Source organism: Odocoileus virginianus, chromosome 30 (assembly GCF_023699985.2).
Source record: "Odocoileus virginianus isolate 20LAN1187 ecotype Illinois chromosome 30, Ovbor_1.2, whole genome shotgun sequence".
NCBI classification, from domain to species: domain Eukaryota; kingdom Metazoa; phylum Chordata; class Mammalia; order Artiodactyla; family Cervidae; genus Odocoileus; species Odocoileus virginianus.
The window spans coordinates 41,948,485-42,020,081 of NC_069703.1; the positions used below are offsets into that span (position 1 = coordinate 41,948,485).

Here is a 71,597-nt window from a genome sequence, read left to right on the forward strand (position 1 = left end):
GGGAGATTGTGAAAGGCAGGGAAGCTTGGTGTGCTGCAGTTCATAGGGTCACAAAGAGTCGGACACGACTGGACAAATGAACAACTAGAAGAGTCCAAGTTAGAACAACAACTTCCAGATCTGTTGCTCTATCCCAGCCATGCTCCAAGGACCCCTTTCAGCTTCTGCTTTCACAGCCCCAACAGAGAACTCACTTCCTGCCTGCACTGCTACACAGCTGCAGCAGTGAGAAGGTTCTCCATATTGAGCTGACTTCTGCCTCCCTTTGCCCCAAGTCACAGCAGAGGAGTCCCAGTTGTTCATAATGGTCCCCAAATGGGGACACTGAGGACAGAAAAGGCAAAGGAGTGGCCCCAGGGGTCCCCCAGTCCTCTCCGGTAAAGGCTCAACTATGCAGCTCTTCAAGCAAAGTTTCTGGCCACAGCCTCCTGCTAGATCCTGCTCCATCCCAGACAGCACAGTCCTGGAGAATACTCCCTTGGTCCCCTTAAAACCTCATCTGGTTCTCGAAACTCTCAACTTTACTGCTGCTGCCCTGAGACAGAAGTGTAAGGTTTCTTGGAACAGTTGGCCACTAAGATAGAGAAGGGTGTAAGGGTGTGTGTGGTTAATGGTGGTGATGGGCAGGGGGTCCATGTTTTATCAATCTGGCCTCCAACCTCCAAGAAGAACAAAAAGGCAAACTAATAGTCCTCACCCTGTGCCTCAAATCCAGTCTGCCTTGACATCTGGAAGTTCTTCCTGGTGTTTTGTTGTCACGACATGAGCTGCAAAGAAGTCAGTTTGCTTTGGTTGGGGCCTGAGAGGAGCTGGGCTCCATGGAGGGAGGGAGAGAGCTATCATGGAGGGCCTACTGTATGCCAGAAGCAGCAAGAAGTGCACCTAAAAGTGACATCTCATTGAACCCTCACATAACCTGATGAGTTAGGGATCAGTATCCCCATTCACAGAGAAGGACACTGAGCCACAGAAAGGGCAACTAAACTTGCCAAGGCCACATAGACAGGAAATGGCAGAATTGGGATTCCAACCAGGCCTGGCATTGCCTGGTGGGACTCGGTCTTTGGTCACCGGTACTTGGACAGATTCACTCAAATAGCTCCATGAGGTAACTGGGGGACCCAGGAACCGGTGGTGACCATTACAGTTCACCCACCTAGCCCAAATCTGGGAACATTAATAAGCAAAACACTCACGCATGCGCGGGCCCACGTACCCATCAGGAGGGATGAGAGAAAAGCAAAGGTAACTGTCCAGGGATTGTTGCCCAAACAAGTTCCGACTCCGCCTCTATGTTAATGACATGCAGATACATGTAAATTTGCACAAGCAACCTCTCAAATCTTCGGGAGCAGTGGGGTGACACTGGAGCGGTTGCTATAGAAACCCAAAAGCGGCCCCCCTCTTCCCTATACTGCACAAGCAAACGCATAGACACGTGCACAAAGACCCAGGGTTCCTCGCTCCAGGGCCAAGAGATTTGCGGAGTCTCAGAGGGTGTGACCGGAAAGACCCTCAGAGAAGGCGTTCTGCCTGGAGGAAGCACAAGCCCGGAGAAAATCTCGGGAGAGCACGACCTTCGGCCGCCCTGTATTAAAACCGAGGGGAACTAGGGGGCTCTTCAGGTCCGCGGCGGCGACTCCCACTCCGGCCTAGCAACGTGAGCCCCGCCCAGCGTTGCTTGGCAACCCCGAGCCTAGCAACCACCGGCCACGCCCCCTAGTAACAGCTCGCCTAATCTGCGCTTCTGGCCATCTCTGCCAAATAAAAGGCAAGGGGCTATGGACTTGGGGCAAAAGGTGGGTGACGGTTATGCTGTCCAGACCTCGAAGCAGCCTGAGGATTTACGTGATCACCTATAGTCCTCTCCGCGGCTCAGGGTGCCAGAGGGCCGCATTATCACTCCCATTTACAGAAGGTAAAACTGACGCTCCGAAAGGAAGTTTCAGTCCAGAGTACGGAGCTGCTTCTTCCTTGAGTCCTTGGGAAAGCAGTAAACGCTCTCTTGTCTTCCTGGGAGGAAGCCCTGGGCCTTGAGAAGGGGCGTACAGCCGTCCCCTTACTGCCTTGTGTTAAGATAATGACCCAAGTTGCTGCCGAGTCAGCATCCAGCCGCAGGTTGCATGGTAATTTGCGTAATTTGCATACAAGACGGAGGCCCAGACAAGGCCCTCGCAACCCTGCCCCCTCCCCCGTTCATCAATCCGGTTCCCACTCTCTGTCCCACCCCACCCCCGCAAGCGCTTCCAATTTCTACCGCTAAATTCCCACACTTCGTCCCGCCCCCAGCTGGGCCTCCTCCTGCCATCCCCGACCTCCATCCCAAGGTCTAGGGCCCCCTCTGCTGTCGATCGCGAGAAGGACAGCAGCAGAGATCGTGGGGCAGAGAGGTGGGACAGCCCCAACTACTGTCCCAATGTTCCCAGCCCAGGGCGACGTGGGTAGACTTGGAGAGAACCGGTGGGCAGTGGAACAACCCTTCAAGCCGAGGCAGGGGGTTAAGGCTGGCATCCTGCCGCATGTTCTGTCCTCCAATGCTAGCCCTGCTTCTGGGTCCTGGGTTAGGCAGCCAGGAGGCAGTTAGTTCCCATGCAGCTCTCTGGAGGTGCACACACAGATACCTTACAACTGCAGCTGCTGTTAGGAGCTCACCCCAGCCCCCAAACAAAGCAGCACCATCCCGCCCTAACACAAGCCTCCAAACCCACCCTGAAAGTCCACCTCTCAAGCCAAGACCCTTGGCTTGTCTCCAGTATCAGTCTCTGGGGGCTGGCAAGAGAAACAAAGAAGAGACATCCGAGACCCACAGACAAACATAGGATCAGACGCACACACATGCTCACAGGCACATAGACACACAGCGACCCTCAGATACGCACAGAAACAGACATGGGGATTATGGTGGTAACCTCCAACCATCCAAAGGGAAAAACCTTGGTAACTGAAAATTTTAAAAACCCCTGCAACTTGCTCTCCTTCTCTCCCTAACAATCTTTAAGTGTCAATGCCCTTTCAAAAACCTCATTTCTCTCTCTCTCCTCAACCTAGAGCTGTCCTCTCTCCCGTCACTTCTTCTTCCACCCAGTTCAAAATACTTATAAAAATGTTTCCAGAGCCCACCATGGCAACAGGTGAACCCTGGGGCACAGTGATGGCCCAGGACCTCAGATAAGCAAAGTTGCCCTGCTCCCCTATCCCTAGCCCTTCAGCTCTGCCACACCTGTACACAGAATCTTCCAGATACACCCACCCCAACCCACACAGGGCCAGTCCCAGGGTCCCTCCTGTCCAGCCAGCAGATGCAGTCTCAACTTTGCCAAATTCTTTATTAAACCAAAAATCAACACCAAGCAAACAGCAAAACAGGAAACTTAAACAGCTAGCCCTCCCCTTCCTATGTCCATTGCTCTCCCTGGAACACTTAAGAGTTCAGCACTGGTGGGGGAATTAAAACCCCTCTTCTATGAGTAATGAGGGTCAGGTCTCTCCAGGAAGGGGACTATCCGTGCCAGCTCCATCTGTAGGGCCCAAAGAGGAGTCCAGGGCTGGGCCAGGGGGCTCTGGAGCTGCAAGGGGTTGACAGAGAAGGCCAAGAGTCCCAGGGGCTGTGGGAGGCTGAGCAGGGGGTTGGGAAAGTTCCTCCTGTCCTAGGGACATCAGTGAGGCTTGGAGCTGCTGCGTCATGGCCACCAGGGATTCGAGATGCTGGAGCAGGGCTTGGTTGGGACAGGAAGCCCTGTGGCGGTGCTGGTCATGGCCAGCTGGTGATGCTGAATAGGGATGCCAGGACTGGCACCAGCCTGGTTTTGCAAGCCACAGCCCTCGCCCAGAACCCTGCCAGGTCTCAGGCTTTCCCCACAGGCTCCCCCTGCCTCTGGGTGGTCTCTGCCAAGCACAAACTCCCCCTGGAGCCAGGCTGCCTTTGCCCTGGCTCCGCTGCACAGCAGGCCCCAGGGGAGAGGCGCCCCTCAGGGCCACATGTGGCCCCTGGTCCCCCGGCTGGTAGCATCTCATCTCCACTTTTCTGTTGAAGGAGACCATTTTGCGAACCTTCCCCCTCAAGGCGCCAGATCCTTCCGTGGCCGGAAGCCCTGTTTGGGGGAGCAGCACAGCCAGCAACAGGCTTGAGTGAGTGGCTTCCAGGCCTGGAGAAATATGGGGGGAAGAGACCAAAGGCCTGGACAGAGAGAACTCACAGCCCCCAGAAACTGCATTCTGGCTGTGGCCAAGAGGTCTACAGCTTAGACCCCAAGAGAGCTTTCCAGCAGTAAGATGGGGCCCAAGAGGGGCTGAGAAAAGTAAGTAGGAGGGTTTAAGACTGGTTCTCATGGTGTGAGAACAGGTTCACTGGCTGAGAATGAGGCATGGATAGTTTGATCTCCAGACTATGTGATTCTACCGTAGTGTCTCCAGATCAGGCAGCCCAGAAACATCAAACACTCTGCTCAGGAATAGGCACATCCCACTCCTTGATACCCCATCCTCCCTCCCAAGCTTTCCTGGAGGGTAGCCTGGAGGCTACCCATGCACAAAAGCCAAGCTTGGCCCAGGACAGCTGTGGTAAGAACATCCCTCCTTCCTCTTTTATTTAGCTCTGGCTTTCAGCCAATTATTCCTGGTTCCTGCCTCTGCTCTGCTGTGTTTGAGTCAAACCTGACTCGCTGGTTAATTTCTCATCAGCCTTATTGGAGAGGCTATGTGGTGGTTAGAAGCCCAGTTTCTACTACTGACTGACTCTGTGACTCTAGACAAGTCACTTGCTTTCTCCCTACCTCAGTTTCCTCATCTGTTAAATGAAGAAACTAATAGTACCATTCTGATAGGGTAATGTTGAGGACTGACTGAATTAATATTTAAGGACAGCTTTCAGAATGCTGTCTGACACATACTAAGTGGTATAAAAATCTGCTCTCACATGTGCCTGTCTTGGGAGTTCCCTGCTGAGACGTGCCTGCCTTCACAGAAATGGGTGACTGTGTCAGAAATGCCCATCTGGTCACCAAACAAGGGGAGGCGGGGTCTGGGACAGGCATCGGTCACTCACCTGGACCTCCAAGAGGGCGCAGCCTGGAGGGCAGGGGCTGGAAGGCAGGCAGGGGCAGCAGGACCACCCTCACCTGCTCCACAGTGGCCAAGCCGTGGCACTGCTTGTTGTTGAGGTAGGAGTAGAGCAGGTGGCAGTTCTGGGTGTCCCGAGAGCTCTGTGGGCACAGTCTAACCACGCAGACGTCCTGCAGCCACAGGAAGGAGAGCAGGCTTAGCAACAGTTATGCTTTGCTCCCAGAGAAGGCAATGGCACCCCACTCCATTACTCTTGCCTGGAAAATCCCATGGACAGAGGAGCCTGGTAGGCTGCAGTTCATGGGGTCGCTAAGAGTCGGACACGACTGAGCGACTTCACTTTCACTTTTCACTTTCATGTATTGCAGAAGGAAATGGCAACCCACTCCAGTATTCTTGCCTGGAGAATCCCAGGGACGGGGGAGCCTGGTGGGCTGCCATCTATGGGGTCGCACAGAGTTGGACACGACTGAATCGACTTAGCAGCAGCAGCAGCATGCTTTGCTCCTGCGAACACCCCTGGTCTCATCTGAACCTCTGAAAGCCGTGTGAGGAAGAGTGTCCCCATTCTTCAGAGGTGGGAACAGAGGAACTTGCCCAGGGTCATACAAGAGGTCTTTAGTCACTGGGGGGGGGAACTGGACCCGGATATCTTAAACCAGGCCTCTGCTCCAGAGCTGGAGCAAAAGAAAGCTCAAGGCTGGGGGGACAATGCTAGGAGGAGAGGTGGTTCTCACGGCTGGGTGGTTACCTTGGTCTCAGCTGGGCAGATGCTGGCCAGAAAGTCCCAGACAGCATCAGGGGCGATGCAGCTTGCAGAGCGGATCACCTGCGGCAGGGCCTGCAGGCAGGTAGGACAGCCAGTCAGCCTCCCAACTTCCCACCCACTTAGGGCAGACTCAGGACCAGCTACCCGGAAGTTACAGCCTGTGGCCAAGAGGATGGGCAGGCATTCTATCAGGGCCCCCCATGGTTGTTGGGGCCCTAATTACCCCTGGAGGCCTACAGCCTGTCCTGGTCAATCTGCAACTTCTCAGAAACCCCTCCCTCCCTCCTCTAACTCCTTATCCAATGCTTTAGCTGATCACTCGCTCACTCCTCATTTTCTCTGACCAGGAAACACTAGACCTTGTCCTGCGTCCTTCCTGCTTTATGCTTTGGGTTACAGGGAGCCCTTTGGCCATGTGTGAAGTGGGACTGGCATCTCATTTGCCCCTGCGCCTAGCATGGGGTCAAGCACAGACAGGGTGCCGACGATTTGTTTCAGAACAATGAGTGTGTCAATGAATGAATGGCGGTGTGTGTAGCTGAGGGGGCTGGTTAGTGTGCAAGGGAGTCCCTGGAGAGCAGGGCAGGAGCACCTGGATGAGGCGACAGCTGTGTCCCGAGATCAGCTGGGCCTTGACCCGGAACCGCTTGATGCAGAACATGTCCAGAGACCCCTCCCAGGGCAGCTGCATGGGCAGGGCTTTTGTGGGCCCAGTAGGCATCTGGAGACTAGAAGAAAGGACAGAGAGACAGGGCCAGGCAGAGCAGGTTATCAGTGCTTCCCCAGCAGCTCCTTAGTTTTCAGAGAAGGCCCTGTGACCCCAGTGGGTGCTGGAACACTGGTCCAAGTAAGGCCTTACAAGGTGGAGACCAGTAGGCGGGGGTGATTAGTTCCACTGCACAGATGGGCAAACTGAGGCCCACCAAGAGGCAAGATCTTCCCAAGGCCATATGGAAAAGCCCAGGCTTTGTCTGCTGCCCCAGTGGGTGCCTCGCCTACCCACCCTGCTGGGTTGCCCACCCCCTTGCCCACTTCCCCACACCTGTCCTTGCACTCTGCTGGAGGCTTCTTCTTGTTTGGGGGCATATCTGGAAAGGACACAGGGACTTGGCTTGGGGCTCTCTGGAAAGCATCATCCCCCATCCTCCTGGCAGCTTTGAGAGAGCTGTCCTTCAATGTGGCAGGCAGGGCCAGCGGGCCACCGTCTGTGGATACCATGGGTCCCTGGGAGGCACAAGAGGAGAGAGGGGGTGGGCTGGGAAGGTGGCTGGGGAAGTCAGGAGGCCTCCTGGTGTATGGGGGCCTCAGCGATGTGGTTTTATGTTTCTAAACAAACACCCCTCGTCTCATCTGAATCTCTGAGAGCCATGTGAGGAACAGTGTCCCCATTTTCCAGACGCAGAAACAGAGGGACTTGCCTAGGGTCACACAGTAGTTCTGCAGTTACCGGGGGGAACTGGACCCGGATACCGTAAACCAGGCCTCTGCTCCAGAACTGGAGCAAAAGAGAGCTTAGGGCTGGGGGGATGGTGCTAGGAGGAGAGGTGTCTCACAGTTGGGTGGTTACCTTGGCCTTAGCTGGGCAGATGCTGTCCAGAAAGTTCCAGACAGTATCAGCATAATACATTCTTTAATTACAAAAGTACCACAAACTTGTTACAAAAAATTTAGGAAACACAGAGAATTTGAAAATTAAAAAAAAAAAACACAAAAAATCACTCCTTGTCTCACCATTCAAAAGCAACTGCTGATATTTGGGGTATTCCTTTATAATAGCTTATCTATACCCAAAGTTTTGGGAATCCTTTTACTAAAAGAGCTGGGGGACTTCCCTGGTGGTCCAGTGGTTAACAATCTGGCTTCTACTGCAGGGGATGTGGGTTTGATCCCTAGTCGGAGAACTAAGATCCTACATGACACAGGGCCACTAAGCCCACACACCACAACTAGAGAAGCCAGCAGGCTGTAATGAAGATCCCTAGGGCAGTTAAGACCTGACACAGCCAAATACATAAATAAATTACTTAAAAAAATGGGGCTGGGATCATATATGCAAGCCTGTCTTTTCATTTTGTCCATGAACCACAGCAGAGGCATATATGCCATGCTATATGATCCCTGTAGACACTGCACTCATGGGGTGGACTGGAGTGTGCGCATCACCACTGTCGCACTGTTGAATGACAACTGAGTCATACCCAGGCTTCCACTATTACAAATAACACTGAGGACACCCTTGAGCAGAAAGTATTTTCCTAAACTTTCAATTTACCTCCTTAGGATGAGGTCTCATAAGCAGATGATAGAATCAGAGAGAATGAACATTTTTAAAGTCCTAATGCCCATTGCTAAATCAGCCTTTTACCTTACAATAGAACCAGCTTTAAACACACAGCGAACATTTCTTTAGGAAGATTTGAAAAGATCTTGAAACTTACTTTTGCCTTAAAACCACCACTGGACAAGACTCAGGTTTTGGAGTCAGACAGCCTGGGTGCCAGTCTCCCCCACTGCCAACCAAGCGACCTTGGGTTTGAGGTGCCTCACCCAGGAAACAGGCATCACCCATCTCACTCATTGTGAGGTCTGAATGAGACAGTTTGTAAAAGGGGCACATAGTAGGTGTTCAGTCAGAGTAAGGGCTGCTATTCTGTGTCATCTTCCCCTCCCCTCCTCTCCAACCACTCTCTCTACCCATCTCTCTGGCTCCTCCCTCTATATTTACATTTTCTCAGGGAACACAGATTGGTTTGGGTTGGGAAACAGCCACACACCCTTAGGGCTCTTCTCTGCACCGCCAGCAATTCTGGTTGTTGGCTTGGATGCTGGTGCAGAAGAGTAGGGATTCTTGTTGGTCATGGTCACTGCCGTTTCCCCTGGAAACATGGCTCAAGGGACCTGCCCAACACTCCCCTATCCTGGACACACAACTGATTAGACCAGGGTGAACATCCGACCAATGGAACACCCAACCAAAGCCAAAACAGCCTTCTCCTGGGAGTGACTGAAGTGAGCCAAGCAGGTACTCCAATTGGCTGCAGGAGGCTGACAATGGATTGGATGGTTTCATTGATTGGAGGGCTGCTCCACCCTGCTGGGCCAAGTGCAAGATGGAGGAGCCGAGGTGGGAGAAGGAGCAGGATGGACACGAGGATGGGGCAGACCCCAAGTGATAAAAGGACATGCTGCACAGACTGCCCTGGACTCCAAGCAGTTTCCTGCTGGAGCATCCTTCAGTCCTTCTTCTGAGTAGAGTAAGCCTCTGCTCCTTACATTCCCAAAAGTCACTGCCTCAAACAGCGTGGCCTGCCTGCTTCCCAACCTGGGATGTGGTCAGAGTGTCTGAGGTTGGGGGGAACTACAGAGACGGAACTCACTACTCCTCACAGGGGGCGCCTCGGTGGGGAGCAGCACTGAGAAGCTGTCGGCAGGCCCTGGGCCGGCGGCTGTCTCGCCCCATGCTCTCCCAGACCCTGTGCAGCAACCAACATTCCCCGACTTACAGTGACAACCCTGGGCCTCAGGCGTAGTCAGGTGACTTGCCCACGGCCACACAGCTGGGGAGGTGAGGGTTGGGGCCCGTGGGCACAGGCCCTGCCTGGCAACCACCAGGTCAGGCTCCCACTTACCACCAGGTCCTCCAGGGTCAGCGTTTGGTCAACGTCCCGCAGGATCTCAACTTCCCCCTTGTGGGTCAGCTTGGAGGCCGGGAGGCTACACGGCTCCTTCTGCAGCTGCTCAATGATCTCCAGGCCCTGGTGGAGGGGGCAGCCCCCGCTCAGCTGGGGTTGGGGGGACTCTGGCCACCAGGAGCCCAGGTGCTCCCTTTCCTCCTCCGAGGTCCCTCCACCGTGGCTCCCCTGCCGTGCCAGCCAGTTCCCTTCCTCCACACCTCTGCTTCTGCAACTCCCTAACCCGGACAGACCTCCATCACCTGCCCTACCTTTCCATATTCCACTCATTCACCCTCCGACTCAAACCCTGCCTCCCCCAAGAAGTCTTCCAGAACTTTGCCTTCTCCCACAAGTCAAATCTGCCCCAGAGTGTATCCCACCCACTCTCTGTCCTGGAAAGAGTGTGTGGTGTCATCAGGAAAGCACAGCCACCGGCCCACCGACTGCCACTAATAAAAACCCACAACATGGTGTGGCCTTGGGCAAGCCCTTGGCTCTAAACTTCAGTTGATCCGTTCTTTAGAAATGAAATTAAGATTGTCATATTAAACAGCTTATACAGAGTGCTTAGCCTGGAGTCTAGTTCATAGTATTTGCTTCTTGTGATCCTTATTGTTGATCAATGTCATCCTATCTGAAATGTTTCCGGAAAGCCTGTCTGTCCCTTTCTAACCCCTGGAGAACAGAAGCCCAGTCCTCCCTGTAGGGCTGGCTTTGTGGGCATGGGTTCCATGCAGTAGCCCAGGGTTCTGTTCTAGAAGGGCCCCAGGCTGTCGTCTTGAAATTCTTAATCACTCAACAAAGAGCTCACATTTTCATTCTGCATGGGCCGAGATGACCCTACTCCCTGACCCCCACAGTGCCCCAACAGAAACTCAGACTGCAGTGGACAGATGCACCTAGTGGATTCCACGTATTAATTCTAACCAGCCTAGTATCTGTCAGAACAAGGCCTTAGTGCCCCCAGTCCATCCACGGGCCCCACTCCCTCAGTCAGTCCCCCTCTTTCTCACTGGGCCACCAACAGCCATTACACAAACATCTCCCAAAGCTGGCTCAGTGCCCACCACACTTTCCCTGTCTCAGAGCCATTCCCAGGGAGGGAGAGACCCACAGACACAGAGTGTATGGGAGTGTAACTGTGAACCGTGGGAGGCTGTGGGCGTCCTCACCGGGCCTGGGGCACCAGGAAGACATCCAGCCTTTTCTAGAACTTCTGGGGCTGGAACTAGAGCGGAGGCATCACACTGGGTCTACCCACCATGGATGGCGGATGATATTCCTGGACTTCAGAGTCTGGGCTATCATCCCCATTCCCCCCACCCCTAACACACACACCCCGAGTCCAGCTCCACAGAAAAGCCAGTGGGCGACCACACCTCCTGGGACATCACCTCTCCCAGGCTCTCCATCCCCAACCCCCTTCATTTCTGCCTCTTTTCCCTTTTTATCCCCCCAGTGAGAAGAGTCTCTCTGACTCTCTCCCTGTCCGCCTGCTCTATCTCCTCATTTCTGTCTATCCTGTGCTCCCCTGTCCCACCGCCCTCTTCCTCACTCTGTCTCTCCAGCTCCATCCTCGGGCCTCCCCAGTCCCACTGCCGGGTCCTGACCTGATCCGACAACTCACCCTCTTCTCCTCCTGGTCCCGCCAGCGGGCCAGTTCTTGGGGGGCCAGTTGGACTGAGCTCATCCGCACCAGGCCATGGGGGGTGAGGTCTCCCTGAACCACTTTGAGAAACAGCTCCTGCAGGGGTAAGGGCTGCATCACACTGCTTGGAGAACCCCACCCCCAACCCTGCCTGGCACTCCCAGGTCAGGCTCCCAGATACCGCAGGGCTTCCCACCTCGGAAGGGGCCCCCGCCCGGCCCGGAGGCTCACTCACCGGGTTCCTGGGGTCCCGCAGGTTGAACAGCAGGCTACGGTACTTGGTCTTGTAGCGGCCGTTGGTGGCTTGTGTCAGGTTGAAGAGGGCTGCCTCGATGCCAGCGGCGATGCCCTCCACGACCTTCTCACTCAGCACCAGGTCTGGGTGCTCCCGAAGGCTGTGGGGTGGGGGAGGGGAACAAGGGCAGGGCCAGGGCACTGAGCCTGAGCGCAAGCAGGGGTGGGGAACAGGGTTTGGGCCAACTCTGGTTTCTACTCTGAACATTTTCCTACGTGAAGCCATCTCTCCTCACTCTGTGAGGAACAAGTATTATCACTCCCCACTTACAGATTGGTGACTGCTGCTCAGAGAAGATAAGGAGCTTGCCAAGACCACATGATGAGTGGAAAAGCAAGTTCCAATTGCTCAGCCCCTGCTCTCCCTGGCCAGTGAACCAGGGTATGGATGGAGGGGCAGAAGCCGGGGGGGGTGGGAGGGTAAGGCACTGGGCAGGGCAGAGGATGGAGACCTAGCCCTGGATATAACCCTGAATCGGCCACTGACTTGCTGTGTGGCCTTTGCAAAATCCTGCCCTCTCTGGGCCTTGGTCTCATCATTAGTAAAATGAGAGCCCTGAGCTCAGATCTCGAAGATGGTCCCAGCACAGAGTCGCCCTGTGTCTGAAAGCATTTTCTGTGGGTGATATCCACGAGGACTGAGCAGACACTGGGAGCTGCAGCGGCTTAAAGGAAAAGCGCCACCTTGCAGCCAGAGGGACCCAGGTTCAAATCCGGCTCTCCACTGGCTTGCTGTGTGAGCAAGTGACCTCATAGGACAAAACGGGGCTAGTGGTACACACGGAAGCCCTCAGAACACAGCTCAGCCCCGGGAGGTGGGACATGTGAGGGCAGCCCTTCAGAAGGCCCCGGGTGTCAGAGGACGTGGGGCAAGGCCTTACCGACTCCACAGCGCCTCCTGCATGGCACGGGCCACAGTGTCCCGCACCCCGGTGTCCAGAGGTAGCTTCTCCTGTTGGGGCTGAAGCTGAGCTGTAGGGACAGAGAGTCATGGGCTCCCAGGGGATGCTCAGGGGCAAGGGTATGCAGCAGCTCAAGGCTGAGGGGCTTGGGGAGGTAAGGAAGGGGTCCCACCTCAGGGACCCAAGGTGTCTAGGATGTCTGTCTGCTGAGCCCAGGCAGCCAGCAGCCCCCACCCCTTTGGGGAAGGACTGCAGGCAGATGGTGGGGGGAGGAGAGGAGTCCCGGCAGGGGTCAGGCCAGGAGCTGGGCATGAGCCCCGACTGTCCCCAGAAATTCCTGGAAGACAGGCGGCTGCCGAGGGGCACCCTCCACAGCCCCTCACCTAAGTCCTCGCCCCCTGCTTGTTCACCAGGCTCCTCCTCTTCAGCCTCCACTGGGTCACACTGTGGGGGAAGGGTGAGGAACTGAGGCCCTGTCCCTGGGTACAGCCTCCCGGCCCCAGGGTGAGGGGGGCACCATCTCCCCACTCGCCTGTGCACCCCCACATTCGCCCTGACCTGTGCTGCAGCAAGGGAGACCACGTGGCCAGAGGAGAAGCACTCACCCCTAGACACTCAGCTCTGGCCTCCTGAACACGAACCCCCACCTGCAACAGAACGAGGATGCAGAGAAGAAGGGGGAGTCCCTGGGGTGCAGGGACTGACTCCTGGGGATGGTGAAAGGGGCCAGAGAGGCCACCAGGACCCCCCCACCCCGAGAGAGGTGGCTAGAGGATCTTGGAATGGCGGGACATGCCAGTTGGCCAGGAATGAAGGTCCATGACCACGCTCTCCCCAAATGCACGGAGGCCACAGGCCCTCCCTTCCTCCCTTGCTGCAGTCAAGCTCCTGAACTCAGCAGTGCAGGGGAAGGAGCACACAGACACCAGGCTAGATGACCGCCTAACGCACCCTGGCTGTCACATTCTGTGTGACCATGGGCAAGTCACAGCATCGCTCTGGGCTGCAGCCCCGTCTCCATGAACCACACGCCCATGTGTCCCTCCCAGCAGGATTAAGCGATGTCAGTGTAAAGACCCTGCTCTGTACCTGGCACCTCACACGGCCCCGGGCCATGCGCCTTTTCTTCCTTCTGGGCCTCTGGGCAGATGAGGCTGAGTAGGCCTCCATCATGTCCTCCAGGACCTCCAGCTTTGGAGGTAGCTGCCCCACTGCCTGGCCGTAGCTCACGGCCCCCAGAAGGTAGATCACTGGTTCGGAACCAACCTGCCAGGGGAGAAGAGCCTTTCAGACCACTAACCTCATCTGCAATTTACAGTCCTTTCTCTTTCCCGCTGAACTGTAAGCTCCATGAAGACAGAGAGCATGTGTGTCTTGGCCCCCCACTGTACTCCCAATGCCTGGAAAAGGCCCGGCACTCAGTAGGGTTCAGTAAATGTTTGCTGACTGCCTGGCCTCCATCCCAGGAAAGAAGCCTGGCTTCTTTCTCATCCTCTCGGTTTCACCCTTCCTCCCAGCCATGTTCACAGTTACTTGGACCCTGTACCGAGACCCTTCTTACCCTTATGACCAGAGATGCATCTTACCAGGGGCTCATATCCTGTTCTGAGTCCACCCTCTCTTTCTCAAAATCTCTGTCAGGCCCCTTTTTGGGGGTCAGTGACTTGCCTTTTCCCCCTGAAGCAGCCACATGGTGAATATATCCATCACTCCTCTGAAAGCCTACTGATCATCCCTCTATTACCCAAAGAGGAAGCCCTTCATGACCCATTCAAGGTGCAGAGTAGTTCTGGGTCTTCTGATGACCTATAGAACCTATTCTGCTCCCCTTTCTGCTTTGGCCGCCAGGAAGCTCAGTTTTAACTTTAAGCCTAGCAGTTGTACCTTTCCAGGATTGGTAGAGTAAGGGGTTGTTAGTAACAAGATTTCCCCTTCTCCTTGGCCTTTTCTCGCTTTCTTTAGACTTTTATCCCATTTAAGTGTGTTTTGATTCTTCCAATTTATTACAAGTCACCAGGAGTTGTTTTGAAAGTAGATGGGTCTGAAAACTAATCCTTGAGTGAATGATCATGAATGGTCAGGTTCCAAGGTTTAGGGAAAAATGGAAGTCTGAGATTCACATCATAGGGAGTGGGGATGCTCTGGAAGAGGGAAGGCAGGGCCGAGGGACTGGGATTGTCTCTGGGGAGGACTGCTCCCACCCCACCAAACCTCAGAAGAGGGAGAAAGAAGAGCAGTAATAAAAAGCAAAAACCTACGTAACACACAAGCTTCACTCCATGGGCCATTCTCATTGCCTCCTTGGGGAGAAAGAGGATAGAAAGATTAGAATTCAGAGGACCCAGTGACCCCCACCTCCCCCACAGTGAATTCATAAGAAGACACACACACAAAGGTGAAAGATGTATATTCAGTGTTCACTGGGTTGGCATTTGTAACCAAAAAATGGGGTACAATCCAATGTCCATCAAAAGGAGAATGGTTAGTAAATAGTGACATATCATACTATGGATTCTAAAAGTGAAAGCTGCTCAGTCATGTCTGACTCTTTGCGATCCCATGGACTATAAAGGCCATGAAATTCTCCAGGCCAGAATACTAAGTAGGCATTAAAAAGAGTGAGTCATAGGAAAAACCACCGTTTGTTAAGGGCTTATAAAGCAGCTGGCTATGGAGGGAGCATGTCATACGTGATCTTACTAAGATCTCTGAACAACACCATGGACTATGTATTATTTCTATCCCCACTTTACAGATGATGAAACTGAGGCTCAGAGCAGCTCTGAAAAGTCCTGTAGCTACTAAGCAGCAGAGCTAGAATTAGAATCTAGTTCTGTCTGACTCCAAAGTCCAGGCATTTAACTGCTGCGCTATGTGGAGAGCACTGACAGATGTGATAAGATTCATGGAAAGATGTCAAGCTGTATAGTTTGGAGAAAAAGAAAAAAATAGGTTATGGAGCAGTATGTGTTGCATAAGCCAATTTATGTAAATATATATTTATAGATGCATAATACAGGTTATCTCTGGGGAATGAAAATTCCAGGGGGACTTTAACTTTCTACTCGAAGACACTTGGGTATTTATGTTATTCAAAATGAGCATGTGTTTCTTTTACAATTACATACTATTTTTAAAATTAGAAAGTTCAGAACAATGTGTGTAGTGTGCTACCATTTGCTTTAAAAAGAAACAGAATTTTTAATTTGCGTTTATTTGCATCTGCATAAAAAGTATCTACAAGATCCGGTAACAGAGGCTTCCAGTAGGAAAGGAACTGGGAGCTGGGAAAGAGGTTTTCCACTTTTTTTTTTAAACCATGGGAATGAATCAGCCTTTCAAAAAAGTAAATTGAGAAAAAAAGGGGAGGAGACAAGAAAACAGGATTACCTGGGAAGGAAAGCAGGCAAGAGATTAAAAATGGTCTTTCCAAGTTTAAAACCTTTAGGCTGGCCCCTGTTCTCAGGGATCCACATACCAGTGCTATGAGGCTCCAAACAACAGGCAGCAGAATCAGACCGGCAAAGACTTCAGATACTAGACTTATCAGACAAGAATAACAACGTATGTATGTATAATATGCTTAAATAAATAAAAAGTGAGGGGACTTTGCTGGTTGTCCAGTGGTTAAGAATCTGCCTTCCAATGCAGGGACATGGCTTTGATCCCTGGTCGGGGAACTAAGATCCCACATGCCTCAGGGCAAGTATACCGGCACACCAAAACTAGAGAAAGCCTGCATGCCACAATGAAGACCCAGTGCGGCCAAAAAAGAAAGGAAGAAAAGAAAGGGTAAGGTCAAACACATCAGTCAGTTCAGTGGCTCAGTCGTGTCCGACGCTTTGCAAGTGCGTGGGCTGCAGACACCAGGCTTCCCTATCCATCACCAACTCCCGGAGCTTGCTCAAACTCCTGTCCATTGAGTCTGTGATGCCATCCAACCATCTCATGCTCTGTCGTCCCCTTCTCCTCCTGCCTTCAATCTTTCCCAGCATCAGGGTCTTTACAAGTGAGTCAGTTCTTTGCATCAGGTGGCCTAAGTATTGGAGCTTCAGCATCAGTCCTTCCAATGAATATTCAGGACTGATTTCCTTTTAGGATGGACTGGTTTGATCTCTTTGTAGTCCAAGAGACTCTCAAGAGTCTTCTCCAAAACCACAGTTCAAAAGCATTAATTCTTTGGTGCTCAGCTTTCTTTATAGTCCAAACATGATGAAGGACAAAAATACATATAAAAGACCAAGCATATTTGGTTGGGAACCAAACACAACTTCTGGAAATGAAAAATATGATAATAAGTATGAAAATTTAAAAAGTCAATATATAGGCCTAACAGTATTAGACAGCTGAAATAAAATAGTGAACTAGAAGATAGGTTTAAAGAAATTATCCAAATTATTCACAGCACAGAGACCATGAAACACAATTAAAGAAACACAAAAGACAGAGTGAAAAGCACTGATTTCACTCAAACCAAAGTTCCAGAAGGAAAGAACTGAGCAGAGGGAGTATTTGAAGATAGATGACTAAGAATTTTCCAGAACTGATAAAAAGACAACAATTTACAGATTCCAAAAGCTTAGTGAATTTCAAAAAGTTTAAGTAAAAGTAAATTCACACCTAGTGAATTTAGGTGAAATTCATAGTGAAACTGCTCCACAGCAATGATAAGGACATCCTAAACGCACTGAGAAAAAATAACCATCTAACACTTTGCTAACCATCTAGCACTGACAATGTGCTACCACTGTTCTGAATACTCTCCATGTTAGTTCACTTAATCCTCACCACAATGCTGTGAGTTAGATATCGGTACTATTATTGCCCTTATTTTACAGAAGAGGAAACAGGCACATGGAGGTGCAGAAAGGCTAGTCAGTTTCCTGTGTCATACAACCAGTAAACCAGAGATCTAAGATTTAAATCCTGGCAGTCTGATTCCAGGGGTTTCCCCTGGTAGCTCAGCTTGTAAAGAATCTGCCTGCGATGCATAAGACCCCAGTTTTATTCCTGGGTCAGGAAGATTCGGGGGAGAAGGGTTAGGCTACCCACTCCAGTATTCCTGGGCTTCTGTGGTGGTTCAGATGGTAGAGAATTTGCCTGCAATGCAGGAGACCTGGGTTCGATCCCTGAGCTGGGAAGATCCCCTGGAGGAGGGCATGGCAACCCACTCCAGTATTCTTGCCTGGAGAATCCCCATGGACAGAGGAGCCTAGTGGGCTACTGTCCATGGGGTCGCAAAGAGTCAGACATGACTGAGCATACAACACAGCCTGATTCCAGAGGCCACACCTTTAACCACTAATGCTACAATATGTGTGTATGCTCAGTCATGTCCAACTTTTTGTGACCCCCATGGGCTGTAACCCGCCAGGCTCCTCTGTCCATGGAATTTTCCAGGCAAGAATACTGGAGTGGTTGCCATTTCCTACTCCAGGGGATCTTCCTGACCCAGGGATCCAGTCGGCATCTCTTGCGTCTTGGCGGGTAAATTCTTTACAACTGTACCACCTGGAAAGCCCAACGCTATAATGCCTCTCAGCAAAAGATATCTCACCTACAAAGAAATGGCAGTTAAACTAACAGCTAACTTTTCAGTAGTAACATGGATGGCAAAACGTAGCAGAATAATATTTTCAAAATAAAGATACCATAACTTACAAAACAGAAATAGACTTACAGACATAGAAAACAAACTTATGGTTACCAAAAAGGATAGCAGAGTGGGGTAAAAATTAGGAGCATGGGATTAACATACACACACTACTACACATAAAACAGATAAACAGCAAGGACCTACTGTATAGCACAGGGAACTATATTCAGTACCTTAAAATGTATTGAATATAGTTCCCTGTGCTATAATGAAAAGAATCTGAAAAAGAACAGATTCAGTGAGTCAAATCACTTTGCTCTATACCAGAGCCTAACACAACACTGTGAATTAATTATACTTCAATTGAAAAAAAGTTTTAAAAATTAAAAAATAAAGGTATCATAGAGAAAAACCAAGAGAGTTGTTTTTTTAAATAATTTTATCTTTCTTAATAAACATTAAGGGATGAACTTGAGGCAAAAGGAAGAAAACATGATCCAGACAGAAAAACTGAGATGCAAAAAAGAATTCTGACCAAATAAAATGATAAATATGTGGTTAAACCTAAACAAACACAGATTCTATGAAACTATAATATTTGGGTAATTTGTGGGACTGGAAAAATAACTGAGGACTAACTTCCTAGATAACAACATCACATAAATTGGAGGGGTGCATGCCTGGAATTAAAGCATTCCAAGATCCTGTTATTTCAGAGGAAGATAGTAACTACCTTTATACTTTGATAGCCTAGGTATTTCTGTTGACATTTCTAACAGACATCAAAAGAATATAAATAGGACACAGAAGACTTCCAAACTACTAGAGAGATAAAAAGGAATAACAAAAAGCAGTCAATCTAAAAGCAGGCAATAAGCCCCACTCGGCTGCCAAAGACGGCAGAAAGGCAGGTCATCGTGCTCAACGCCCGAAGCCATCATGGCCGAGCAGGTGCTTCTGGGCCAGAAGGCTGTGGTCCTGTGCTGTGAGGGCATCAGCATCTCTGGCAATTTCTACAGAAATAAACTGAATTACATGACCTTCCTCTGCAAACAGATAAACACCAACCCCCTTCTGCGGCCCCTACCACTGCTGAACCCCCAAAGGCCTGAGGCACACTGCTCCACAAGACCAAGCGAGGCCAGGCCGCTCTGGACCGCCTCAAGGTCTCTGAAGGGATCCCACCACCCTATGACCAGAAAAAGCACATGGTGGTTCCTGCCACCCTCGAGGTTGTGCATCTGAAGTCTAGGCAGAAGTCTGCCTACCTGGGGCACCTGGCTCATGAGGTTGGCTGGAAGTACCAGGCAGTAAAAGCCACCCAGAAGGAGAAGAGAAAAGAGAAGGCCAAGCACCATTATGAGACTACGGAAGCAGGCTGAAAGGAACGAAGAGGAAGAAAACTGACAAATTCACAGAGGTCCTCCAGACCCATGGATTTCTAGTCTGAGCCCAATAAAATGGTTTATTCTTCATACTTGGCCTGGCCTGCCCTTCCTCCATCACCACACTCGGCTGCGGGGGACCCCCAGGGGCACCTCCAGGTGCCACAGTTGCCTAGGGCTTAGAAGACTGGGTACAGTGGAGGGGCCTTTCTCATGACTGTTTAAGAAGGGCCTCTTTAAAAGTGTGGACAGGGCTGTATTATCTACACGTTCTAAGGGCTGTGCAGGCATAACTTGCCTGAGACCTATTCCTTCATGAGAGTTTTAGAACATAGACCGCTGGAACAATCAGTGCTGTTGCAATACTGGCAAAAGTGAGCTGGAAGACTTCGTTGGACGGGACGCCACATTGAGTACAGGGAGTCTGCTTAAGCTTCCCACATGGTTGGATATATACTCTGAAGCTGCTAGGATGTGAGACAACGGTTGGGCAGCATGAATCTGGGGTTCTAAAAAGTATTCATGGAAGGGAAGTACAGCCAAGGGGTCACAGGCATTGCCCCTGTGTCTTCCCTATATTTTGAGATCCAAAATTAATAAATTGATTTTAAAGAAAGTATAAATAAATAAAAGGAGATAATAAAAGGGAGAAAGCATATAGAAAATGCAGGGTATATTCAAAGTACAAAATAAGACAGTAGGAATAGGTTCAAATAAATCAATAACTACAACAAATGTAAATGGACTAATACTTCAAATGAATACAAAAATTATCAGATCTTTAAAAAAGAAAATCCAATTATGAGATATTTATAAAGGAATTTGAAAGAGAGTAGATACATGTATAACAGAATCACTTTGCTGTACATGTGAAACATATTGCTAACCAACTGTATCCAATATAAAATTAAATTTTAAACATAATAAAATTTTTAAAAGGCAAAAAAGGTATTTGTAAAACCTATTTCTAAAACACAGTGATGCAAAAAGGTTAAGAGAAGAAAATGGAGTAATATGTGAATGGGTAAATACTAACCAAAATAAAGTTTTGTAGCTACACTAATATCAGATAAAACAGATTTTAAGGCAAAAAATAATGAGGTAGAGACCTTATTACATAATGACCAGCAGTTTCACCAAGAAGCTGCAACAATTCTAAATGTATAAGCATCTAATAACATAACCTCCAAAAACATAAAGTAAAAATTGGCAAAGCATGAAAATGACAAGTCCACATTATAGCAAAAAATTTTTATATATTTCTATTAATTATTGTTAAATCTAGCTGAAAAAAAATCAGTGAGTAGAAAAAAGATTCAATGAAAACAATGAAGAAGCCTAATCTGTGTACATATGTAGAACACTGTTCTTAACAACTAGAGTACACATATTCAAGTATACATGCAACATATATGAAAATTAAGAACAGCCTAAACCATAAAGCAAATCCCAGCAAGTTTCAAAAAACGAGTATTTTTTAAACCAACACTCCCCAATTAAATATGAACGTGAGCCATGGGTGTATTTTTAAGTTTTCCAGCAGCCACATTAAAAAAGAGTAAAAAGTAACAAGTGAAATTTATTTTATATTTTACTTAACATATCCAAAACATTATCATTTCAACACTGAGTTGGCCAAAAAGTTCCCTCAGTTTTAAAGTTAAAAACAAAAGACACATTTTTCATTTTCAACAAGAACTTCACTGGGCAATCCAATCACTGGTTGTTCCACTACCTTTTGCCATTTTTCAGGCAAATTCGTAATTCCATCTCCCCAAAACTTTTTATCTTTTTGAGCAAAGAATTGTTCCAGGTGCCTTTTATAGTCTTCAGGAAATTGAATTTTTTTCCACTAAGAGAATTTATAAGTACAAACTAAATAGACATCTGAAGGTACAGTGTCTGGTGAACATGCAGATTAATCAGAATTTTCCAGCCAAGCTGTAACAGTTTTTGCCTGGTCATCAAAGAAACATGTGGTCTTGTGTTATCCTGATATATGTAGTCTGTTGACTAATTCTGGACACTTTTCATCAAGTGCTGCCTTCAGTTGGTCTAATTGGGAGCAATACTTGTTGGAATTAACTGTCTGGTTTTCCAGAAGGAGCTCATAATAGAGGACTCCCTTCCAATCCCACCATATATACAACATCACCTTTTTTGGCTGAAGACTGGCCTTTGGTATGGTTGGTGGTGGTTCATTTCACTTGCCCCAAGATCTCTTTCATTCCACATTATTGTACAGTGTTCACTTTTCATCATCTGTCGCAGTTTGTTTTAAAAACGGAATGTTTTCATTATGTTTAAGTAGACAATCACATGCAGAGATACAGTCAAGAAGGGTTTTTTCGCTTAACTTATGTGGAATCCAAACATCAAAGCAATTACCATGACCAAGCTGGTGCAAATGATCTTCAGTGCTTGATTTGGATATTCTGAGTATGTCGGCTACCTCTCATGCGGTATAACATTGCATGTGTGCTCAGTCACTCAGTGGTGTCCAACTCTTTGCAACCCCAAGGACTGCAGCACGCCAGGCCCATGGACAGGGGCTACAATCCACGGGGTTGCAAGAGTTGGACACAACTTAGCAACTTAACCACCATCAGCACCACCTTCAACTGGTCTACCCAACCGTAGAGCATCATCCAGCAAGCAATCTCCAGCATGAAACTCTGAAAACCACTTTTGACATGTTTAACCACTCACAGCACCTTCTCCATACATTGCACAAACCTTTTTTTGCATTTTAGTTGTGTTTTTACTTTTCTTGAAATAATAAAGCATAGTATGCTGAAAATGTTTCTTTTTATCTTTCATCTTCAACATTAAAATAGCTACACAAAAATTCAACATTGTGGGGAAAAATATCAATAATCTCAGATATGCAGATGACACCACCCTTATGACAGAAAGTGAAGAAGAACTAAAGAGCCTCTTGATGAAAGTGAAAGAGGAAAGTGAAAAAGCTGGCTTAAAATTCAACATTCAGAAAACTAAGTTCATGGCAACCGGTTCCCTCACTCCATGCCAAATAGATGGAGAAACAATGGAAACAGTGACAGTCTTTATTTTCTTGGGCTCCAAAATCACTGCAGATGGTGATTGCAGTTATGAAATTAAAAGATGATTGCTCCTTAGAAGAAAAGCTATGACCAATTTAGACAGAATATTAAAAAGCAGAGACATTACTTTGCCAACAAAGGTCCGTCTAGTCAAAACTATGGTTTTTCCAGTAGTCATGCATGGATGTGAGAGTTGGACGGACTATAAAGAAAGCTGAGTGCCGAAGAATTGATGCTTTTGAACTGCAGTGTTGGAGAAGATTCTTGAGAGTCCCTTGGACTGCAAGGAGATCCAACCAGTCCATCCTAAAGGAAATCAGTCCTGAATATTCATTGGAAGGACTAACGCTGAAGCTGAAACTCCAATACTTTGGCCACCTAATGTGAAGAACTGACTCACTGGAAAAAACCCTGATGCTGGGAAAGACTGAAGGCAGGAGGCGAAGGGAACGACAGAGGATGAGATGGTTGGATGGCATCACTGACTCAATGGACATAAGTTTGAGTAAACTCCGGGAGTTGGTGATGGACAGGGAGGCCTGGCGTGCTGCAGTCCATGGGGTCACAAAGAGTCGAACACAACTGAGCGACTGAACTGAACTGAACACAAGAATTCACCAATTTTGATGTTTTTTAAAATGCATGCTACTATGACAAGCCTAATAATCCATATAACACATTATTAGTGAAATTTTAATTTCTTTTTTTCAGTGACTAAGTCACTGAAATCCAGTATTGTATTTACACTTATACATCTCAATTTGGACTGGCAAACTTTCAAGTGCTCAGCAGAGACAAGTGGCTAGTGGCCACCACATCAGACGACTCAGATAAAGATCACTTTCTCAGGCCACAATATGAATTAGTTAAAAAGCAATAATAAAGGCTTCTCTGGTGGCTCAGCGGTAAGGAATCCACCTGCCGATATAGGAGACACAGGTTCGATCCCTGGTCAAGAAGATCCCACATGTCACAGAGCAACTAAGCCCGTGCGCCACAGCTGCTGAGCCTGTTCTCTAGAGCTGGGGAACCTCAACCTCTGAGCCCACGAGCCGCAACTACTGAAGCTCTTGCATCCTAGAGCCTGCGCCCTGCAGCGAGGGAAATCACTGCAGTAGAAGGCCAAGCACAGCAACTAGACAGTGGCCCCCGCTCGCCACAACTGGAGAGAAGTCCACACCGCGGTGAAGACTCAGCACAGTAAAAAATTCATTAATTAATTTAACAAAGCATAACAGAAAATTAGAGAGAGAGAGAAGGAAAGTAAAGAAAGAAACTCATATGAATGGAAATTAAGAAATACACTTCTAAATAGTACACAGGCCAAATAAAATTAGTAACAATTATGAAATACTGAGAACTGAATTATAAGAAAGGTTATATACGAGAGTATGTGGATGCAGCTAACATGATCATCAGAAGTTCCTTTGTAACTTTAAATAACTTTATTAGAAACTAAATAGAGAAAATAAATGAACCAAGCATTATTCTCAAAATTTATAAAAATAAGAGAATAAATGGAAAGAAGTGTGACACTGAAAACAAACATACAACAGGCAGGGTCAAAAAAACCAAAAATCAGGTCTTTGAACAGACTCAAAGAGCAGACAACTCTCTGGCAACAATAAGGAAAAGAGGGAAGATACAACAAGACAATATTTGCAATGAGTAATCATGATAGTAAAAAAAATTAGGGGATTTGTAAAATACTTTATGCCAATATGCAAGTAAATTTGAAAATTCAGATTAAGTGGATGCATTTCTAGGAAGATATAAACTACCAAAATTGACTCAATGAAAAAAATTTTTTAAAACTGAATAAACACATAAGCATAGAATTAATTGACTCAGTAGGGGAGGAATTATCTTCCCTAAAGAAAACACCAGTCCAGATTTTTTTAACCAGTGATTCTACTGAAATGTTCAAAGAACAAATAATTCCAATTTATACAAACTGCTGCAGCAAATAGAAAAAAAGAACACAGTCTACAATTCATTCTTTGAAGCTGCAAAACTGAATACCAAAACCTCACAAGGACAGTATGAGAACAAATCATTTCAGGCCAGTTAACTAGCTCATCAACAGAAACACGAAATTTCCAAACCAAATACTATCAACATGAAAACGGAAACAAGAAACATAAAACACATAATTATGTTCTGGAAACAAAACAAAACATGTTTATGTTTTCAGAAAACACAAACAAGATATAACATGATCAATTGGGGTTTATTCTGGAAATGAAAGACTGACTTAACACTTAAAAAATCCAACTCTTTAAATTTACTAATATTAGTAAGAGAATAAAAAGCATATTATTTCAAAAACTGTAGAAAATATATTTCTTAAAATGTACTTTCCATTAATAACAAGCAAATCAGGAATAGAAGGGAGTTCTCTTATCCTGATACAAATATAGCAAATATACTGGTGAAATGGTGACCGCATTCCCTTTAAAATCCAGAACAAGGGTCCCTGCTATCACCACTTATATTCAATGTTACACAGGTATATACAATACTATAAAGGTCTCAGGTAGCACAATAAGGAAAGAGAGTAGGGGAGATGCAAGAATTGGAAAGGAAATAACAAGACTATCATTATTTGCATGTTTCATGACTATCTACATAGAAAACAAACAAAATCCTAATAGATAAATTATATAAATAAAAGATTTCTGCAAAATCTATTGCATTTTATATACCATCAATAGCTAGAAACTGCAGTTTTAAAACACTACCATTTTATAGCACATCAAAAATACAAAGAAATAAAATGAGACATTATATGCTTTCAAATTAGTCTGCCTCCCAAAAAATAAAAATAAAAAAACTAATAAAAAAGATAATTTTAAAAAGAGAAAAAAAAAACACACTAAAAACAAGTTAATTAGCCCAGAACTTTGAATCTATATCTAATCAAAGCTCCAGATTCAACCACCACTTCACAGAAAATATAGAAAACAGAGGATCAGGTCTCATTATACCATGGAGATGCAATAAGCTACAACTTAGTAAACAAACAACTTAGTTTCTTCAAAAACAGGCTTCAAGAGACTTAGAGAACAAATTTATGGTTACCAAGGAGGGAAGAATGAGGGGAGGGATAGTTAGAAGTTTGGGATTAACAGGTACACGCTGCCATATTTAAAATGGATAACCAACAAAGTCCTACTGTATACCACAGGGAATTCTGCTCAATGTTATGTGGCAGCCTGGACGGGAGGGGAGTTTGAGGGATGCATATGTATGTATAGTGGAGTTGCTCTGCTATGCACCTGAAACTATCACAACATTGTTAAATAGCTATACTTCAATATAAAACAAAAAGATTTTTTAATTTAAAAAACTTTTAAAAGTTCAGAAAAAACAAGATTGGAAAGAGCTATGGGTTGCATGTGCATGTTCAGTCGTCTCCGACTCTTTGAGACTCCATGGACGATAACCCCCCAGGATCCTCTGTCCATGGGATTTCCCAGGCAAGAAAACTGGAGTGGGTTGCCATTTCCTCCTCCAGGGGATCTTCCCGACCCAAGGATTGAACCTGCATCTTCTGCGTGTCCTGAACTGGCAGGCGGATTCTTTACTACTGCGCCACCTGGGACTCCCATCTATAGGTTAGGAGAAGCTTAAAAAAGCGTATCAACCAATTCTAACATAGAGATTTTATTTAGACCCTGACTTTAAAAAAAAGTATAAAAATAAATTATCATTTTTATGAGACTATTGGAAATTTGGATATGGCTACAAGTCCATGGGGTCGCAAAGAACTGGACACGACTGAAGCGACTTATCCTGCATGCACATTCACAGCAGCATATTTACAAAGGCTAATAGGTGAAAATAGCCTAAATGTCCATCAACAGATGAAAAGATAAACAAAATGTGGTAAATACATACCATGAAATGTTAATTCAGCCTTAAAAAGGGAATAAAATTCTGATACATGCTACAACATGAACCTTGAAGACAACATGAACCTTGAAGACATCATGGTAAGTGAAATAAGCCAGACACATAAGGACAAGTATTGTACAACTTCAGTTATGTGAAGCACCAAAATAGTCAAATTCAAAAAGACAGAAAGTAGAATAGAGGTTATGAAGGGTTATGAAGGGGGAAGAGGAGATTGGGGAGTTATTATTTAATGGGTACAGAATTTCAGTCTGGGAAGATGAAAAAGTTCCGGAAATGGATAGTGGTGATGGTTGTACAACAATGTGAATGCACTTCATGACACTAAACTGTACACTTAAATATGGTTTTAAAAGGGAAATTTTATGTTATGTATGTTTTACCACAATAAAACAATTTTTAATACTTAAAAATTTGGGGGACTTCTCTAGCAGTCCAGTGGTTAAGACTTTGAGTTTCCACTGCAGGAGGTACAGTTTTGATCCCTGGTTGGGGAATTAAGATCCCACATGCTGTGCAGTATGGTCAAACAACAATAACAACAAAAAAAGAATTTCTACCTATCAACAGACACCATAAAGAAATCAAAATATGAACTTGGGGAAAATATATTTGCAAAACATACAATGGGCAATGGAATAGTATCTGGAATATATACATATTAAAAAAAAAACTCCTACAGATCAATAAGAAAAAGTTAAAACCACCAAAACTTTTTGGCAAAAGACTTAACAGAAAATATCAGAATTTATGTCAAGACTCTCCTCAGTAATAGGGAAATGAAAATGAAAGCAACGCTGAGACACCACCACATATCCTCACTTTGGCAAAAGTTGAAGTTTGATGACATCAGGTGTTGGTAAAGATATGGGGCTACTAGCATTCGGCACTGCTGATGGGAGTACAGACTATTTCAACCATTTTAGACACATCTGGCACTAAGTCGAAGATGTGTACACTCTATAACCTAGCAATTCCACTCCCAGGAATATTCCATGGAGGCATTCTTGCCCATATGTACCAAGAAACATATAAAACTGTTCATCACAGCAGCACCAGATGTAACAGCAAAAAACTGCAAATAACCCAAATGCCCACATGGAGTCAAGGAATAAATCAATCGTGCCATATTCATGCAATAGCATACTTGCTGCCACTACCTAGGATCTGTGAGATCTTGGGAAAGTTACTTAACCTCTCTGGGCCTCAGTTTTCTCATTAGTAAAATGAGGATCATACCAGTTATCAACTTCCTAGTGTCAATACAAGGATTATCACCATTATTCAAGGCTCTCAGAACGGTGCCTGGAAGACAGAAAGCTCTCTCTGTAAGCTTTGATGTTGTTAAAGATTCCTTGGTTCCTATCCTTGAGAGATTCCCTCCTGGTATCTGACCACACTTCAGTCTCTCCAATTCCCTTTAAACAATGTTCAGTTCAGTTCAGTCACTCAGTCGGGTCCGACTCTTTGCGACCCCATGAACTGCAGCACACCAGGCTTCCCCGTTTATCGCCAACTCCCGGAGTTTACTCAAGCTCATGTCCACTGAGCCGGTGATGCCATCCATCTCATCCTCTTTCGTCCCCTTCTACTCCTGCCTTCAATCTTTCCGAGCATCAGGGTCTTCTCCAATGAGTCAGCTCTTCCCATCAGGTGGCCAAAATATTGGAGTTTCAGCTTCACCATCAGTCCTTCCAATGAATATTCAGGGCTGATTTCCTTTAGGATGGACTGGTTGGATCTCCTTGCAGTCCAAGGGACTCTCAAGAGTCTTCTCCAACACCACAGTTCAAAAGCATCAATTCTTTGGTGCTCAGCTTTCTTTACAGTCCAACTCTCACATCCATACATAACTACTGGAAAAACTATAGCTTTGACTAGATGGACCTTTGTTGGCAAAGTAATGTCTCTGCTTTTTAATATGCTGTCTAGGTTGGTCATAACTTTCCTGCCAAGGAGCAAGCGTCTTTTAATATCATGGCTGCAGTCACCATCTGCAGTGATTTTGGAGCCCCCCAAAATAAAGCAATGCTATGATCACAGATCTTTCCCACCTCCTTCCTCCCCTCTGACCCTATCCCACCTACTGCCCCTCTCCTGCAATGCTCCAGGCTGCCTCCTGCCTCTGTGCTTTTGCATGTGCTCTGTCCTCTTTCTGGGATGTTCTTCCTACATTTGGCCTGCTGCATACCCACTTTCTTTGCCCAAACCCAGCTCCTAGAGCCCCCGCCTTCTGCTCCTCCCTACCTCCAAGCCCTCCCTCTCACCCCTCCCCAAGGAAGACTCAATTGTCCTCTGGGGATCCAGAACATGCCAGGCTTCCATCTGCATTTCAATTCTGGTTACTTTGTCTCCTCTCCACTGGACTTTGAGATCCTGGAGGAGCACACCTGTGTGCTGAACAAAAAGTCCCATAAAAATCTAAATCCCAGACAGACCTAGAGATTGTCACACGGAGTAAAGTCAGAAACCGAAAAACACATATCATATAATATGTGGAATCTAGAAAAATGATACAGGTGAACTTATTTGTAAAGCAGAAATAGAGACACAAAAGTGGAGACTAAAGGTATGGATACCAAGAGGGGAAGCACTGATGGGATGAACTGGGAGACTGGGTCTGACATATAAACACTACTATGAAAAAAGGAGATAACTACAAAAACCTACTGTATAGCACAGGAAACTCCACTCAGTGCTCTGTGGAGACCTAAGTGGGAAGGAAATCTAAAAGAGAGAGAAGGTATATATATGTATACCTGATTCACTTTGCTGTACAGTAGAAATACAACATTGCAAAGCAACTATACTCCAGTAAAAATTAATTTAAAAGAATAAATAAACTGCATTCTCCCCCATGAGGGAAAAAAAAGTCTAAATCCTGTAGCCAGGCCATTGGCAGCCAGGCTCAGGGCACAGAGTGGAACTGAACAGGCCGGGATTCAAAGTCTGACTCCACCACTTACTTGCTGTGTGACCCTGAGTGAGTCACTAAACTTCTCTGAATCCCAGTTTTCTTTTTTTTTTTGCTGTTATAATTGTTTTATTTATTTTTTTCCCCAGTTTTCTTAATCAGCAAAATAAGCATATTAAGACTGAATTTTCACACTACTATGAGGATTAAACATGAGATGATGACCTATGTGAAGCTCCTAGTATACAGTAAGCACTTAAAAGAGCTACTCTTAGGCTGTCCATCTGCTGAAGACATGTTCCTCCCTCACACACCTCCTGATAGTCTGTGGCTGCAGACAGGGTACCTGAGCCTGAGAGCCCGGGTGGGGTCAGAGGAGCTGTGTACCTCCCGAACGGTGCTGGGCAGAGCAGGGGGCCCTGGCAGAGCTGCCCGTCCCATGACTCCTGCTATCCCAGCCACAGAGTGGCTCTGGATCTCACTAACCACCCTGGGGATCAAACAGAGAAGAAAATGGAGCTTCAACCAACTTCTCCACCCTCCTCCAAGAATCTCTATCTCAAACCAAAAGAACACAACATAGCCAGCCTCTCACACCAGATTCCCAGTAGTTCCAGGGCCCAGCTGATCCCCCCATTTCATAGAGGAGGCAACTAAGATTCAGAGAAGAGATGTCTCTAAAGTCACTCCATTGTAAGAAGCAGAGCCTGACCCTGAACCTGTCTATCTGCTCCTGACACGAGCCGAGCTGTCTCCAGGAGAAGGTGCCAGAGCCCTGAGACGGGATCCAGACCAGCTGGCACTACGCCCACACCTGCCCACACCCCACTCAGCCTTGGTTTCAACCACCTGCCCGTCCCTGTCGCAGCACAGCCTCCATTCTTCTCCTGCAGCTGGCACCAGTTGCCATGGCAACCGGTTGTTTGGGATGCTGTGGGATAAGGGACCGTGTCACAGAGTCAAGGATGGGGCTGAAGCAGAGAGCAGCCGTGAGTTGCTTCCCATCAAGGCGGGCAGGCACCTGCCTCCACCACCAAATTCAAACACCCCCTCAAAACACTGCAGACCCAGGAATCCCAATTTTGGGCATCTGGCCCACATAGATAATCTGAAATGGGGAGAAGCCAGATGCACAGAGGTTCACCTCGGCAGTCCTTGGAGAAGGACAAAATTGTATAGTCAACAACAGGTAACATTTCTTAGTATTTTTCTTGTACCAGACACTGTGCTAAATACCGAACACAGGTACACGGCATCTCACCTGCCCCTTACCACTGCCCAATGAGGTAAGTACTTTATTACCTCTATTTTACAGATGAGGAAATTATGCTCGGAAAGGTTAGGCCACTTGCCTAGGTCACACTCAGACAGCAGCAAAGCCAAGCCTGAATGCCAATCTGTCGGTCTCTGAGCTTCATGCTCTTAACTACACGACAGTGACCAGAAATGAGAAAAGCAAGTCCCAGCCCATCCTCTGGTCCCAGCAGTGCCTGTAGACAAACACAATGCAGGGTTCAGGGAAAGCACAGATCTGCCAAGTTGGAAACATTTTCAAACACTAAAGCATTTGAAAATCAAAGTACAAGTCCCAGAACAATGAGGCACAGCATGAGCCTACTTATATATAAAAAGGTGTGATCAATATGCAGATGTTCATATATGTATAGAAGTTCACAAAAAAGGAGACTGAAAGGATGCTAACCATTAACATCAAACAAAGGGCAACTGGGCCAGGAGACATTAAAAGGGATTTCCTCATTCTATGTTGACAACTCCACTGTAAAACAATTTTTAATAGCTAAAAAATCAAGTTATAAATTTTGACCTGCATGATCCCATTTCGAGGCAAAGAAAAGATATATATGCATATGAAAAAGATGGAAGAAAGGATATATATACCAAAATGTCAACAGGAGATAGCTCTGAATGTTGTTGGCATTATGGGGATTTTTATTTCTTCCTTATTTTCATGATAAACATGTATTCATTTTTTATTAAAAACTAATGTTTTGAGTGATATTTACACAGATAATGTAATAGCATCTCCAATATAATTACAGTATCAAATAGTGATAAATCACAACAGGCAGCTCATTGGTTCCTATACTAGTTCAATTAATTTGCTTGTTTGACCTTGACATGCTCACTTTAATCCGTCTGAGCCTCAGTGTCTGCATCACTAAAGTGGGTATATATCAACAGCATCTTCTCTATAAGGGTGTTAGGAAGACTGAAGATAAGTGCTTGGGAATAGTACCCAGCATGCAGTAAGCATGCCAGGTGCTTTTACTACTGCGATGCTAGCAGGGAATGTGCATAAGCAGGCAGTGCAGTAAGCTTTCTGGACAGACTGCCTGGGTCTGCATACTGGTTCTATCATTTACCAGCTGTGAGACCTTTGGCCTGTAACCACCTCTCTGGGTTTCATGTGAAGACTAAATCAAAAGCACTCAGCATACAACACATATTCAACCAAGGTAATAAAAATTCAACTATGTGACTATGATATATAAAATAGAGAACCAACAAGGAGCTACTATATAAAATAGGAAACTATACTCAAATATTTTGTAATAACCTACAAGGGAAAAGAATCTGAAAAGGACATATATATACATATATATTCAGTTCAGTTCAGTCACTCAGTCGTGTCTGACTCTTACATATATATAATTGAATTGCTATGCTCTACACCTGAAACTAACATGATGCTTCAATTTAAAAAAAAATTCAACTATGTCAGAAATATACACCAAACACAGCAATGCCATCTTCTGCCCTTGGTATATAAACATACTGACCATAATTATTAGTATTAATAAAATGCTAATTATTATCAATAAAAGAACAATGAAAAGGGAAGCAGTGAACACAGGGAATATGGCTAGGCACTGACTCCCTTGCTGTGTGAACTTGGAGAAGTTTGTTAACTTCTCTGAGCCTCAGCTTCCCCACATGGAAACACAGGGCTAATGCCTATCTCACAGGACTGTTGTAACACTCAAGGAAAAGCACATTTAACACAAATGTATTTACCTTGTGCCTTATGCTGTGCTAGGTACATTATTTCACACCATCATCTCATTTAATCCTCAAAACAACCCCATTAAAGTGGAACTAGTATTCCCTTTTCACACATGAGGAAACAGCTTAAAAAATATTCCAGGACCACTCAGCTAGACAGTGGGCAAAGATAGGATTTGAACACATGACTCACTGACACCAAAAGATAAAGATGCCCTTCCCATCCCAACCTCTCAGGGTCAACTTACCAATCTGGGGCCGCTTCCTGGGCTGGATTCTTCTGGTTGGTCCTGGTTGTAGCTGTCTGGGCATCTGTTAGTGCCCTGATCCTGGGCAGCAGGCACTGGGCCCATTTTCAAATGTTTAGCACACTTGGCATTTCTCTGCCTCGTGGATGGGCTTGAGCTAGACTTGCTGGCTCCAGGCTCCAGGAAGCTGGAGGGGGTGTTAGCAAATCCCTGCCCTGGCCTCCCCCCAGACACTGGTAGAGCCCCGACCTCCAGCTCCTCCTGGTTGTGTGAAGTGCCATGGCCATCACCATCGCCAGGCCTCACCATGTGCTCGGCTTCCTGCTGTGCTGTAGAAGCCTTTCCAGACCCCCCCGGGCACAGCTCAGGGCTCTGGAGCGGATCCTGGGCAGCTAGCTGAAGTAACGGTCCTCCAAGGGGCAGGGGGGAGTTCACAGGGTCACAGGGGCTACCTGGAGGGGTCCCACTCCCTACAGTGGGCAAATATTCAAACTTCTGAATCCCTGAGTCACAGTCCACCCAACTTCCAGCTGGGTGTTCAGGCCCAGACCCAGTGTCCTTGCAAGAGAGAGGACTGCACGGACCTCCCAATGACACTACGTCAGCACCTGGCGGGGGGTCTCCCACAGCCTGGGACTTGTCCCCACTAGGGCTCTGACCAAGCCCCAAGAAGCCACCCTCCTGACCCTCTGAGGTGGTCTCAGACTTCCTGCTTTTCTTTCTTGACCCCACATACCCACTACAAAGATTCCCGGGACATCTTCCAGCTAAGATGTCATGCAGAATAATCTGGACCCTCTTGAGGGCCTGAGCCCTCCCCTGGGCAGGCGCTGTGGGCAGCTGAGGGTTGAGCCTGGGGCTGGGCACTGAATCCTGGTTCTGTCCCACAGCTTGCAGCCCCAGGACCACTGGATGGGCCGTGGCCTCTAGGCTAGCCCCAGGAGCACCCACTGCCTGGGAGCTGGCACCTTGACAAGACTCTTCCCTGAGGACCCGCTTCCTGCTGCCAGCACAAACCGGGTCCCCCGAGTTCTCTCCTGACAGGTTTGGTGCCAGGCCTGACATGGAGCTGGTTTCTTCCACACCCTCCTGGAAAAGTCCAAGGCTGTTGAGGGGACTGAGAACAGGGTCCTCTGTGCTGCGGCCCGCTGGAGCCGCCTCCTGAGACACGTCTGTTCTCCTCCAAGGGCCCAATGCAGAAGGCAGGCCCTGTGAGGAGATAAGGGGGAGGGGGGGTCTGACCTGCCAGCCCACTCAGGACACCAGGTCAGTGGGAACCTCGGAGGCAGCCTCCCTTATAGGTGGCACCTCCAGGGCACCCAGGAACCACAGACATAAGCACCCCAGCGGGACACAGCGCCCCAGGTGAAGGAGGGGAGGGTCTCCAAACAGGGCTGAGCTACAGCCACCTTTTATAAGGTCTTCCCCTCTTCTGAGAGGTCACACATTTGCTTGTATGAGCTTTAAAAACAATGATTATTTATGAATTATGTACTTGTGTATTATTTCATTTCATGCTGGCAGCCACAGGCGAGGAAACTGAGATTCCGTGACTCGCCCAAGGCCACGCGCAGATAAAAAATGGAAGACCCGGGATTTGGTCCCCGACAAAAAGCCCAGCTTTAAGTCACTCAGGTTAATTGCCCATCCATCACCCTCACATCGGGCCGCGCCGGACAGACGCTCCCAATCACGTTCCCAGCCTGACCAGGCAGTCTCCCACCGTTCAGTGAACCCAGAACCCACCGACCCACTCGCTCCCACCTGGGGTCTGGGGTCTCTGGGCTCCCTTTCTTGGGGTTCGACACCCAGGTGTTAACGGGCTGAGATCACGTGATGCGAAGAGCCCCCGAGGGATGGGGGCGGAGTCTGTTGATACGCAAAGGGCGGGACCTCGGGCGTGCTGACGTTGCTGTTCCGGCAGAGGGCGCCCTCTTCCACCCAAGGGCTTCCGGGAGGAAGTGCCTGGCAAGGAAGGGCCTTGAATGCCTGCTTCAGAGTTTTCATCTTGATTCTACGGTAATGGGGCGTTACTGAAAGTACCTGAACCTCTAGAGAAATATCAGAATCAGATCTAAATTTTTTCCTCAATTATTTATTTTAATTACTGTTGTCTCAAATATAATTCATGTAGATGAACACGCAACACCCAAACCCAACAGAAAGGTTAGAAATTAAAACCTAAAAATGTCCTCTCACTTGCCCAGCTCTTGGGAACAACTTTCTTTCTTTTTTTATTCATGTGACTATGAATAATATGCTCATACTTCTGTTCCTTGGTTTATTAATGTCTTTGTTGTTCAGTCGCTCGATTATGTTCCTTTCTTTGCCACCCCATGTACTGCAGCTCACCAGGCTAGCAGTGTCTATTGACTAACTACTGTGTGATTTCATTACTAATCCTTCCCCCTTGCTCCTCCCATTTTTTGTCTTTTATATTTATATATTTTTTTGTTTTTCTACTAGTTGCTATTATAGTCATCTCTTTGATTGGTAAATTTGGTTCTCCAACTCTCAGGCACACCAGAATTCTGTAATGCTCAAGTCCCTTATACCAAATGGCATAGCCATTGTATGTAACCTATGTACATCCTCCCAAATACTTTGTCATCTCTATACTGTTTATAATTCCTTGTACAGTGTAAATGTTGTATGAATATCTTACATGTGCTTAGGAAATCCAAATTTTGCTTTTGGAATCTTTCTTGAAATTTTTTAAAAAATATTTTCCATCTGGGACTTCCCTGGTGGTCCAGTGGCTAAGATTCCACACTGCCAATGCAGGGGGCCTGGGTTTGATCCCTAGTCAGGAAACTAGATCCCACATGCGGTAACTAAGAGTTCACAGGCTGCAACTAAAGATCTTGCATGCCACAACTAAGACTTGGTGCAGCCAAATAAATTTACGTATCTTTTTTAAAAGAAATGTTGCTGACTTTTTAAAATAAGTAATTTATTCCTGGCTGCTCTGAGTCTTGATTGCTGTGCACAGGCTTTCTCTAGTTGTTGTGTGTTACTTGCTCAGTAATGTCCAGCTCTTTGCAAAACCATTGACTGTAGCCTGCCAGGCTCCACTGTCCATGGGATTTTCCAGACAAGAACACTGGAGTGGGTTACCATTCCCTTCTCCAGGGGATCTTCCCCACGCAGGGATAGAACCTGTGTCTCCTGCATTGGCAGGTGGATTCTTTACCACTGAGCCACCAGGGAAGCCCCATTTATAACATTATGACTATGTAAATACTTTCACTGCAGAACTAGAGATTTGACTGAGGGGGAGATGAAATTCCCCAGCATGAAACTTGTGCCATGTGAGTCCTAGAGAAGCTTCCAGTCAATGGGATTACCACATTCAGTTAGAATTAATACATTTAAATATTGGGTTGACCGAGAAGTTCATACAGGTTTCCGTATGATGTTATGAAAAAACCCGAATGAACTTTTTAGCCAATCCAATAAAGATGTTGGATGTTAAAGACGTGATGTTGAATTTAGAAAGCAAGAAAATGTTAATGAGGGAAACTGAGTGCTGGGTATATGGAAACTCTCTGTACCAATCTTCATTTTTTTCCCTCCAAATCTAAAACTCTTCTAGAAAATAAAATTTACTTCAAGAAAAAAAAAAAAGCTGTAGTGTGATCCGTATTGAAAACTCTCATTATATGGCTGTCAGGGTCACAGATAAGGTAAAGAGGTGAGATTGGATGTTACCAATGACCACAATTACTGCTCTAAAGAAAAATTTTTGAAGATGACTTCCCACCGTGGAATGTCCTAGTCATGATGGCAGAGACATGGACCAGGGCCATTAAGACCAAGTAGACTATTTTTCTGGCCCATTGAGACAATGAAAGTCTCCCACAATTGGACAAGGAAAGGAGAAGCATAGAAGAGGATAAAAGGACAATGGTGACTGGTACAAATAGTGCTACTGCAAGCCAAGGTTTCCATATGTTGTTACGGAAAAACCTGAATGAACTTTTTAGCCTATCCAATATCTCAAAGACATGATGTTGAATTTAAAAAGCAAAAACATGTTAATGAGGGAAACTGAGTGCTGGGTATGTGGTCTAAATCCTTTACCTATATTAATCCTATGTTTACCTCTTTTCATTTACCTTTAGTAAATTGGTTTAGAAACCCAGCAGGTCTCACTGTCTCCTGATATTCTAAATGTCTTATTATCATACAAAATAATCGAGGTAAAGTTTTGCGAGGTTTTGGCCCAATGCCCTTTACTGAATTGGTTGCTGATTTCTCCACTGATTATGACAATGTTTCTGATGTATACCTTGTTCCCAGTAAAGCTTGGGTTTATTTCTGGACTCTTTGTTCTGTTCTAGTGATCAAGTTGTCTATTCCTAACATTCCATTATTTTAATTCTACAGTCTTGTGATAGCATCTTGATACCTTGGGAGCAAGTCCTGTCCCCAACTTGACTACTATTTTTCATAATTGTCTTAGCTGTCTACATACCTTTATTCTTCCATATGAATGGTAGAATCATTTTTTCAAGTTCCCTGAAGAATTCTGTTGGGATTTATAATAAAATTTCATTGAATGTACAGATTGGAGGTATAACTGAGTATATTTAATACTGAGTCTTCTAACCTATAAATTTGATTTATTTCTCTCTATACTTTCAGGTTTTCAATTCACTTTTGTGATTTTTCTCCACCAAAATATTGTGCATTTTTATTAAATTATTGTGTCCTCTGTAATCTTTGTTGCTTTTTTTTCTTCTTACTTTTCCATATTACCAATGAAAAGGAAGGCAATTGTATTTTGTGAACTGTGTATCCACAAATTTTGCTGAACTCTCTCGTTAACTGTAATAATTTTTCTATCGGTTTCTTGTAATTATATTTAACTGTATGATCATTAGATCTAAAAATAATGACAATTTCATCTTGATTGCATTATAGTTCCCTTTTTTACTTGATATCTTTTAGTTAGACTGCATTTTCATTATATGTCATATTTCTTTTTCTAATCTTCTTGCGTTGTGTAGAACTTCTAGTGCCATTTTGAATAGATGTATGGGATTTTTTTTTTTTTTTACTTAAATGGTAAATTTCTAAAGTTTCACAATTTTTGCTGTAGACTTTTGGTAGGTAATATATACTACATTAAGGAAATTCCCTTCTGTTATTATTACTAAATACTTTTTTCACTAATGAGGCAAATTTTATTATATGTTTGCTCCACATCTGTTGATACCTTTCTACCTAAAACAATGCAATAAAATGCATTGATAGAATTTTCTAATGTTGCTAAGTATGATTTTTTAAAAAAACAAACACCACAACATTTGATTTAATACAGTTTAGTAGGGTTTTTGCATCTATGTTTATAAGAAAGATAGGTTAAAGATTTATTTTCTTATTCTGCCTTCTCTAGTTTTAGTGTCAAGTTTGTACTAGTCTTATAATATGAATCAGGTAGATTTCCTTTTTTTATATAGCATCTGTAACATTGTGTGTGATTTTCTACTCCTTATAATATTTGGTGAAATTCACTGGAAAATTATATGGTGCCACTGGCCAATGAGACATTTTACTACTAGCTTGATTTATTAAATGACTATTGATCTATTCAGTTCTTTTTCTTTTTGAACCAATTTTAGTAGTTTATGTTTTATGTCTATCTTATATAGGTTTTCAAATTTATTTGTTTATTTTTACATGTGCTCCCTATCCAGAACCCCCCTCCCACCTCCCTCCCCATCCCACCCCCCAGGGTCATCCCAGTGCACCAGCCCAGAGCATCCTGTCTGATGCATCCAACCTGGACCAGTGATTCGCTTCACATATGATAACATACACGTTTCAACGCTACCCTCTCAAATCATCCCAGCCTTGCCTTCTCCCGAAGAGTCCAAAAGACTGTTCTTTACATCTGTGTCTCTTTTGCTGTCTCACATATAGGGTCATTGTTCCCATCTTTCTAAATCCCATATATATGCGTTAATATACTGTAATGGTGTTTTTCTTTCTGACTTGCTTCACTGTGTATAATCGGCTTCAGTTTCATCCACCTCATTAGAACTGATTCAAATGCATTCTTTTTAATGACTGACTAATATTTCATTGTGTATATGTACCACAACTTTCTTATCCATTCGTCTGGTCTGCCGATGGACATCTAGGTTGCTTCCATGTCCTGGCTATTGTAAACAGTGCTGTGATGAACATTGGAGTACACGTGTCTCTTTCAATTCTGGTTTCCTTGGTATGTATGCCCAGCAGTGGGATTGCTAGGGTGTATGGCAGTTCTATTTCCAGCTTCTTAAGGAATCTCCACGCTGTTCTCCATAGTGGCTGTACTAGTTTGCATTCCCACCAACAGTGTAAGAGTGTTCCCTTTTCTCCACACCCTCTCCAGTATTTATTGTTTGTAGACTTTTTGATAGCAGCCTAGGTTTTCAAAGTGGTTCATAGTATGGCACATGTAGGTTGGTCAAAAAAAGAAAAAAAAATATATATATATATACTTCCAGGCCCTTCTGTAGCAAATGATGCTATCAAAAACTACTCCTTGAAAAAACAAAAGATTTGTTTTTCCTTAATAATGGAAAAGAAATATATGTCCCCAAACACATATTTATTGCAGGAAAGAAAGAAGAAGGAGAGAGAGAAAGTGAATGAGAGGCAGGGTACTAAGAATTAGAAAGTGGTCATCAATGCAAATGAACCTATCTATGAAACAGAAACAGACTCACAGGCACAGAGAACAGACTTGTGGTTGCCAAAAGGAGCGTGGAGGAGGGATGCATTGGGAGCTTGGATTAGCAGACGCAAACTATCATATAGAATGTCCTGTGATAAACTATCATGGAAAAGAATATTAAAAAAGAATGAATTATGTATATATATGTATAACTGAGTCATTTTGCTATACAGCAGATATAAACACAACAATGCAAACCAATTATACTTCAATAAAATAAAATATTTAAAAAGTGGTCATTAAGAAGTGAAACAATAGCACATATTAGGATGCAGAGTCATTAGGAGGTTTCTCCTAATGGGAGTGCAAGTTGGCACAAACACTGTGCTCCCAACTGTTTGTGCCAACTTTTTAAATATTCTTTTCCATGATAGTTTATCACAGGACATTGAGTATAGTTCCCTGTGCTATACAGTAGAACCTTGCTTTTTAGTCATTCCATATAATAGTTTGCTTCTTTTTTTGACCAACCTACACGTGGGGTCTTAGTCCCAACTAGTGATCGAACCCATGCCCTCTGCATTGGGATCACAGAGTCTCTAACCACTGGATCACCAGGGAAGTCCAGACCTGGAAATATAAAGACTAAATAAGAAAGGGCCCATTGTATCACATATGTGGAATCTGAAGTATGACACAAATGAACTTATTTATGAAACAGACTCACACACAGAGAGAAAACAAACTTATGGTTACCGAAGGGGAAGGGTGGGGGGGCAGATAAATTAGGAGTTTGGGATTAGCAGATGCAAGCTACTATACATAAAATAAAGAGACAACAAGGCACTACTGTGTAGCACAGGGAAATAGATTCAATTTCCTGTAAAATGCCATAATGAAAAAGAGCAAGAAAGAGCCTATCATGGAGCCCAGGGGTATTGGTGACCCTGGCATGGGAATGACAGAGGGAATGAAGCAGGAGGTTTGCTAGCAGAAGGAAGGAGAGGACTTCCAGAAAAAGAAGCATTGAGTTTATGGCCAAATGAGAAGGAACCAGGGAAGAGGGGATGATGGAGACACAGGAGCGAGGAGCTAGCTCAGTGTTGAGAGCATGTGGGCATTACAGCTCTCTCCTTTTGTGCAAAGAGCACTCACTTTAGAGCTGGACAGACATAGGTTCAAATCCCAGTACTGCCATTTGAAAGGGTGACAACACACTTAGCAGAGTGATGTGAGAACCACCGAGCACCTAGACCAGTAGCTACTCAATGCTTTGTGGTTCTTTCCCTCCCTTCCTTCTCCCCACATGTCTGAGGCCCAGACTAGCTTTGGAAGCTGGGAGGTGACCCTTGGCCAAGTGGGCTACAGGGCCAGAAATTTCCTACATCCGAGGGAGGAAGAGGGATGGGGAGAGCTAAGGCCTGGAGCCCAGCCTGGGGAGAAGCAAAGGGGCTCCTGAGAGCCAGGGAGAGGCAGTTCGCTGATGGGAGAGACCTCGGTGCTGTGTGTACGGTAGGGAAACTGCCACTGACTGAGGGCTTGGGGGCTGGCCTTCCTGGCTGGGCACCAGCCGAGTGAGTGCATGTGGAACCCCGACACAAAGGGCTTTGTCTTCCTGGCCCAAGAGGTGCCATCTCTGCTCCCAGCCTCCAACCAGCTGGAGTGGCCCAGGCTGGCTTCCTGCCCCGCCAGCCCCTCCTCCTGCATCTTCATCTCCATGTCCTGAGGTCCATCCACTGAGTCCTCCCAGCCAGAAACCTACAAGTCAGCCCTTCCTCTCATCAGCCATAAGGTCTATGGCTGATCAGCCCCACCTCTCCCTCTGCTTCTCCTAGCAGTTCCAGGGCTGGGGACCTTCCTTCCCCAGGCACCAGGCAGCTCTCCCCTGGCAGGATTCCATCCAGTCAATTACTCCTCAGGCTGAGCCTTGACAGTCCTATACCCCTCTGGCCACCACACCAGAGGCCACTACAGGTTCAGTTAGGGGGAAGGCCTCAGTCTTGACTCCCTCCTGCGGCTGCTGCGAAGTCACTTCAGTCGTGTCCGACTCTGTGCGACCCCATAGACGGCAGCCCACCAGGCTCCTCCGTCCATGGGATTCTCCAGGCAAGAGTACTGGAGTGGGTTGCCATTGCCTTCTCCTGACTCCCTGAGATGGGCTGATTTTTGTCAATCAGCTTCTCCAGCTGCTGGGGAGGGGCAGAGAGGACAAAGTTTCTTTTCCATGGATACCTTTGTGCATTTTCTTCAATTCTGGCTTCTCAAGCTGTGGGACCCAGGGAAAGAGGGGAGGCAAACCCGTGATGGGAGAACAGATGTTCCTGGGAATTAAGCTTCCCCAGAGGCACCCCCTGCACGGCCTGTCCCGGGCCGGCTTCCACCAGCCAGCAGCAGCAGAAGTCAGTGGGGCGGCTGGCTCAGAGGTCACTGTGCTGTCCCCTCCACTGAACCTGGCCTGCATGGGCCTCTGGCTCACCATCGCTCCACCTCCTCCAGCTTCCTCAGTTTGCTGAAGGACGGGTTGTTGACTCAAGAACTGGAAAACCAGAGGCAAACCCTCTGGGCACCAGGCAAGAGACTCTGGAACACAAGGCGTCAGCTCTGTGTCCCGAGGCGCAGACTTGTCTGAGGAAAGGCACCACAGGACTTTGCTGAGGCTGTCAGCTGTTGGGACCCCAGCCCCTGGGACCTCCTCTCTGACTCAAGGGCATGCCCTGGACACTGTGAACTCTGCAATCCCGGTCAAGGTTGCTGGGCACTGCTGGACATCTGACCGAGCCCTCCTGAACCTGCTTATGAACCTGGCTGCCCCTCTAAGTCCCGGGCCAAGGCCGAAGTTTCTGGATTTCCTGTGCCTCTGAGCTCCTAGCAGCAGAGGCAATCCCTGGTCAGACACTCCAAGGCTCCTGATCCCCCCGCCGCAGGGTCGTGGACGGACGCAGCCAACAATAAACCAGGGCCATGGCCGCTGCAGGTGGACATGCTTGTGTTTATGCAAAGCTACTGGCACCTTGCCCAAGGCTGCTGATGCACACACATCGTGTCAACGTGACTGCTTATCACTGTCGACCTTCGTCACCTGGCTAAGGTCACATTTGTCAAGTCTCTCCACTGGCAAGGTTTCTCTGCACCTCCCCCGCCGCCCCCCGTGGTACTCTTAGGAAGGCGGCCACTGTGTGCAACCCACTCGTAAACAGTGGGGAGTTATGCTCCGCTCCTTGAGGGCAGAATGTCTACATAAATTGTTTGGAATTCTGCATGGGAGGTTTTTCTCTCCTTAATCATTTATTTATATCATTTATTCAATCATGTATTTGTAATCAGTAAGAACTCATGGGTATTTATTGTGCACTTTGGGTTGTAATCCAATGCTACTTTATTTTCTTTTGTTGCTCAAACTGTTCCAGTTTTGGTCACTGAGAGCTCTTTCAGTTGGCTCCCGTGTCCCTTTGACATTTGACACACCCCCATTATTGTGTGTGTGTGTGTGTGTCAAGGGGCAGGTATGTTTTCTACCTCCTTGGAGACTTTTGATGTCAGTTATCAGATGCAGCTGAGACTCAGAATGATCCCGCCCCCTTTTTTACTTGCCCCAGCCACTTGCTACTGCGCCTCTGACGTGGGAGACCTTGGAGTTGCTGGACAAACTGAACTTGGGACCCTGCCCTTTCCTGCCTCCCCAGTCACTGCCCTGCAGAAACAATGCCCTTTCCCCTGGCTGAGTCTGTCGACCAGTTTCGGCCCCAGAAAAGCTTGGTGACCATAGTGACGTAATTGCTTTCCTCAGTGTGTGTGAATAAACATATTATTTAAAGAACAAAACAAAATAAAAATTCTGCCTCCCTATGATCTTTGCAACCTACCTTATCGTCTTCATTCCTGAACGTCAGATAAATGTTCTTTTGCTGGAAACTGTTTTTATGACCTGTCCTCCCATCTGGTCACGGTAGCCGTCAAGGTCTCTGGAATCAACCAGACTCGGATTTCAATCCAAGTGGCCCTGGGCAGTCACTTGACCTCTCAATGCCTCAGTTTTCTCATTTGTAAAAGATAGTAATAGCCTCCAAATAGCTACCACTGAGTGAGCCCCTGATCCATGAATTAGGTGGTAACTTACGAAATACATCTAATGCTCCTAACACACATAGTAGGTGCTCAATAAATGGAAGCTATTACCGCTGTTCCTAGTGGGAATCTTCCTTTGTCTTCCTCTCCCCAGTCTCTCCCTCAAATCCATCATCTACTCTAAAGCTCAGACATGGCAATATCACTCTTCCACTCACAATCTTTCCAGAAACCAGAATTCAGAACCACTACCCACCCGGGGATTGACAATCTTACAGAATCTTGTGCTGCTCAAGGCCCTGGCCTCATCTTCCTTGTCAAGCTGAATCCCACCAGACTCTTAGCTGTCCCTCAAACAGGCCTTGCACTTCAAACGTCTTTGCCTTTGCCTGTGCTGTTCCCCTGCCCATAATGCTCTTCCAGGCTATCTTATCTGAGACTGCCAGGTTGGAAAGTGTGTGGGCTTAGAGTCCCACAGAACTGCGTGTGATCTTCATTTGGACCCTGGCTCTGCAGCTTATCAGCCGTGTAGCCTCAAGCAAATTCTCTAATCTCCTTGAGCCTCATTTTCCTTATTCATAAAATAATGATAATAATACAGTCATTTCATAGGAATGTTGTAAAGATTTCAGTAGATAATCCACATGAAGCATTTCGCATAATGGCCAGCACACAGAAAATGCTTAATAAATGGTCCCTGTCTCTCTTCTAACTAATATCAGGCAGCCAGGAGTTGCCTGCTCTGCCGTTCTCTGTTTATTGATGGATTCAAGGCTAAAAATAGAACTGCAGCCTTGGGGAGTAGGTCCTTCCAGAGCTGGGAATTGATGCCCTTGGTACCGTGGATGGAGAAGGAGCCTGCCTTTCCCTCTGGGGGCTGCTCAGAGAAACACAAATAGTGCCTCTGGCCTCTCTCCATTATTTCCAGGGCAGGCCTGTGGAGGCTGGACCAGCCCAGGTTGACAAGCTCTTCTAGCAGAGGGCCTTGTGGTCCCACAAGCTGGCTTCTAATTCCAGCCTTGTTATTCACTGGCTCTGTGACCTTGGGATGACAGCTTGCTGTCTCTGAGAATCATTGTTACTGCTAGCCTGGGAAACTGACAATGGTAATAACCTAGTTTATAAAAACAAATGGGCTTCCCTGAGGGCTCACATGGTAAAGAATCTGCCTGCATTGTGGGAGACCTGGGTTCGATCCCTGGTTTGGGAAGATCCGTGGAGGAGAGCATGGCAACCCACTCTAGTATTCTTGCCTAGAGAATCCCCATGGACAGAGGAGCCTGGCGGTCTACAGTCCATGGGGTCTGTAAAAACAAACAGCTTACCACACACAGAGGCCTTGAAGCCAATGACTGCCAGCTCTAGGACGTTGGGTAATGACTCCCCTGTCTGAGATTCAGTCCATATCTCTGAGATAGGCACAGTAGTTTTGACCTTACAAGGCTTGTCATGTGGGTCTAGAGAAGCCAGGGACAGCAGCTGCTAACAGCAGTAGCACCTGATGGGAACCTGAGTTACACAATGGTGCAATTTCCCACCTGAGAGTTGTAAGGCGCTGAGACAGAAATTTATTTAAGCTGTTTGTAGCTATTGATCCACCAGCCTTGGAAAATGCAAAGAAATGCATCCAACAGAAAAACACCTGTCTTTTGCTGCTAACAGGCAAGTCCTGCCAGTGAAGGGACCACTTGTGTGAGATCGACCTCCCCTGCTGTCAGTTCATGCTCCGGGCGAGTTGCCTTGTCTCCCAGAACAAGATGCTGACTTAACGAAAGCAGATTCTGCATTGCAGACAGGAGCCCCCATTTTCCCTTCTGTAGTAGTAGTCTTTTTTTGGTATTGTTTTGTTTATTCATTTATTTTTTATTTTGGCTGTGCCAAGTCTAAATTGAGGCACACAGGATCTTCAATCTTCATTTTGGCATACAGGATTTTTAGTTGTGACATGTGGGATCTAGTGCCCTCACCAAGGCTCGAACCTGGGTCTCCTGCATTGGGAGAGCAGAATCTTAGCCGCTGGACCACCTGGGAAGTCCCTGCAGTGGTCCTCTTAATAGTGAGGTCAAGGACACGCCTCCGGCTTCCAGGGGCACTGAGCCTGCCTTCTTTGATTGATTGATTGTTTTTCACTGTGCTAGATCTTCATTGTTGCTCACAGGCTTTCTCTAGTTTCGGTGCACTTGAGCCCTCCTTCTTCACAAAGACACAGACATAGGGGACTTGGATGGCTCACAACCTCCAGGCCATACACCTGGGTTGTTTCTCCCCTTCTTCACTTTCTGGGACGGTCCAGTCGGGCTGTAGCCCCTCCCTTATTTCTGACCATGGGATAGATCCAGAATCGCACATGATAACATTAACAAAAACACACAATCCCATCACCTAGCAGTCCTCCAGGCAGGAGGATTGTGCAGAGATCACTGCAAGAGATTAAGAGCCCAGGACCAGGGCACCACATGCAAAGGCTTCCCTCCCAGCCACCTACAATCTGTGCAACTGAAAGGAAAGGAAATCATGTTCTCCTGCACAAAAGAGGGAAGACTAGATGGTCTTCTCAGGCCAGCAACCCTGGAGGATGGTCCCACGAGGCAGGGGCACTGACCCAGCGGCTTCTTGGATGAGATGCTGGCTCTGGATCCTCACTCTCCTGCATTCAGATCTCAGCTCCACCACTGGGGAACCCTGGGCAAACCCCTTTGTTTTCCTGGTGTGTGTATTTATTTGTTTGCATATTCACAGTACTCTCGCCTGCAGATAATGGGGTCCACTCTGGCCAATTTAAGTAGAAAGGGAATTTAATTAGGAATGTTAGGCTCATTGGACGATGGAGAACTGAGCTTTAGATCCAGCTCAGGAGCATCTCCAAGAAGCACACAGCAGAACTGAACTGATGGGGGAACTGCTGTTGCCACCGCAAACCCCGGAACCAGTCCTGCCTTGGCCACCATTCAGGCCAGCAAAAGGTGTGCCCCACACACAGCTGCTCCCACACAGACTATCTTCTGGTTGATATCTCAGGAGGATGAGTGTGATTGGAGGAAAGTAGATCACATGCCTATACCCTACAAGGGGAGATGACTTCTGCTTTGGGAAGGAGAAACTTAAGATATAAAGGCTAGTCAACATGTAGAAAGGAATTGTTTTTAACTGTTAGTAATGAATGATAAACATTCAGTACATCCTTCTTTTCTGCTTCCCCCTACCTTGAACAAAAGCTCCATGAGGCAGGTGTTATCTTGAATGTCTTGTTTTTTTTTTTAAATTTAATGTATTTACTTTTAACTGAAGGATAATTGCTTTACAGTATTGCCTTGATTTCTAGCAAACGTCAACATGAATCAGCCATACGTTTACCCATGTCCCCTCTCACCCGAACATCCCTCCCACCTCCCTCCCATCCCACCCCTCTAGGTTGTTACCGAGCCCCAGTTTGAATTCCCTGAATGTCTTGTTCACCTCTGTATCTCTAGCACCTAACATGGAGCCTGTGAGGAATACACAGATTAAATAAAGTGTGGGCAATGAAAGAACACCTGTACTTTGAGGCTACTGGCCAAATTACAGTCTCTGGTTGGGGGAGGGGTACAACTTCATGCTTTTGGAAAAGCTACTCCTTTTCTTTTTTTAAAATAATTTTATTTATTTATTTTTGACTGTGCCATGTCTTCCTTGCTGCACAGGTTTTTCTCTAGCTACAGTGCAAAGGTTTCTCATTGCTGTGGCTTCTCTTGTGAAGCATGGGTTCTAGGGTGCGCAGGTTTCAGTAGTTGCAGGCTCCAGACAGATTCTTCACCGCTGAGCTGCCAGGGAAGCCCCAAAGCTGCTCCTTCTTTGTGGAATGCCCATTCCTCCCCAGCCCCTTACCTGATGGTGAAGGTGTCTTCATCTCTCATTTCTCAGTTTTGTCTCACCTCCTCCTGGAGGCCTTCCTTAATTTACAGCCCCATCCCTTACCACTGCCATCATCACCACCGTCACCACCCTGGGATGCCCTGGGGTAGTGTTTAGGAAGGCAAGCTTTACAGCTCGGCTGGCTGATTTCAAATACTGGTTTCAGCTCTCACTAGCTGCTGGAACTCGGAAAAGTCTTGTAATCATTATGAGGATCATTTTCCTCATCTATAAAAAGGGGTAATAATAGTTTTTAAGTCTCAGAGTTGTTGTGCTGCTTCAATGAGAGAGAGAGCAAATTCTCAGAACAGGGCCTGTTGCAGAGAAACAACTCAGACCACTGCTGATGCTGGAGCTCGTGCAACCCTTTCTGTTCATGATCAGGCAGCATCATGATTGAGTTCATGTCTGTAACATCAACTTAACTGAGATCTTCTGGAAATCAAGAACTGGGGTAACTTTTCCTCCCTTGCCCCATACCTTTCCATGAGGTTCATCTACCATGTGGTGTCTGTTGGGTAATTGATGAACTCAACCAAAGAAATTACAAGCGCAAAGGAGGCTTTCCTGGTGATCCAGGGGTTAAGAATCCACCTTGCAATGCAGGGGATGCCAGTTCAATCCCTGGTCCCAGAAGATCCCACTTGCCCCAGGGCAGCTAAGTCCGGGCGCCACAACTACTGAGCCTATATGCCCCCGTTTCTGCAGCCAGTGCGCCTAGAGCCCGTGATCTACAAGGGACACCACCAAATGAGAAACCCAAGCACCACAACGAGAAAGTAGCCCCCCGATTCTCCACAGCTAGAGAAAGCCTGTGAGCGGCAGTAAGACCAGGGCAGCCAAAAATAAAATAAATAAAGATCTTTAAAAAAAAACACAAAAACTGATAGATGAAACACTAAATTTTTCTATCAGAAAACAACTAAAATAAAAGTGAACCCGGGGAGCGGGGAAAACAGCAAACGGGTAACACCTTCATTACGTAAAGATTTGGTGCACAGCGGTAAAAAAGATCATAGCAGCTGAGAGAAATCTGGACAAAGGTCATGAGCAGGCAATTCAGGTGAGGAAATAGAGGAGTAAGGAAATACCGGAGAATATTCAACCTTCCGCAGGAGAAATAAAAACGAGATACCAATGAAAGCAACAATAATACAGAATACAGACTTCGATGTGGAATTATTTAAACACTGGAAAATGTCCAAATAGCAGGAAAATGGTTACATAAATAATGAGACACTGATTCAATGGCACATCCACCATGAAATCATCATGAAAATGTTGAAACAAGTGCTTAGGATACAGTGAGTTTACAAGCAGAGCGCAAAATTAAATTTCAAGCACGATCACAAGTGCAAAATGTTCATATGGACCTGATGAAAGCTTGGCAGAAGCTTTCTGAAAATTTAAAGAAAATGAAAGCCACTGCCTTGATAGAAATAAAAAAAAATAAACTTTACTGAGTGTCCATCAGACCCCAGACACTATGCCTAAGGAATCCCACAAACCTGATCTCACTTACTTCCCCAATTGTCCTCAAATAATCCCCCTGAGGAAGGTGTTGTTACCCTTTAGAGTTTAGGCAGCTAAGGCAGAGGGAAGGCCAATAGCCCGCCCAAGGTGGCACAGCCAGGAATCGGAAAAGCAGGCTGCCAAGCCTGGTGTGCTGGACTCCAAGCCCAGGCCTCTTTCCAGCACATCAGATGTGTAAGATGGATGGGGTCCAGTGGCTTCTCTTTCTTTTTAAACATTGCCTTTAGTGATGTTTAAATGTCATGTGTGCAATCAAAACACAATTAAAAGAACAACCGAAGCTGTCTCAGGCAGCTTAGCTCTGGTCCCTCCGAGAGTTCTGTGGACCAGCGCCCCACCCTGCCTCTGGCTGATGCCCATGGTTTTGCCCAAACAATATCAGGGGGAAAACCTTGCTGAATCTTCTGTCCCGCTTCATTGGATTAAAAACCCTGGGAGGCACCTGGCCTTTCCTCACTAAGACCTTCCTTCCCACCCAAGGTATCCCAGGAACTCTGGCTACCCCTGCAGTGGGGATCCCATTACTATTGTCAGAATTTCAAAAGGCCAAATGGGAATTGTGCTTTCACCCTGAACAAAGCCTCATGGGCTACTGAAGTGTCCCATGTCACTGCTTGGATGACATTAGGGCGACATAGGGGGAAGATAATGGAGTGTCCTGATTCCGAGCACCAGGAGGAAAGGTGCTGAGTGCTGGAGACTTGATAGGGCTGTGGAACACCAGCTGGGGAGTCAGGGAGAGCTCCTTAGAGAGGTGACTTTTTCTGTTGAGAACTGGAAGATATGTAGAAGTCATCCAGGTAAGGAGCAGAGGAAAGGCAAAGAAAGATGGTTCGAAGTCTTGAACAAGTAAAGATGCTGGGCTTTCAAGGAAATGAAACCAGAGTTCACTGTGGACAGAGTGGAGAACACTGAAAATGAGGCCAGAGAGGTTAACAAAAGCTGATCCCATGAATCCTGTAGGCTCAGCAGCCAATCACTGTAGAGGAGAGAAGTGAGGTTATTCGTGATGCAGTTGGAATGTCCTATTTGAAAAAGCTGGTCCTTCCCCACTTCTCTTCCCAGAAAGCAACAAGAAGGGGAAAAAAGAGGCAAAGGCCATCTTTGAGGAAATCGGGAGAAATCTGAAATGAAAGCAGATAAAAGCAAGGAAGCTCAGAACGGAGCTTCAGGGAGAAGCAGAAAATTCATTTTTCAGAGTGAGATGGTAACAAAAGGAAATAAGCTGTCAGGGTTCAGGGAAATTACTGGATTGCCCAAAAAGTCCGTCCAAGTTTTTTCATATTATCTTACGAATGAACTTTTTGGCCAACCCCATCCAAATGTCACAGAAGTGAAAGTCAAGGTGAAAGGAGCACAAAAGAGAACAGGCTTTGCTGAAACCTGGTAAGGGACAGAGGGAAAAGAAATAAGAAAAGTGAGAAAAATGAAATGAAAAGATTTTTTTTAAGTTTAACTGATTTATAAAATGACAAAGAGAAGACATATGTACATAACAGAAGAAGTAAACCAAAATAATGGCATCAAACAACATTATTACAAGATACAGTTCAAGAACATATTTTAGTGAAAAAAGAGACATTGAAAAGTTAATGAGACCGATGAAAACTGATCCATACCAAAATGATCCATACCAAATATATTCTAAGAAAGTGGTGGGATTTCCAAAGTTCAGAAAGAATCCTTTGGGCAACTCCACGAAAGGGAACAAATCACTTACAAGGTGGGGAAACAAGGCTGGCCTCTGACTCGGTGGCAGAATCCAGTGTTGGAATTCAATAGAGCACCACCTACAACGTCAGCAAGGAGAGAAAGTGTGACTCAGGAATTTTATTTTCAGCTTAAGTGTTGATCCAGTATAAAGGCAGAAGACAACATTTTTGAACATGTGTGGGAGTTTGGAGGCTGAGGCAAAGCCGTCTAGATTTGTTGGAGGAATGGAACTTTTTTTTCCTTTTGGTGATCCAGCATCTTAGGGTTCATTTATGTGTTTGTACAGGCTTCCCAGGTGGCGCTAGTGGTAAAGAACCTGCCTGCCAATGCAGGAGACGTAAGAGACACCGGTTCGATCCCTGGGTTGGGAAGATCCTCTGGAGGCAGCCCACTCCAGTACCCTTGCCTGGAGAATCCTCCATGGACAGAGGAGCCTGGCGGGCTATAGTCCATAGGGTCAGGTCACAAAGAGTTGTACGCGACTGAGGTGACTCAGCACGCGCGTGTTTGTGTAACAGATACTTAAAGATTCTTGTATGTGTTGGGGCCTGTGCCTCAGGGTCTTATGCTTGTAAGACTTATGCATAAAAGAGTCTGATGTTAAGTGCTAGAGAGGGTGGGAGGAGAGCCTCCTTGGAGAAGTGAGCTGGCCTTGGAAAGATGAGTGGGAGTACATGAAAGGGAGGGTGTCCCAGACAGAGGGAAGATCATTATGCGAAGGCAGACAGGCATAAAGGCACAGAAAAAAACATTCTAAATTATAATTCAAGATGCCATCAAGGGTGTGTTCTAGGATGTTCAGGCATTTGGAATGAATGTGTGAACTCTGAAGATTTAAGATTGGGAAAGTGTAAGAGGCCTTTAACTCTGTGCTTAAAAAAAAACAAAAAACAAAAAAAACTTTACTGCCCTAGGCAATGTGGAGTCCTGGGGTGGTTGAAACAGGAAAACCATTGTTTAGTTGCAATAAGAAAGAGATCAGAAGTTCTCTGAGGACTCAGATTTCACCATTCCCACAGTTTCTTAAGCTAGCGTTCATACTGGATGGAGCACATTCTAACTATCTCTTCTAAAGTCAGGAACTAAGCAACATTGCCCACTATTACTGCTTTTTTTCCATGTTGCATTGGAAGTTCTGGCCAGCACAGAAAGAAGAAAAATAAAAAATTAAGGATTACTGTAAACATATAAATACTGTTCAAGCACAAAAATGTGCTTGTATATTTCCTTATTTTGCATCTTTATCTTTTTCCTGAGTTTTAAAATATCTTTTCTTTGTTCTTGCCCCTATTATTACGAATTTTCCCAAAAACTAGGTAAGATTGGTCTTCTTATCCCTGTTTTCAAGATGGAGAAGGAGGGGTTGACAAAGTCCATAGTCTATACACAGTGGAGCTAGGGTTCTTCTCTATCTTAGTGGGACAACTCTATCAACTCCTAGGCTGGCTGTACTCAGAGATAAAAGACATGCTGGGGAGACAGTGGTGTAGTCAGGGTGTGACTCAGTTATTTGAACTCCACAGAGTTCACGAAGAGGAGGATGGTTGCAGGACATTCCAAAAGGCACCGGATTAGTGAAGAGTCCATGAAAAGATGGATGGAAAGCTTCCCTGGTGGCTCAGTGGTAAAGAATGCTCCTGCCAATGCAGGGGACACAGGTTCGAGCTCTGACCCGGGAAGATCCCACGTCCTAAGCCCGTGTGCCAACAACTACTGAGTCAGCACTCTGCAACTACTGAAGCTGACACACCTAGAGCCCTTACTCCACAACGAGAGAGACCACTGCAATGAGAAGCCTGCTCACCGCAGCTAGAGCAAGCCTGCGCACAGCAAGGAAGACCCAGCACAGCCATAAATAAATAAATAAAAATTTTTAAAAAAGAAAAGACAGATGGAGGGCCAGCCACCTTGGCCAACATTCAACTCCCCAAAGGGGCCAAGCAACCTCTCCCCAGCCTCAGAACTTTTGCACACGCCATCCTTGTGTCTAGGATGCTTTGCCCTGCTCTTCAGGTGTCTGGCTCCTCCACAGCCTTCAGGGTACCACTTCATTCCCCTCCACAGAGAGCTTCCCCACTTGCTTTTCATCTCTACTTCCCTGGGTTGCTCAAGGTTTTGTTACCAAGTCAGGCTCCCTCTTCCCTGGGGAGGCTGCCTCTTGAAGGCTCCCTAGGCCTCATGCAAAAAAGCCCTGGGTGGTCTCTCTCACCAGGTCATCAGATTGGCCCATTCCTGTAGGGGTCCCAGGCTGGGTGCTGGAAGATACCATCCTGAGCCCCTGCAACAGGAAATAAAGCACTTCGCCAATTCCATGTTATTGGGCACCTGCAAGTAGAGAACTTCTGAGCCAAACAAGAACCCCTCAGGCGCGTCCTCGTCTCCTTCTCTCTAAAGTAAAGTAAAATCGCTCAGTTGTGTCCGACTCTTTGCAACCCCATGGACTGTAGCCTACCAGGCTTCTCTGTCCGTGGGATTTTCCAGGCAAGAGTATTGGCGTGGGTTGCCATTTCCTTCTCCAGGGGATCTTTCCTTCTCTCTAAACCCCGCATCTAATCATCAACTTATTCAATAAATATCTTGAGAGCCTCTGACGTTCCAGACCTGTGACCCACAGGGCGGGTCACTCACTGCACAAGAGCACCCAGGACAAGGATAAGTTGGGACCAAGATGCAACACATGCCCAGCCACGAAGATAGGGGCTCACAGAGCTGTGTCTGTTCAAAAAGATGCCTTTTTCAAATTCCCTGGAGAGCACTGGATGGGCTAGCAGCAACCCTGCACAGTTATGAATGTGCAGTTCGAGTTGGAGCCTGCCCATGTGGAGTTACAGTCCAGTGGGAGACAGACAAATAATTAAAGAGCTGAATGTATAATTAGTGAAGTGAAAGTGCTAGTCGTTCAGTCATGTCCGACTCTTTGTGACCCTGTGGACAACAGCCCGCCAGGCTCCTCTGTCCATGGGAGTCTCCAGGCAAGAATACTGGAGTGGATAGCCATTCCTTTCTCCAGGGGATCCTCCCGACACAGGGATCAAACCTGGGTCTCCTGCGTCGCAAGTGGACTTTTTACCACCTAAGCCATCAGGGGAGCATTCACGCTTATTTTGCTCGTGAGGACACCAGGCTTCTGAGAAGCTAAGCAACTGGCCCAAGGCCACTCAGTGAGTGAGTGACAGAGTCAGGGTTCAAACGGGTCCTGGTTTCAGAGTCACAGTCTGCTCTGCAAAGTGAAAGAGGCATTTCAGCTCTATCAGCATTAATGATGAGTATCAGTGCCGACCTCCAGCATCTGCGTTTCTCCCTCTTCCTGGCCTTTTGATGACAAACTGGGGTCTCTCTGATCCTGAAGGTCGGCCATCCTCTTGCCATCTCTTCAGCTCAGCTCGCTTGGATTTGCCCGTTGCCTATTGCAGAGCCTTTTGGTGAAATGAATCATGTAATTTTTACTTCCTGCCTCATGTGTCTTTTGGGCCCCGTCATTCATCTGAGGGTCTAGGCTGGGGATAGACCTGAGTGACAGCCTGTGCTACACTCATGATTCCATTCGCAATGGGAACTAAAGCCACTATATATCTAGGACTAAGCCGATGTGAATAAAATTATAAAACTTTACCGAAGGACATAAAAGGAGATCTGAATAAGTGGAGAGACACATCATATCCCTGAATGGAAAGACTCAGTATTATAAAGATGTCACTTCTCCCCTAAGTCACCTATAAATTTCATGTCACTTCAGTCAAAATATCGAAGGTTTTTTTTAATGGAATTTGACAAGCTGATTCTCAGGTTAAACTGGAAGAAAAGATATATAGAAAATACACACAAATAAAAAACAATTTTAGAATTTTTACTATGGTAAAACACACATAACATAAAACTTACCATCTTAATCATTTTTAAGCATATAGTTTAGTGGCATTAAGTACAGTCACATTGCTATACAGCCATCACCACCATCCATCTCTGGAATTATTTTATCATCCCAAATTGAGACTCTGTACCTCTTAAGCAATAACTTCCCATCTCTTCCATTCTCCCACAAGAAAAAAATTTAATGAATAAAACTAAGGGACAACTGCCAATCCAGAAATAAAAATACTTATAAAACAAGAGAAAGTCTAATATCTATCTATCACAAGTATAACATTTCAAATCCATGGGGGAAATTCAGATTATTTAATCAATGGCATGAGGACAAATGACTGTCCAATTTGAAAAACATAAAATTTGAACTCCACCTCACACCAGGCACACATACAAAGTACCTTTGATTTAAAGAACTAAATGTAAAACACAAAACCTCATAAACCATTAGAAGAAAAGTGGAAAAGGTGGATAGATTTGACTACACAGAAAACATTTCACTTCTGAATGACAGAAGACTATGGGAGCAAAGTTAAAAGACATGTAACAGCCTGGAAAACAAACCTGTCATTGACATGCAGGAAGGCAACACAAGCACATCTCAAAATAACTATTCTTTTATTTTCTCCACTTCCTCACGTCAATCAGAGGTCCCACTTTACCTCCAGGAGAATGAGTGCTTTCATAGCAGGAATATAAAGAGAAGGAAACAGCCAACGTTCAGATGTCATTGTTTTTTAACTTCCCAGATAGTCTGCTGAAGCTCACATCAGAAACCACACGTTTGAAAGGCAGAGCCTTTGATTTGCAAGAGACTGCTTTTGCCTAGAGAAGAAAATGTTCTTGAAAATCGAAAGGGAAGGTCCTGAAGGAAGCTGGAGGCAGAGTTTATGTGTTAACTATAGATGGAAAAGAGAACAGAGACAACTCAGATCACGTGCCACCTAGGGAAGTAAATGGGGTCACTGAGCTGGGAGAGGGGAAAGGAGCGGGAGGAGGCATGACCTTGGAAGAGGTCAGCGGGTAGGGGGCCTGGGATGAGGAAATTTGATGTGTGGGACCACAGGAGGGGAAGGGAGTCAGTGCCCAGAGACTGCTAAGCCCTCTCCATCACCACTACCAGGGGGCTTTCTGGGCACTGGACCATCACCAGCAGATCTTCTGGAGCCACTTAAGTGGGCACCAGAGGCCACCTTGGCTGAAGAGCCACATGAACCACTGGCTCTTCACTGACCAAACTGGGCCTTCATTGGCAGCTGTGTGGAGTGCTCAGTGGGAGTGATGGCTGCCCTAATCCTGAGTAGCACCCTTGTCCTGCTCAACTTTGCTGAGAAGCCCCGTCTACACTTACCCTTATTAATGCATTCCTTTTTCAAACAGTTCAGCACCTTCACCAGGCTCCCAAACCAGGGAATGGGATCTTCAGCTCCCATAGAAGAGGTCAGTCAATTCAGTTCACTCAGTCTGTCCAACTCTTTGCAACCCCATGGACTGCACCATGCTAGGCCTCCCTGTCTATCACCAACTCCCGGAGCTTGCTCAAACTCAGGTCCATTGAGTCAGTGATGCCATCCAACCATCTCATCCTCTGTCGTCCCCTTCTCCTGCCACCTTCAATCTTTCCCAGCATCAGGGTCTTTTCAAATGAGTCAGTTCTTCACATCAGGTGGCCAAAGTATTGGAGTTTCAGCTTTACCATCAGTCTTTCCAATGAACATTCAGGATTGATTTCCTTTAGGATGGACTGATTGGATCTCCTTGCAGTCTATGGGACTCTTAAGAGTCTTCTCCAACACCACAGTTCAAAAGCATCAATTTTTTAAGCACTCAGCCTACTTTATGGTCCAACTCTTACATCCATACATGACTACTGGGAAAACCATAGCTTTGACTAGAAGGACTTTTGTCAGCAAAATAATGTCTCCGCTTTTTAATATGCTATCTAGGTTGGTCATACATAGCTCTTCTTCCAAGGAGCAAGCGTCTTCTAATTTCATGGCTGCAGTCACCATCTGCAGTGATTTTGGAGCCCCCCAAAATAAAGTCTGTCACTGTTTCCATTGTTTCCCTGTCTATTTGCCATGAAGTGATGGGTCCAGATGCCATGATCTTAGCTTTCTGAATATTGAGTTTTAAGACAACTTTTTCACACTCCTCTTTCACTTTCTTCAAGACGCTCTTTAGTTCTTCTTCGCTTTCTGCCATAAGGGTGGTGTCACCTGCATATCTGAGGTTATTGATATTCCTCCCAGCAATCTTGATTCCAGCTTGTGCTTCATCCAGCCCAGCATTTCACCTGATGTACTCTGCATATAAGTTAAATAAGCAGGGTGACAATATACAGCCTTTCCCTATTTGGAATCAGTCTATTGTTCTATGTCCAGTTCTAACTGTTGGTTCCTGACCTGCATACAGATTTCTCAAGAGGCAGGTCAGATGGTCTGGTGTTCCCATCTCTTGAAGAATTTTCCACAGTTTGTTGTGATCCACACAGACAAAGACTTTGGCATAGTCAATAAAGCGGAAGTAGATGTTTTTCTGGAATTCTCTTGCTTTTTCAGTGATCCAATGGATGTTGGCCATTTGATCTCTGGTTCCTCTGCCTATTCTAAATACAGCTTGAGCATCTGGAAGTTCACGGTTCACATACTGTTGAAGCCTGGCTTGGAGAATTTTTTTTTTTTAACTATACATTTAAAGAAAGTGAAAGTGAAGTCGCTCAGTCGTGTCCAACTCTTTGTGACCCCATGGACTGTAGCCTACCATGGCTTGGAGAATTTTGAGCATTACTTTACTAGCGTGTGAGATGAGTGCAATTGTGTGGTAGTTTGAACATTCTTTGGCATTGCCTTTCTTTGGGATTGGAATGAAAACTGACCTTTTCCAGTCTTATGGCCACTGATGAGTTTTCCAAATTTTCTGGCATATTGAGTGCAGCACTTTCACAGCATCATCTTTTAGGATTTGAAATAACTCAACTGGGATTCCATCACCTCCACTAGCTTTGTTCCTAGTGATGCTTCCGAAGGCCCACTTGACTTCACATTCTAGGATGTCTGGCTCTAGATGAGTGATCACACCATCATGATTATCTGGGTCATGAAGATCTTTTTTGTATAGTTCTTCTGTGTATTCTTGCCACCTCTTCTTAATATCTTCTGCTTCCGTTAGGTCCATATCACTTCTGTCCTTTAGTGTGCCCATCTTTGCATGAAATATTCCCTTGGTAGCTCTAATTTTCTTGAAGAGCTCTCTATTCTTTCCCATTCTATTGTTTCCCTCTATTTCTTTGCATTGATCACTGAGGAAGCCTTTCTTATCTCTCCTTGCTATTCATATAGAAGAGGTGGTAATAGGGAAATGAAGACTCCCTGCAACCTACATGTGACTAGAACCAAATAATGGTAATACCTACCCTGGCTAAATAGATCCACAACATAAAAAGATCTCCTATAAACCAATAAAAAATAGACAGTAACCCAATAGAAAAATAGGCAAAGGATATGAAAAATAAGATTCACAGAGAAATACAAACATCCAATAAGTATTGATACATGAAAAGATGTTCAGTGTCAGTTCTAATTAGGGAAATGCAAATTAAAACAGCACTAACATACATTTTCCTTAGCAAACTGGCAAAAATTTAAAAGTCAGATAAGGGGACAGAGCACAGTCATGTGCCCTTGATGGAGGTATTCACTGGTGAAGTTTAGTGAAGGGTGATCTGGCAATTCCATAGAAATTTTAAATGTTTATACCTTTAAGTCCAGGAATTCCACTTCAATCAAAATGTTCCTCTAGAGGATGGTTGAGAAAAGCATCGATAAAATGTGTGCAGTAGAGTTGTTCTGCAACATCATTGTTAGAGTGAAAAATTGGGTAGCAAATTCAGAGGGCAGCTATCACTGTTTAGATGGGTCGGTCACAGCAGGTTTGGCCAAGAAAGTAACCCTTGAGTAAACCCTTAAAGGAGGTGAGAACTGATCCATGCAGACTTTGGGGAAAAAGACATTTCAGGCAGTGGGGTTAACCAGTGTGAAGATTCAAGGCTGGAGCACACCTAGCACATTCAGGAAAGCGAGAATGTCATTGTGATTGGAGAAGAGTGACAGTGCCCAGAAGGTGGGGGCCATCAGGGTTCCCCTCATAGGCCATCTTAAAGGCATTTTGGGTTTTGCTCTGACATTGGAAACCACTGGAGGGATTTATTATTAAGATAAAAAAGCAACATGTTAAATTAAAAGTATAAGATGATATGGGGCTTCCATGGTGGTTCAGTGGTTAAAGAATCCACCTGCCAATGCAGGAGATGCGGGTTGATTCCTGGATTGGGAAGATCCCCTGGAGAAGGAAATGGCAACCCACTCCAATATTCTTGCCTGGGAAATCCCATGGACAGAGGAGCCTGGTGGGCTACAGTCTGTGGGGTCACAAGGGAATCAGACACAACTAAGTGACTAAACAACAACAACAAAATAGGATGATGTGCTTAAAAACTCATTTTTAAAAGGCTGAAAGGAAATAACCAAAACTGACCACAGCTGCTGCGTCAGAATGAAGGGATTGTTAATTTTTTCCTCTTTCTAACTTTTAATATCTCTTTATGGTATGTTTACAATGAAAAAATTTTATAAGAGTTTTTTTTTTTTTTTTTAAACTGGCTCTTGGAAAGCAGAAAACTATCCTGAAGGAGAAGGAAGGACACAGAGCCATGGAGAGTTCCAGGTGGAGGCCCAAGGCCTGACAGAGGCAGAAATGGGAGCCAGGTGTCAGGGTGGGAGAGCAAGGAAGAGACAGAGACAGGTGGAGAGCTGGAGAAGAGTGAGGCTGAGAGAGCCTGAGAGATGAGAGATGGTGACCAGAACAGGGGCAGGGCTGCTGGGCTGATCTTAAACAGGGAAGTGACATGTCTGAACTTGAACGTTCACAGAGCCCATGTCTGTGAGGAGGAAATGAGCTGCACCCAGCACAGAAACTCTGAGCACCACCTGGTATTACAAGTGCCTTCACACTCCCCGCTCCGCCACACACACACCCACATCACACATCACAGCCTGCTTTCGCAGGGGAAATTCTGGTACCTGGTGAGGACCGGAGGTATCTGCTGGAGGTATCTAGTAGCAGGGGTAGCAAAAGGCATTTGTTTTTGATAACACGTGAGAATTTGCCAAGATGCTTACAGACAACGATGGTGTCCCCCCCCCACAACCCCTTGGCCCGCTGACTCCTGGCAGCTGGGGAGCCGGTTTTGTGCACTCGCCCCGCCACTCCGCTTCAAGTGTGCTCTGCGGCTTCCCTGGGCTTTCTGCTCTGCTGGGGAAAGCCACTCAGCCTTCCAGCAGGCACAGTTTGGAAATGCAGAAAGCTGATGCCTGAGAGTAACCTTCCACCGTGGAGTGCTTGATAAACGCCTCAGCTCTCTGGTGTTAAGAGGCACAACTCCAAGGCCTGCTCCTCGTGGGTCCTCAGAGGGGCCCCAGTGGGATTGGGCCCATTGCTCACAAGGGTAACTAGCTCAGAGAACAGCATGTTGAAGAAGTCATTTGTCCTGCAGAATGTCCTCCATTCTGGATTTGTCTGCCTGCTTCTATGTATCATTCATCTCGTTCTTCCTAGTGGAGATCCTGTCACCAGAAGTCAACTCTTACAGCAAGACACAAAGCAACTGGACCTGATACTCGGCTAGATCCTCTTGGTCAATCCTAGACTCCACTTGCAGACGTACTGTACCAGTGCCCTGCACACTGAGGGCATTCTCTGGGGGTATTAATACAATAGAAGTGATCTTTCAAAAAGAATTTTATGTAAGTATGTATGTATTATTTATTTATGGCTGCACTGGGTCTTCATCGCTGCACAGGCTGTCTCTAGCTGCAGCAAGCAAGAGCTACTCTAGCTGCAGTGCTTGGGCTTCTCATTGTGGGGAAGGGGTGGGTTTCTCTTGGCGCAGAGCACAAGCTCTAGAATGCTCAGGCTTCAGTAGTTTGGTCCACAAGCTTAGTTGCCCCATGATATATGGGAACTTTCCAGACCAGGAATTGAACCCGTGTCCCCAGCATTGGCAGGCAGATTCTTAACCAGGGAGGTTCCCAGGAGTAATCTTTAACCAAGCAGGATGGGAGCGGGTGGCTCAACACTCTAACTTGCTTGCCTCTCAGAGGAGGTTTCTAACACTGCCTGCACAGCATTTCAGAGGGTCCCCAGAGGAACTGAGACCCAGTTGTCTAAGTGATATGCCATTCATTAATTCACTTTGTATTGTATTTCTACCTTCCTGGCCTCACCTCCCCAAACTCCCATAAAGATACTTCCTGTGATTACCTCCCAAATAAGCTACTTGCGCCCAGATCCTTTTCCTATGGTCTGCTTTTTTGAGGGAATCCAAGCAAAGGCAGACACTTGATAGGCAGGGCTATTCATGTCACATGACATTGCAGCAAGAAACACACTCAGTGACACTAAGATTAACCAGTGGGCTCAGGCAGTGACAATCTGATCCCTTCATCATAAAACTCCCTGTCAACTTTTAGTATAATAATTTCATCCGTTGGTGATTATAGTCTGAACCCATTATTTTATTAAGGGCTGTAAAAAAGATGATTTTCTAATCCTATCAATCCTTCTACATTTATTAGTTGGAATTTTTAATAGGGAACTTTCTCTCATAAACTAGGGCTTTAAGTTGAGATGAAATAGTAGAAAAATGACAAGATAAAGGCCTAATTCTTTCCTTTTCATGGCTAATCCTCAGGATGAGGAATTATGCCCTGGTTACCTCCAATGGTATTTAATGATATTTGGTTGATTTGAACCCTCTTTTCTCTGAGCATCAATAGGGACATATAAATGTTTATATAGTCAATGTGTTTCAATCATTATCTTGCTTTTCTTTTTGGCTCCTATACATCCTTTGGACATGATCCCCTTACTCTTTGACAATGTCCTTGCTTTCTGGCCCAACAAAATATCCCAGGCTCATCTTGTCTATTTTCTGCCACAGATCTGGGATTAGCCAGTCTCCAAGGAGCTGAGATTCTTGGTAGTTGGAGAACACAATCTGGGCTCTAGATATGCTCATTGATAAAGGGTTATCATTGCTGCCAACATTTTCAGTGGACAGAACTGGAAAATATATACTTTAAGAACAGAAAAATAAAATGATTGCAGGTTTCTGCTATTATTTCCAATTCAAATGTAACATTTCAAGGTTTTTAGTTAACTTCTTTGGTCTTATCCTCATATCTCTTTTCTCAGATCCACTGAAGATCTTAGGTTCCAGTCCATCATCATTACTTATTTGCATTATCCTGTGATTTATATAAACTAGTTTCAAAAATAATGCCGGTATTTTTACTAACAGTAAGACTTCCAAATGAAATGTTAAGATTTCTTTGCAGTTCTTTTTGACCTTCAAAAATATTTCTTTATGGACTTCCCTGGTGGTCTAGTGGCTAAGACTCTGAGCCCCAGTGAAGAGGGCCTGGGTTCAGTCTCTGGTCAGGGAACTAGATCCAAAATGCTGCAACAGAGATCTAGCACAGCTAAGTAAATCATTAAAATAGCAACTAAAAAAGATTAATTTTTTTTTAAAGATGTAGTAGCTATGTTGTGTCATAAAGCCCATTGGAACATTGGAACAATCATTTTTACTGACTGGGTTATATCACTAACTTGATATACATTCAAGGTCCTTTCATTTCAGGTTGCTTTCAAATTCTAGAGATGCTTTTTTTCTCCTTTCCTTTTGATTTAATGTTATTTTTGAATGTGTAAAATATTTATCTGATTCTGAAGTCAAAACCACATAACAGTCTATGTGTAAGAAAATTCCCCTCCCATCGTTGTCCCTCTGCTCTATTCTTTCCCACAAAAGTCATCATTTTCAGGGGTTTTTATATTTTGTTTATTCTTTTACTATTTTTTGCAAATATAAACAGTTTGTATACATATTTATAACTCTTCCTGCCCCATTGTTACACAGAAAATAGCGTCCTAGATATTCAGTTCTACAAAGTTGTGCTTTTTCACATAGTAATACATCTGGAGATCATGCCATTGCAGTGACCTTCTACATTTCTTTTTACAGCCAGAGAGTATTCCACTGTGTGAATGGACCACAGCTGATTCAGCCAGTCTCCTAATGATGGGCATTTGGATTGGTTCCAACCTTTTGTATCTCAAATAATGCCACAATGAATAACCTTGTGCAATAAATCATTTTAGCATTTTTTTTCCAGCATGTCTTTAGGTTAAAATGCTGGAAGTGGGATTGCTGGGTTAAAGGGTGATTGCAAAAGCAATCAGGTATTTTTTAAAAGTATTTTCAAGTTCCCCTCCCAAAGAGTTGTACTGTTTCACATTCTCCCTAATAACCAGTTTTCAGTCATTCATTCAATAAATACATATCGAAGTCTGGAACAAGATAAACATGGCCCCTGCACTGAGAAGCTCAGTCTGGTAAGGAAGAGAAAGTAACAGATGGTGGCACAAATAATCATTCATGATGTATTAAGAAGTATCAGTTCTGGAAGAGTTTATGACAAGAAGTCCTAACCTGATTTGCGGGGTCAGGAAGATTTCCCTGAGGAATGTCTGAGCTGAATCTGATGAACAAGTAAGGATTAGCCAGTAAAAGTTGGTGGAAGGCAATATCTGGTAAAGAGGAAATAAAAACAGAAATTATAATAATCAAATTAAGGGAAAGAGAAACCCATTATAGCAAAACCTGTGGGGTACCAGTGATCTTTATTCAGAAGATAACTTATAACTTCAAATTATTTTACTGTTTAAAAAAAACCACTGAATGCAAATAAGCTGAAAATGCAACCTAAGGCCTAGAGAAATAACAAAATGAAGAAAAGTTGAAGAAAATGAATAAAAATAAAAGATGAATGAAGTAGCAAAGAAAGAAATAAAAAGGAGTTGAAAGGATAAACTAAAGTTGGTTTTCAAAAACATTTTTTTAAATTACAAAATCACTAGCAAGCCTAATTAGCTATAACATACACACACACACATATATATATGAATATAGAAGCAGCTAAGGGAATTTAAAAATAACAAGGTAACATCATGGCAACTAATGTGCAAATTCACAGGAAGATCACAATCTATCAAAACAAACTACAGAATTGTCTCTAGTAGAAGTAGAAAAGCTGAACAGACCAATAATCAAAGAATTTAAAGACTATAAAGAACTGCCATTAAAACATGGCATAGGTCTCTCTCTCCCTTCCTCCCTCACAGACTCTCTCCCTCTCCTCTCTCTATCTTTACTCTTATGTTCGTTCCATGCCCTCAGGTCACATACTCTCTTTGTAACCAGAAAGAGATCCACTGACATCCTCGGGGCAACCTCACTGACAGCCTACACCTCATTCCCTTGTGAAACATATGAAAGAATACCATCCATCTTGTTAATTATAATAATAACAGTAATAATAATAGCAACAATAATAAAAACTCGCAGCTGATTGGCCAACTTCAGTCACAGGGCCCATCAGTCACAGGACTGGCCTGGGCCAGGCCATGCTTCACCTCTCCATGGCTTACTGGCTGGGGCACCATGTTGGGTAACTCTACCCAGATCACATGGAGTTGGGAGGAGTTATGCAAGGAAGTAAAAGCCAGTGGAGGACTACAGTCCACTGTAGGCGCTCCAGAACTTTCAGACAGTGAAAACAGGAAGGAACAAGTAGCGTGTGCAATAAACTAGAAAATGGCATGATGAATGGTGACCTTGTATCAAACAAAGCCATATAATATAGCTAAAATTTAACTGGCTATCATCTCGAATATCATCTATCTAACATTTGACAAACATCTGTGGAACACTTACCTTGCTCCAGGCACTGTTTTAGATACTGGGGAATCAGTAAGGAATAAAAGACACAGAGTATCCAAAAACACGTCTTCATAGAGCTTGTGTTTCGTCTGTAGAGTTACGTGACCATAAGAACATGACAGAATGAACAGTCTCATCCAGTTCAAAGGTCTTTACTGTACAAATGGAAAATCACGTTTACATATCTTAAGAGGAAAAAAGAAAGCAAAATTCAGCCTCAACCTGAATGGTCATGCACTTTTTTTTTTGGCTGCACCAGTGAAAGCGAGGAGTCCTAACCACTGAACCACCAAGGAATTCCTGGGAGTACATTCTTTGGGGAATAAAAAGAATTAGATAATATAAGGAACTTGAATCCCGGGAATAGCCTACATAGACGTTCCCATGCATTAAGTCTCAAAGAGGCAGTTCAGTGTTGTTTTTAGGAACGAGGATTGTCAGTTCAAATCCCAGCCCCACCACTCACTGACTGGGTGACCTGGGACAAATTCCTTATCTTCTCTGTGCCCCAGGTTCCTCACCTATAAGAAGCAAATTAAAATTGTACTTCTGTAATGGAATTGTTCATTGAAAAAGTATTTCCTGAGTGCCCACCAAATGCCAGGCATCATTCTAGGCATTTAGGAGACATTGGGGAACAAAACAAAGATCTTGGCCTCTAGCTGGACAAAGAGTAAACACAATCAGCAAGTAGGTTTTGTGTCTTTTTGGAGCTGATAAATGCTGTGGGAACAAAAAGCAGAGCAGGGTAAGACACAGAGCCTGTGCTCTGAAACAAGAGAAGCCAGCGCAGTGAGGAGCCTGAGCACGGCAAACAGGGAGTAGCCCTGCTCGCCACAACTAAATAAAGCCCTCACGCGGCCACAAGGACCCAGCCCAGCCAAAAAGAAAAGGGTCCCTCTAGTACTGTTACTGAAAATGTGGGGTCTGGCTGATCGCTGTTCAAAAGCCAATAAAGAGGCCAGGTTGGTGGAAAGGAAAGTTTGCTTTATTTTGCATGCCAGCAACCTGGAGCAGGGGTGTTAGATGGAGGGGGCAGACATCTGTCCAAGGCCTACTCCCCACCGATGGACAGTCAGTGGGTAAGAGCTTTTATAGACAGAGGAAGGGGGTCACATGCAGAAACAGTACAGTCAGCTCTGACCATCATCTTGAAATTGGCCATCGGTGGTCTAATCAGTGTTATATTGATTGTTTTAGGTACAGTTAATCTTAAGTTCCAGAGTTGTGTTGTTTCCATTTCTTTGAGGCTAATTCTCAGAATTGTGGCAGCTTATGTCATGGCTACAATCTGATCATCATGAAGTTAACTTCTCCAACCTGGTGGGGTTTTCAGGATCTATAAGACAGCTCACAGGATATGGTTCAGAATACTATGTATAGCCCTTGAGAAGGAACTAAAAGTCCTTGACTATGTTTAATGAGTACATTATTATTATTTGGTCTCCTTTGACTGTTTCCTTTGTTTCCACATGTTCTCATTTCTCTGATTAAACTTATTCTTTGGCTAAAGTTTTTCCACAGACAAAAGGCAGGCTGACGACATGGGGGGAGGGGGGAGGGATCACAGTGTCCTAATCCATTTCAGTGCTATGTTGAGCACAGAATGTCAGTGGGCGAGGTAGAAGCAGGGAGATTAACAAGGAAGCTATTGCAGCAATCCAAGTGATAGGCGATGGTTCAGACGAGGGTGAGGCAGTGGAGGTGGGGAACAATGGCCAAATTCTGCGTATATATATTTTTTTTTTTTCTGGGTATATTTTGATGACAGAAGCAGTGGAATTTCCCAGTTGGAAAGAGAGGAATCCAGGGTTTTCAGTCTGAGAAACTAGAAGGATGCTCATCAACTGAGGTAGGGTGGGGGGGACTTGGGTGGAACAGTCTTTGGGAATGAGGGAAAGATCAGGAATTCAGTTTTGAATGTGTTCAGTTTGAGGTGTCTGCTAGACACCCAGTACAAATATTGAGTAAATATGTGGCTGGATATGTGAGCATGTAGTTGAAAAGAGAGTATTGGGAAGACAATATAGTTTGGGATTCATAGGTGTGTAAATAAATGTATTGAAACTGGATGGGAGCATCAGGGGAATGAGAGGACAAGGGGAAGAGAGGAGCAACAAGGCCCAAGCCTGGGGCCTTTGATGTGAGAGAAGAGAAAAGAGGAGGAACCATAAACGAGACAGAGTTGGGGAGAATGGTGAGGAAGGAGGACACCCCAGAAGCAAGGAGGTCCTGGAAGTGGTGTCTCCAGGAAGAGAGAGTGATTAATTGTGTCAAATGTTGCTGATGGGTCCAAAAAGATGAACAAAAGTGGAGTACTGGGAGAGAAGGATGTCTGGGAGCAGGTTTAGAGGAGACGAGAGGAAAGGAGTGGAGATCAAGGGCAGCAACGCTTTAGAGGAATTTGGTTGCAAAAGTGAGGTTTTTTTTAAATGGGCTAATCTGAGACTTCCTTGGTGGTCCAGGTGTTGAGAATCCCCCTTCCAATGGAGGAAACACAGGTTTGATCCCTGATCAGGGAACCAAGATCCCACATGCACTGCAACCAAGATCCCACGTGGACAACTAGTCCCACTCACTGTAACTACTAAGCCCTCAAGCCACAACTAAGTTTCCGTAGTGTAGTGGTTATCATGTTCGCCTCACACAACTAAGACCCGTTGCAAGCCAAACAAATATTTAGAACAAAAAAATAAAAAAGCAAAATGGGCTGATAGTTAGCAAAGAAAATATGGCTTTTAAAAAAGATTTATTTTTGTCTTACTTTATAAGATGGGAGAAATCACAATATGCCTGTTTCTGATGGAAATAATCCAGTGAATCATTGTGAGAGAGGTCACTGACTGAGGCTGACATGGGGAGGAGGTGTTGGGAGGTTGAAACAAAATGCATGAAATAGTCACTTAAAAGCATGTGAAAGTGATGGGTCCATTGCTATACAGTGTGATTGCCAGGCAGCCTTCAGGGCCCACTTGAAGTCTGCGGTCAAGAATTTGTGAGAATTAAATGAGCTAATACATAATATATGAAAAGCACTTAGAACAGAATTGGGCACATAGAAAATGCAATATATTATCTATTATTGTTTGAAATTAAGTGCCGAAAGGTCTAAGAGAACTAGAACTGTAGCATTAATAATGCTGTGATAAGAAGAAATCTACTCATATTTGGTATTTTATGTGTTGGGAATGTTTAAGAGCACTTGGTCTATTAGAATGACAAATTAACTGTGTAACTCTAGCATAAATGTGTAATGGGGTAATTGATTAAGATGTATGATTGTCAGTAGAAATTTTACTAAACTAATGCACAATGCTGGAACATCAAAGTGAGTTTTTGGCTCACCATATTTATTAGTTTAATTTTCTAGATTGATAAAAATTATTTTGCACTTAGGAAGGTTTTGTTTGTTAAGTGAGAAAATTTAACTGCTTAAAAAGAAGTCAAATCTATTTAAATTTATCAACGCAGTTTACGTTGGTGAAGGTGTTTAATTAACTGAGCTCATAAACAGGACCAAACATTATTCAAAGTCTCCTTAAAAATTATTCTTAAAAGGTGCTAAGGTTATAAATAGAATAATAAGATTTGTAACCTGAACGTAAAAGCCTGAGAAAGAACCACAGTCTGTGAATTTGTAATTTTAATAAACTGACTCCATTTTTAAAACCAAAACTAAACTTTCTTAATAGTCTTCTCTACAGACAAAAATCATCCTCAAGGGCACCAGAGAACAGCATCAACAAATCCCAGGGACAGCTGCTTCTTGTGGGAGAAGCGATCAGAGCCCAAGACAAAATACCTTGCTAGGGAGGGTCCTGTCAAGAGCTGAGTGCCGTGAGTGGGCATAGGGTGGAGAAGGAAGGGAACAGGGGTGGAAGGAATGGAAGGAGAGAGAGGATGTTTGCCCAGCTAGGGTGGAAGTTGAGAGAAGGCTGAGTCTTCAAGGCAACTGGGAGGTGTGAGTGAAGTCGAGAAAGGCCATTTCAGGTACGAGATTTCTTCATTTGAACCCCTTTGACATTACTCAGGACACGTCAGGAAAAATGGAAGTTGCTTTTATTTTGGTGGCTGAACAGCTTGTGTTCGAATACAGTCCCAGGTCACATTGGACCCACACGTAGGGCCTGGTTTAGGAGAATCTGAGGTCTCCAGGCAGAAAGATGACTGTTGCAATGATCCCTGCAACTGTTTCCCGGCAAAAGATGCTGAATTTGAAAGGCACATGAGATGTGGGTGCCAGAGCGGGGGTCCTGCTGTGGGCAGAGATGTTTTCTGAGGCTTTTCTTCAGCTCGAAGGAGCCATCTTCAGGACTATTCTCCCTTTGCCTTCTTTCTAGTTCATCTGATAGCCTTCTGGGTTTTGTTCTGTTCCGGTTTGGTTTTCAGAGGTTGTCTGTTTGATGTTTACTATACGTCAGGCATTGTCCTCAGTTCTATTCACAATCATCTTGTTAAAATTCTCTTAAGAAACTGGAGATGACGGGGTAGGGGGAAGGATGCCCAAGGTCCCTGTCTAGTTAGCCTAGCCCTCGAGCCCAGACTTTTCCACCATGCTACAGTGTTTTCACTGATGAGGTTTGCCTCCCAGAGACTGTGACACCAGGCTTAATGATGGCAAGTCTGAATCTCAGTCTCCTCAGGTATCACAAGGGAACGATGCCGCCTACACATCAGGCAGTTACGTCAATTAATAGGGACAACTGTACCAGGCGAAAGAGAAAGAAGGAAATATTCCTGGTTTTCTTTATAAAACCCCTGTGCTCTAAACTCAAGGACAGTGTAGAAAAGGAAGAGAATACAACAACTTCACTTACTCATACTGATGCAAAACTGCTGAAGAAAATTGTGGCAGAATAAGAAATGTGATATTTCCTGTGCAACTAAGCTATACACTGAGTTTATACTCTTAAAAATATTAACAAAGAGGACTAATAGTGTATTAAGAGAGAAATATGCCATGATCAAGAGGTATTTATTATAGGAATGTTAGGATAGTGCAATATTAATGTCTATTAATATAATTTATTCTGAAAAATAGACTAAAATACTGATTTAAAAGAAAAATATATCAAGGCTTTTGGGGGTATTGTTTATAGGAATAAAAAGAGATAGATCAATATCAGAAAATCTATGCATATAATTTATCTTATTAATAAGTAGAAAAAGAAAATGATATATTATTAACATATAATGAAAATACATTTGATACATTTTATATCCATAACTAAGTATCTGAAATCTTAGTAAAATAGAAATGATACCTTCAAATGATTATCTTTTTTAAATGTCTCAAACCAACCTTAAGCACTGTGCTTTATAATGAAACTCTAGATATAAAGAAAAATCAGAAATGGTATCATGACTCTTCATTAATGTAGTTCTGAAAATACTCCTTAATTTGATTAGGGAAACACGTAAAAAAGAGTGTAAATATTAGAAAAGAGGAGGCAAAGTAATCATTATTTAGAGTTAATATGATTATCTGGAAATCCCCATAAAATCCATTAAAAATATTGAGTCCAACCTAGAGATTATCATACTAAGAGAAGTAACTAAGAAAGAGAAAGACAAATACCATATGATATCACTTACTTGTGGAATGTAAAATACTGTACAAATGAACATATCTATGAAATAAAAAAAGACTCACAGATATAGAGAACATACTTGTAGTTGCCAAGGTGCGGCAGGGGGTGGTGGGTAGAACTGGGAGTTTGGGATTAGCAGATTCAAACTGCTACATATATGATGGATAAGCAGCAAGGTCCTACTGTATAGCACAGGGACCTATATTCAGTGAAGTGAAGTAAGGTGTTAGTTGCTCAGTCACATTCGACTCTTTGTGACCGCATGGACTCTTCTGTCCATGGAATTTTCCAGGCAAGAACACTGGAGTGGGTTGCCATTTCCTTCTCCAGGTAGATCTTCCCTACCCAGTGATTGAACCCAGGTCTCCAGCATTGCAGGCAGATTATTTACTGTCTGAGCCACCAGGGGAACCCAATATCTTGTGATAACTTATAATGGAAAAGAATATGAAAAAGAATGTATGTATATGTATAACTGAATCACTTTGCTGTATAGTAGAAATTAACACAACATTGTAAATCGACTATACTTCAATACAAATTTTAAAAAACTATACTTCAATAAAATAAATTTTAAAAAACTGAGTCCTAGAACATGCCCAACTTACAAAATAAATATACAAGAATAAAATAAAAAGCAGTTAGAAATTACAATGGGAAGGAGTTCCATTCATAATATCAGTAAAGACATAAAGTAACTAGAAATAAACTTTCTGGTGGAAAACGTCTATTGAGGGTCATGGAAGAGAACTTGGAAACTTCTTAAGTAGAAACACTCAATATTTAAATTCCAACTATTTTCCTCGAATTAATGAAAAAATTCACACATTCCAACTCAGAATCCCCAAAGGCCTTTTCTTCAAATTTAACAAAGCAATTTTAAAGGCAATTTGAAGAATAAAGCTGTAATAATATTCAGGGAAAGTCTGAAAAATAAGGGAAAGGACTTGCCCATCCATTAAAATATTACCTTTTAGAAGTTAAAACAGTATGGAACTGGCACAGATGTTTTTAAATGTGCCTGGGATTTTGTATTAATCAGGTATGACAGGGTGATAGATGCAAGCACAGCTAACTGCCTTTGAAAGAAGAGTTTAGAGAGGGTGCGGAGAAAAGGGAACCCTCTTACACTGTTGGTGGGAATGCAAATTAGTACAGCCACTATGGAAAACAGTGTGGAGATTTCTTAAAAAGCTGGAAATAGAACTGCCATATGACCCAGCAATCCCACTTCTGGGCATACACACCGAGGAAACCAGATCTGAAAGAGACACGTGCACCCCAATGTTCATCGCAGCACTGTTTATCATAGCCAGGACATGGAAGCAACCTAGATCCCCATCAGCAGACGAAAGGATGAGGAAGCTGTGGTACATATACACCATGGAATATTATTCAGCCATTAAAAAGAATTCATTTGAATCAGTTCTAATGAGATGGATGAAACTGGAGTCCATTATACAGAGCGAAGTAAGCCAGAAAGATAAAGACCATTACAGTATACTAACACATATATATGGAATTTAGAAAGATGGTAATGATAACCATATATGCAAAACAGAAAAAGAGACTCAGATGTATAGAACAGACTTGTGGACTCTGTGGGAGAAGGCGAGGGTGGGATGTTTCAAGAGAACAGCATCGAAACATGTATATTATCTAGGGTGAAACAGATCACCAGCCCAGGTTGGATGCATGAAACAAGTGCTCGGGCCTGGTGCACTGGGAAGACCCAGAGGGATCGGGTGGAGAGGGAGGTGGGAGGGGGGACCGGGATGGGGAATTCATGTAAATCCATGGCTAATTCATTTCAATGTATGACAAAAACCACTGCAATGTTGTAAAGTAATTAGCCTCCAACTAATAAAAATAAATGGGGAAAAAAAGAAAAGAAAGAAGAGTTTATTATTTACAGTTCCCTGGAGGACTGG

At 44.9% G+C, this 71,597-nt stretch overlaps 2 protein-coding genes and 1 pseudogene across 2 annotated transcripts; 1 reads left to right on the plus strand and 2 right to left on the minus strand.

The window, feature by feature from the left end:
* Window positions 1-3,309: 3,309 nt before the first annotated feature.
* On the minus strand, window positions 3,310-12,992 carry LOC110130619 (SPOC domain-containing protein 1). Its single transcript, XM_020882757.2, has 11 exons — window positions 12,954-12,992; window positions 12,732-12,792; window positions 12,328-12,418; window positions 11,388-11,547; window positions 11,132-11,248; window positions 9,460-9,585; window positions 6,873-7,054; window positions 6,423-6,558; window positions 5,813-5,902; window positions 5,045-5,231; window positions 3,310-4,145 (listed from the first exon to the last, which is right to left on the minus strand). Exons 3-11 carry the CDS (start codon window positions 12,348-12,350, stop codon window positions 3,478-3,480), a joined length of 1,689 nt encoding a protein of 562 aa, XP_020738416.2. The 5' UTR covers window positions 12,351-12,418; window positions 12,732-12,792; window positions 12,954-12,992; the 3' UTR covers window positions 3,310-3,477.
* Window positions 12,480-34,502, minus strand: LOC139032158 (SPOC domain-containing protein 1-like). Its single transcript, XM_070458456.1, has 7 exons — window positions 34,329-34,502; window positions 32,496-33,737; window positions 14,607-14,648; window positions 13,438-13,614; window positions 12,954-12,995; window positions 12,732-12,792; window positions 12,480-12,493 (listed from the first exon to the last, which is right to left on the minus strand). Exons 1-7 carry the CDS (start codon window positions 34,500-34,502, stop codon window positions 12,480-12,482), a joined length of 1,752 nt encoding a protein of 583 aa, XP_070314557.1.
* On the plus strand, window positions 18,884-19,394 carry LOC110130620 (large ribosomal subunit protein uL13 pseudogene; annotated as a pseudogene).
* Window positions 34,503-71,597: the final 37,095 nt, after the last annotated feature.

What these genes read in the sequence shown, in the direction of transcription:
- LOC110130619 (XM_020882757.2), bottom strand. Translation starts at nt 12,350, where the DNA reads ATGCAGGAGGCGCTGTGGAGTCG. An exon ending in GGGACCAGGAGGAGAAGAGG is followed by an intron (nt 9,586 to 11,131) that starts GTGAGTTGTCGG and finishes CCCCTCCACCAG; the next exon opens with GGCCTGGAGATCATTGAGCA. An exon ending in GCGCCCTCTTGGAGGTCCAG is followed by an intron (nt 4,146 to 5,044) that starts GTGAGTGACCGA and finishes ATATTTCTCCAG; the next exon opens with GCCTGGAAGCCACTCACTCA.
- LOC139032158 (XM_070458456.1), bottom strand. Translation starts at nt 34,502, where the DNA reads ATGAAAACTCTGAAGCAGGCATTCAAGGCCCTTCCTTGCCAGGCACTT. An exon ending in GAGTGAAGCTTGTGTGTTAC is followed by an intron (nt 13,615 to 14,606) that starts GTAGGTTTTTGC and finishes CTCCCCTGGCAG; the next exon opens with GTTGGTTCCGAACCAGTGAT. An exon ending in GGGGCCGTGTGAGGTGCCAG is followed by an intron (nt 12,996 to 13,437) that starts GTACAGAGCAGG and finishes GTTCTGTTGCAG; the next exon opens with GTGGGGGTTCGTGTTCAGGA.